This window comes from Chiloscyllium punctatum, chromosome 17 (assembly GCF_047496795.1).
Source record: "Chiloscyllium punctatum isolate Juve2018m chromosome 17, sChiPun1.3, whole genome shotgun sequence".
Lineage (NCBI taxonomy): Eukaryota > Metazoa > Chordata > Chondrichthyes > Orectolobiformes > Hemiscylliidae > Chiloscyllium > Chiloscyllium punctatum.
The window spans coordinates 17,979,825-18,051,913 of record NC_092755.1 but is presented as its reverse complement, the minus strand read 5'-3'; the positions used below and the strand labels follow the sequence as shown (position 1 = coordinate 18,051,913).

General features: G+C 40.7%; 2 gene segments (V, D, J or C); both read right to left on the bottom strand.

Moving 5' to 3' along the window:
* Positions 1-30,919: 30,919 nt before the first annotated feature.
* On the bottom strand, positions 30,920-52,411 carry LOC140487748 (Ig heavy chain C region, membrane-bound form-like). The segment is given in 9 exon segments: positions 30,920-31,278; positions 31,418-31,545; positions 34,369-34,698; positions 35,153-35,461; positions 37,419-37,724; positions 39,548-39,853; positions 50,588-50,678; positions 51,777-52,160; positions 52,288-52,411. Coding segments are annotated over 7 exon segments (1,407 nt in total).
* LOC140488203 (Ig heavy chain V region-like) lies at positions 51,784-55,454 on the bottom strand. The segment is given in 2 exon segments: positions 51,784-52,160; positions 55,448-55,454. Coding segments are annotated over 2 exon segments (384 nt in total).
* Between the last annotated feature and the right edge of the window lie 16,635 nt (positions 55,455-72,089).

The following is a 72,089-nucleotide window of genomic DNA, read 5'->3' as shown; positions in this document are numbered from 1 at the left end:
TGCTGATCATACCAAAAGTGTCCTCTTCCAGATCATTTATTTATATTACAAACAACAGTTGCCCCAACACTGACCCCTGTGGATCACCACTGGTCACCTTTCACCATTTCAAGAAACTCCCTTCAAATACTCCTCTCTGTCTCCTGTTTCTCAACCAGTTCTTTATCCACCTAGCTAGAATACCCTGCACACCATATGACTTCAATTTCTCCATTAGTCTACCATGGGGAATCTCATCAAATGCCTTACTAAAGTCCATGTATATGACATGTACAGCCCTTCTTTCATCTAGCAAATTGCTCACTTCCTCAAAGAACTCAATTAAGTTGGTAAGGCACGATCTCCCCTATACAAAACCATTTTGCCTATCACTGTAAACCCATTCTTTTCTAAATATAAGTAGATCCTATCCCTCAGTACCTTCTCCAGCAACTTTCCCACCACTGACGTCATGCACACTCGTCTTTGGTTACCCAGAATATCCCTACTACCCTTCTTGTATAGGGGGACAACATAAGCTACCCTCCAATCCTCCAGCACCTCACCTGTATTTAAGGATTCCACAAAGATATCTGTCAGGGCACCAGCTATTTCCCCTCTCGCCTCCCTCAGCAACGTGAGATAGATCCCATCCGGTCCTGGGGATTTGTCCACCTTAATAACCACTAGCCTACCAACACATCTTCGCTACTTATGTCAGCGTGATCAAGACTAATCAAATTTCTATCGCTAATCTCAACATTCATCATGTCCCTCTCCTCAGTGAACACTGATGCAAGTAATCATTCAGAATCTCACCCATTCTCTCAGGTTTGACACACAGGCTTCCTTCATCATCCTTTAGTGGACCAATCCTTTCTCTAGTTACTCTCTTGCTTCTTGTCTAAGAAAAAAATGCTTAGTGATTCTCCTGAATTCTGCTCGCTAAAGATATTTCATAACCCATTTAAGCCCGCTTGATTTGTCGTTTAAGACTTGTCCTACTTTTCCGATATTCTTCCAGGGCCCGTTCTGTTCTGAGCTGCCTAGACCTTATGTACACTTCCCTTTTCCTCTTTGCTTGTCGTAGAATTTCTCCTGTCATCCACGGTTCACGAATGTTGCCCTTCCTATCCTTTGCCTTCAACGGGACATGCCTATCCTGCACTATCTTTAACCTATCTTTCAAAGCCTCCCACGTCTCAAATGTGGACTTCACTTCAAATAGCCGTGCCAATTCCACATTTCTGAGCTTCTGCCGAATTTTGATTTAATTGGTCTTGGCTCAGTTTAGTACTCTTCCCTTAGGACCACTCTCTTCTTTATCCATAAGTATTCTAAAACTTACAGAATTGTGGTCACTGTTCCCAAAGAAATCCCCCACCGCAACTTCTACCACCTGTCCTTGTTCCCCAGTACCAGGTCCAATATGGCCTCTTCCCTCGTCGGACTATTGACATACTGCAGTAGAAAACTCTCCTGGACATTTCTTACAAATTCTACCCCATCCAGACCTCTGACGCGAAGTATATCCCAGTCAATGTTGACAAAATTAAAATCTCCCATCACCCTATGGCCTCGACATATTTCCATAATCTGTTTGTTCTTCTACCACATGCTCACTGTTGGGAGGCCTGTAATACAGCCCCAACAGTGTAACTGCACCCTTCTAATTTCTCTGCTTCACCCATAATGACCCACTACCCAAGACCTCCATAGTGTGCTCCTTTAGCACAGCCGTGATATCGTCCTTGACCAGCAATGCAACTCCACCTTTTACTTCCCTCCCTGTCCTGTTTTGAAGCGTCTATATCCAGGGATGTTTAATTGCCAATCTTCATGCCCTTCCTTCAACCAAGCCTCTGTGATTGCAATGACATGATACTCCCAGGCACCAATCCAAGCTCTAAGTTCATCTGTCTTTCACACTATACTCCTTGCATTAAAGTAGATGCATTTTAGGCTACCAGTTTTTTTGTGCTCTGTCTACTCTTCCCTTTATGAATGCAATCTTCATAATTCTTACATTCTCCACATCACTGCCTACTTGTTTTCTCTTCTGGTTCCCAGTCTCCTGCCACATTAGTTTAAATATTCCCAAATGCAGTAGCAAAAAACCCACTAAGGACATTGGTTCCAGTCTGGTTCAGATGTACACCGTCCATTTTGTAATAGTCCCACCTGCCTCAGAACCGGTCCCAATGTCCAACAAATTGAGCCCCTCCTTTCTACACCATCTCTCAAGCCATGTGTTCAACCTGTCTTTTTTAAAAATTTCTACGCTGGCTCGCACGTGGCACTGGTAGTAATCCCAAGATCACTATCTTTGAGGTCCTCCTATTTAATTTCCCTCCGAGCTCCCTGAATTCTTCTTTGAGGACCTCATCGCATTTCCTACGTATATTGTTGGTGTCCATAAGCACCAAGACAACTGACTGTTCACCCTCCCCTTTTAGAACGCTCTGCAGCTGATCGGTGGCATACCTGACCTGAGCACCTGTGAGGCAACATACCATCCAGAAGTCCCATTCCGGCCACAGAACCGCCTATCTACTCCCTTCACAAGAGAATTCCCTGTGACAATGGTCCTACAAGTCGTTTTATCGCCCTTCTGAACAGCAGTGCCTGCCATGATGCCATGAACCATGCAACTGCTGCCCTCCCCTGGTAAGTTATCTCCCCCAACAGCAGGCAAAACTGTATACCTGTATTGGAGGGAGATGACCGCAGGGGACACTTGCACTGTCTTCTTACTCTTTTTCTGTCTTTTAGTCACCCATTCACTGTCTCCCTCAGCAATTCTAAACTGTGTTGTGACCAACTCACTAAACGTACTATCCATGGCATCCTCAGCATTACAGATGCTCCACAGTGAGTCCATCCACTGCTCCAGAGTCGTCATGTGGTCAAACAAGAGCTGCAGCTGGACACACTTCTTGCAAGTGTAAGAGTCAGGAGCGTCAGCCACATTCCTGAGCTCCCACATCAAGCAAGAGGCACAGGCCACGGGTCTGAGTCAACCATTGTTGACATCGTACAGTGGAAGTTTATAGTATCCATTTGCCTTACAGACATCTTACATTTCATGATTTTCACATATCCATGGTGTGTGTGTGTGAGAGAGTGACAGAGAGAGAGGGGGGCTGACAAGAATCCTATTGTTATTTTGGTATACTCTAATTATATTCAGGGGTTCAGCCTTTTTTACATGAATGTTCATTACTTCGGTGTTTGGAACTGAGAATTAACCGGAGTTCAGAATGGTTAGGATCATATAACTTGAGCAGCTATTTCAAACAAATCTGAATCTGCTCAAATCTTCCACGTATTGACTCACAGTCCATGACTCACGAAGGAATTAATATAAAGCTAACATGACAAAAGAAAGGTTAAAAAATAACTTCAGATGACATTGGAGTGCTATAGAGAAATGTAGGTTAAGTGAGTAGTCAAAGGCCTGACAAATAGAGCTTTACGTGGATAAAAGTGAAGTTGTCCATTTTGACTGGATGAAAAGCATTTTTTTTTAAATAGAGGGAGATTCCATAGCTGTGAGATGCAGTGGGATCAGAGTGTAACATTACCTGAATCACAAAGTGCTAGCAATACGTAATTAGGAAAGCGAATAAATGTTTTCCTTTTATCGTGGGGCAATTTAAAGACAAAGGTAGAGAGCACTGTTGAGCTTGTATCTTGAATGCTCTAATTCTTATCGGTCACCCTGTTTATGGAAGGAAGTAAATTCATTGGAGGCAATTCGGAGAATGCTTACCAGAATAATACTTACAGAATGACTTTCATACAAAGGGAATTCGGATAGTCTAGGCTTTTGTCAGTTTGTGGTTAGGAGAGGAAGAGACAAATTAATTGAAACAAGATGTTTCCTCTTACGGAAGAGACGAGAATGAAGGATTGCTGTCTAAATGTCAGTGGTTGCCCATTTGAAACACATCGAGATGATTTGTTTTCTCTCAAAATGTGGAAACTCTGACACGTCATTAAAGCAGAGCTATGGAATATTTTAAAGGCAAAAATAAATAGTTTATTGTTGAGAGAGGGATGGTGAAAGGTTTTCAGGGTAGGCAGGAATGTGGATTTAACGTTACAATTAATGAGACATACTCATGTTGAATATCTAACTCATCCCTGTTTGTATGGGATGTGGCAGGTTGATTAAACTGACAAATTGGAGTTTCAATGTAAAGATCCAAAGTTTATAATGCTGAAATCCTCCATCTTCAGAGCTTTTTCAATGGTTGAAATTTTCAAGTGTTTGTTTAAAATCACCTAATTTGTGCTGTAACACTAATTGCTGATATGGAAACTGTGAAGAGATTCCAGTAATGAATGCAGTGATCACAAAGAAAGTTTTAGTCCAATGTGGGACTTAATTAAGATTCATCTAGAACTCAACAATGTGAAAGAAAATTAGTGTTACTTCCCGTAAGTTCTATGGAGGGGCTTCTGTCTGAGAACATGCCACAACAATGCAACAATAACAGTAAATTGCTGGTGGACTGACAGTTTCAGTAAGATAACGTACAGACTCCTCATGAAAACAGCACACAGCAATGTAGAGAATACCATTCCCGACCATAGCAATCACATACTGCCTCTCCATTATCGACATTATCCTTCGGGTCAGAGAGTTTATTAAAAAACAGACAGTTTTAGGAGAGGACATCAAGGAAGCTTGAATTCAAAATTGCTTGCAAATTTGAGTTACTTGTCCCTCTTCATTTTAGTGTCTTAAAATGGGTATATTCAAGAAATACGTATCCCATCACACTCTCACCTTTATCACCGGCTATAATGTTCATCAAACCTATGAAAGGGGTTGAAGAATAAAATCAGTATTGATTGCAGTATCCATCTGGGTTGTAAGAAGTTGAACAAAAGCAGCTGAACGCAAGCTGCAGGACTGCCTCCAGAGTCTTCAGCCATTCAAGCAGCTGGCACTCAATAGTAGCTGGAGGCAAATGCTAACTTCAGGATTTAATTTATCTTGTCTGACCAGTTACAGGCATGGTAAGGGTGACAATCCAAACTGCAAGGGATATGTAAAATATAATTCTCCAATATTGTTTGCAATAACTGGAAAATATGTTTGATCTTTTGTGTAATTCGTACTTCATTTGATATTATATTTTCCAAGGCAAAGGCTGGAGAAGAAGCAGTTCCTGTGAAGTTATGTAGATATTTCCTTCTGCATCCAGGAACCATGTAGCAGGCCCTAGTTACCACAGTCAGCTTTAACCCCCAAAAGATGTATTACATCCAGAAGTGGAAGATAGTGTTCTTTCTTACAGGAGACTTTTGCAGTCATCATTTTATGAATTCTGGTGAAGCCCTGCTGGTTGAACTGAAAGCTGGAGTCAATCGTGATGGTTGGCAGTGCCAAGGGTGGCATGGTACTGACAGTAGGTAGTACAGAAGATGCTGCCTGATCACAAACCGTTATTGAAATGGCATGATCCCAGGAGCTAACAGCAATAACAGAGTGAAGACAGAGCAGTGACCTGTCCTTTGCTGCCAGTAGTGGTGGATATTGCTGAGCCTGTACTCAAGAGATTTGCAGGCCACGGCCCACTGCGGGAGTTGAGGAGCTCTCCTATTCACTACTCAGACAGACACGAGTGGTTCTCAATTGGTGACTTCATTTCCCCCCCCACTGACAGGATAATATAATGGGGCAGAAGGGAGTTGGGCTTTGCTCCTGAACTCCCCTCCGCTTGGCCTGACTCATGAGAATCTTGGCAAATGCCAGTTGACCTGGAAAATGCAGCCCTGCCTGTGGAGACAGGACCAAAGGTCTTCATTGGAGATATTGGAAAATTGGTTGCCAAGTCTCCATTTGGACCTGGAGCTCTTCAATTGAGATATTTTGAGACGCTGCAACAAGTATAAAGTTTTGAAGAAATGAATTGGTTGCATCGTATCTCCCTTTCTTTGCTTCCACACTCCAGCCTCATTAGCTTGTCTTGCCAACAGTTAATGAGGGTTTTGAGCTAATAAATCTTGAACCAGTTTTATAAAACTAGCTGTCAATCGCTTGAAATATTTACTCAATTCTTCAGGTTTATTATGATGATTTTATTGTGGATGTAGAGGTACGCTTAAAATGACTGAATAGCACGTTTCTGACTATTTGCAGATCACCTGAGAGTCCAAAGTACAAGGTCGATGAAAAGCTGTACACTCCAAAATCTATCATGAAAAAAGTAAGTTTGAAAACAATATATGATTTGCTTCATTCAGAGGACACAAAATAGAAAGTAAATCACTTTCTCTGGACTTTTCAGGAAACATCACACAGCAGCACAGGGAAGACCACTGCAGGCAAGAGCATTTGCATTACTGTCTCTCTGTTATCTGCATTAGAATGAGGGATTCAGAATTTTGTTTCAAAAATATCAGGAGAGAACATCGAAGACACTTCATTGTAAGTTTGCTTACATTTTATTATTGAAGTTTCTAAACTCTTAATATGAATACATTCAAGACCTTGCTATCCCATTTTTGTCTCTAATCATTATCACCAGCAACAAAGGTTTTGAAGAACAAATTCATCATTTATTGCTAAACATCACACAACACCAGGTTATAGTCCAACAGGTTTATTTGGAAGCATGCTAGCTTTCGCAGTGTCGCTCCTTCATCAGGTGATAGTGGAGGGCTCAATCCTAGCACACAGAATTTATAGCAAACATTTACAGTGTGATGTAACTGAATCATGAACATTTATTGCAGTCCCCCATCTGGAGTGTGGCCAGTTTCACTCAAACGGCTGAATGCAAGCTGCAGTCCTGAATCCCGAATCTTCAGTCTTCCAAACAGCTGGCACACAATTGTGGGATGGAGGCAAATGCTCATTTAAATAACTTCATGTATCTTTTATCATCAATTGCAGGCATAGTAAGTGTAACAATCCAAACTGCAATGGAAATGAAACCTATAATTGTCAGGAACAAATGAAGAAATTGAAGTGTCAGTTTGATCCAAAGTGCAATTTAACTCCTGAATAATATTGTATTTGGAATAAAGGCTATTGCTGCAGAACCAGCAATTCCTTTGAAGTTATGTAGGTATTTCCTTCTGCATACATGCAAGAACAATGTCAAATATGCTGTTCAGGCCACAGTTAGCACATTGTGGAAACTGCTGGGCTCTGCCTCCCAAGTGTGTATTTTACCGAGAAGTTAGATTGTGGTGTTTTTTTATTTAAACAAGGCTTTTGCAGTAATAATGTTGTGAATTGTGGTGGAGTCCTGCTGCTTGGACTGAGAGCTGGAGCCAGCGCTGCTGTGGTGGATGGCACCACCAAGGGCAGCATGTTGCTGATGTGGCCTGACCAAGAAGATATTGCTGGGTCACTGTCCCAAGAATGAAATGGCCCAATCCAAAGAGCTGATGGTGAAATCGGAACGATAACAGAGTGGCAAATCTTTCTGTGCCACCATTAATGTTTGCAATTGCTGAGCCAATACCCATTGATGAGGAAAAGTCAATCCTGTATTAGAACCAGTATCCAAAGCACTTCACTGGAGAAATTGGACAGTTCGTTGCCCTTCTATAATTGCCCCCAAGCTTTTTATTTGAGACTTTTCTAGACTGTGCAACTGTGAAGAAATAGGTTTGTAACATCCTTCATTTCCATGTTACAGCCTGCCTGTCAGTGGCTTGAAATCCTGACACTCCTATTCAAGTTTCTAAAAATGTTTTTATTCTGAGTGTAAATGTTTGCTAAAATTGACTTAATGGCACTTGATGACCATTTGCAGCTCTGAAAACATCAACTGCTGAAAGTGCAAGGGAGCTGGTGATTCTGGTTCTCCAGAAACTAAGAAGGTCATTGAAAAATAAGCTGAATACAATGTGTGACTGTCTACTAATAGCTAGCAGGTCTGGCTGCATCTGTGGAGTGAAAGCAGAGTTAATGTTTTTAGTTGAATGACTCATGTTCAGAACTTCAGACCTCTCTGAAGAAGGGTCACTTGACTCAAGGTGAACTCTGCTTTCTCTCCACAGATGCTGCAAAATATGTTGAGTTTCTCCAGCAACATTTGTATTTTTTTCAGATTGTCAACTTCCACAGTTTGTTTTTTTACATTAAAGAAATTATTGACTGGTGTATAATCTTTGCTCTATCGTTAATCTTGTAAAAAGACATTTTAGGTGGAAGCTTGCAGTGAATGCTGCAGACCTAATGCTCGGACTGAAACCTGGAGTTTTGGCGGATGCTAAGGATGGTATATTGCCAGCGGTGACCAATGATGAGATTCTTCATTGATCAAGGGCTTTTGCCCCAAACGGCGATTTTCCTGCTCCTCAGATGCTGCCTGACCTGCTGTGCTTTTCCAGCTCCATTCTAATCTAAAATGAAGAGATTCCTGCCAGGGTTACTCATCAGTTGACAGTGCAGCTTAATTTCAAGAGTTGCTACTCCAGTAAGAGGGACACATTTCTGAGCCCTACTGTTCATACTGATCATTGTTGAGGCTGTAAAGGTGGGCACAATCAGGGATATGAGAGAGGCAGGACTGAGAGATCATGTAGAGTCAAGATGTCAAAGAGAACTGGTCTATGTCAGCATGGCTTAGCAATGAGAAGGTGCCAGACTCCCTCCTGCCATTTCCCAAATTCGACCACCTCCCAGTTAAAAGCTAGTGAATAATTGAGTGAATAATGCATTAATACAAAGTCTTTCAATAATCATTTCCAGCCCTTCAATGTTCAGGCCTTCAGTAGTTCACTTCAAAGCACTGGACTGTACAATGAGGCTAAACATATTGAAAACACATTGACTACCTAACTCTCTGCTTCCAGACACTATTACATTGGCCACCTCCCCTCACCCCATCTCTTCAAAAAGAACAGACTAAGGTGTCCTGCAAACCTCTGTGGAAGTTGAAAAAAAGTCAGCATATATTGCAGTCATATCTTTTGAAAGTGGCCTTTTTTAACAGAATATAATAGAACTTAGAACAATACAGCACAGAACAGGCCCTTTGGCTCACGATGTTGTGCCGAACATTTGCCCTAGCTTAAGTACCTATCCATGTACTTATCCAATTACCGCTTAAAGATCACCAATGATTCTGACTCTGCCACTCCCACAGGCAGCGCATTCCATGCCCCCACCACTGTCTGGGTAAAGAACCTACCCCTGACATCCCCCCTATACCTTCCACCATTCACCTTAAATTTATGTCCCCACGTAACACTCTTTTGCATCCGGGGAAAAAGTCTCTGACTGTCTACACTATCTATCCTAATGTAATCAGGAATTTCTGGAGTGCATTAATTTCTGTAAGATTTCTGTAGGAACTTCCTCTTGACAACATCTCTCAGTGCTATAGCAAACCCCACCATTCCAGACCACAGCCCCTCCCAATATTTACATTACTCCTGGTGATTAGAGTGATTCCTCTCTTTTTTAAAAATATGCTGTATTAGCTCAATAGAGCCTTTTGATCTTCAGGGTTTATTTTCAAATGTTTGCAAGTCATTGATAAGTGTAAATCCTTTGCTTAATTTGTGCTTCACGGTGACTTGTGCCTGGGGACATTTTGACAGACTAGATTGTCAGGAAGATGGGAATCAAAGTTTGCCAGATATGAGGAAGCAAGTTTGATTTGATCTGATTTTGATGTGGTTTAATTATGCTTCATTGGGAATACAACAATGTGAAAAGGGAATGTTGGAGAACCATTGATTCCTTCAAAATGTTTTGTGCAATGCAACGAATGCCAGTTCAGACAACAGCAGCTCCATTAAAGAGGCTGCTCGACTGCCTCCCAAGAATTTAAGGTTAGGGACAGAGTTGTCTTAAACAGTAGTACCACCACCCTAAATGCTGAGACGGGAAATTACTTGCTGATCAATATTGAGGTTCTGTTTCTGGACATCGGAGCTATAGTGAAAACACTGAAGAATTGTGTTCCTTTCCTTCACTCCACCTCATCGCTTCTTTTAGTTTCTCTTTCCTGCTCATCCCCACTCCCCCACCCCCGATTCCACACTACCTCCAAAATCATCGCCATGGTCTCCAGAGTTCGGTGACATTTGATGAAGTATGGCTGCATATTTGAAGAAATATGGCTATGGATTGGGACCAGCTCCTGGTCTCCTCACCTTGGTCTATCTCCCATACAATGTCGCCATTGTATACTTCGCACTTTTTATAATTTAAGTTGGCCAGAGGCCATGTGTATCCACAGAGTCAGGCACATTCCCTAGTAATAGTCATTTGTTTGAATCAAGCTTATAAATTGCTTTCATGGTGAATTCAATACAGGCAGCATCACATCCACACCGTTTCACTGACATCATCAATGAATAGAAGCCTAAATACTGAGGTCATTACAGTGCTCTGGGTCAGAGATCTGTAATTACTCCCGGGTTTATTATGGTCAGGTCTTTCAGTAAACTCCAAACGGATGAAGGAGCAGGAAAGGAAAAGGAATAAAATTCTCTTTTCAACAAAACAGCCAATACTGACTAATATGACATGAACATTCAGTGAATTTGAATAATGAGAAATTACTATATTCGGATTCTGAATCAAACATTGAGCTACAAATTGTGCTTGTAAGGGTTAAATTGGCAATAGTGTATAAAGGGCCTGAGTTACTTTTTCAGAGATAAGGAAGTTAAACTTGAATCCTTGCATTTGGGATGTTGTCCCTCTGTCCAAGTGCAGACAAGTCTTGATTTGACCTCTTTACTCCCCACCGACCAACTCCTACCCTCACAGCCAAAACTTTCGATGTTAATAAGAAGTGCCAAACATTAATTTTGTGATTATGCACATATTTAAAATGATTTAACTGGTAATTTATAACCAGTTGCAGCTGTGAAAATGTTGACACCTCACACTGTGAATTAGGTGGAAACCTAAGTTTGCCATAAACTAAAAGGAACAAATTGGCAAGTAAGTTTGGTCTAATGTAAGATTTAAATCTGCTATATTATGGATCCAATAATGTGAAATGGAAGTGCTGGCAGTTGTTGTAAGATTATGTCAGGATTGCCTCACGAAGGCATCCCATGGCAGTGTGGTGAACACCAACACAGATGAGAACAATCACAGAAAACAGCTGCTTGACTGGTTCAGAAATGCTTGGTTATTTCGAAAGACCAATCTTGAATCAGCATAAAATATCCAAAGTTTTTCAATGGTCGGTTGAATTTTGCTTGTCTTTCAGTATGAAGGTCTTGCATAGACCAGAAATAGCTATAAACAATGGTGACATACTAAATAAATGGTTTACTCTTCTTTTCACTCTGTACTGACTCTTCCACACCCCAACCCCAGCATTCCCTCATTGTATTGTACTGTAGAGATCCTGTGGAATTCAAAAGAACCCCATAACAACAGGACCAAGATGGTTTATGATGCATCTTGAAAACAAATAAAGTCCCAGCACCATTTTGTAGATCATAGGACAGCATTGTCAATACACTCCAGGGGGATGGGTGGTGAAGGAATCAATAACTAGTTACATTAGCAAGATTACAAGACTGGTATTCAAGGTATACTGCTCTGTCATTACCCCCTCATTAATTTCACCATTACAAGGCTAAAATCGGGAGCATTGGAATCTTCACTGCTCACCTGGTGATAGGTTTATTTGCAATAATAGTCAAGAAGCTCAATATGATCAAAGAGAGAGCAGTTTGATTGACTTGCAAAAGAACTAATGAACCTAATTTCCACTCCCATCACCATCACTGAGCTACGATGTTGGGCTACCGAGCACTTACACTCTACGGAATGAACCTCAGCAACTTATTAGCCTCACACTGAAAGGACCTTTCCTGTCTATAATCTCTATTTCTGAACAGAACAACGATCAGCTAAAGGTCTGTTACACCAGATTCTGACTTTGCATGGATATCTCTGTTCTGTTATTATCGCTATGGCAAAATAATGTGATTTATTAAAATTGCAGTCATTAACTAACTTATGAAAACTAATCGATCAGGCTTGGAATATTGAATCGCAAATCTGCGATGTTTTTTGTTAAATTGCTTTGGACTTAATTCTGAATAAGTTTACTGATAGCAAATTACTTAATTTGTGCTCTTCGATGAATTGCAGTTCTGGAAACATTGTCAGTGCAAACAGTGAGGAAAGTGGGAATGTAGGTTCTCCTGGATCAAGTGAAGTAATTGCAAAGTAAGTTTAGTTTCATGCATGACTGACGAAGTCATTATTTCAGAATATGACAAACCATTAGGAAATAACTGGTGAGCTGGGAGTTTGGGCAATGTTATACAACGATCAGTGGTAACAACTCGGAGGCAATGATTTGATGAACTCTCAAAGAGGAACTTGCCTGTGTTCACTCCCAAGTCCTTTTAGTATGTGATACTGCAAAACCTCTCCGTATGAAAATCGTAGATTCCCTTTGAAGACCATCAGTTGAAGCTGCCTCCACCACTACACTATTAGGCAGTACATTCCAGTTTCCGAACTATGCTGTTTTTTTTAAAAAAAGGATTCCTTGTAACCGTTGTTTTATTTTGCCGATCATCTTAAATCGGTGTCCTTTTCTTCTCAAGCCTTTTTAAAATAGAATCCGTACAGTATGGAAACAGGTCACTTGGCCCAACAAGTCCACACCAACCCTCCACAGAGTAACCAATCCAAATGTATTCTCCTCCCCTTTTACTCTACTCTATCCAAATCCCTCATGATTTTGAACACATGTAAAATGTCTTCTTCATCTTCTGTTCTCCATAAAGAGCAGCCCGAGCTTCTTCAAACTATCCACTTAGTTCTCCAGTTGCTCATCTCTGGTACCATTTTTGTGTATCTTTTGTGCACATTCTCAAATCCCTTCCTGAAGCGTGCTGCATAAATACTATACATGTGGGAAAAGCAGGACTGTTTATAACCATTTGTCATAATTTCCTTATTTTGCTAGTGACGGTCCTATTTCTAATGTTCAGAATCCTAATGATATCTTCAATCTGTACTGCCAACTTCATAATTTGTGTGCATACACACAATATGCATAAAATGTATTAAATATTAGACCGGGATCATTTCAGAAAGCATTGATCATTGTATCAAAAGATTTTAGCTTGTGTATTAAATGAACAAAGAACAATCCAGAATAATTCTGAGTTGGAGGAGGGCTGAGTTCAATGGGGCAAGAGGGCATTTGTGCAAGGGCATTTGAGCACAAATCTGGACAATGTTCAGCTTCAGCTGTACAGTACAGCTTAACATTTCCACAAGCAGGAAATGGTGGCAAAAACAGTACTCTAATTCCCTGCATGATATTGCAAAGGATATGGATTATTGTTAACCTCAGTGAGGACAATGCTAAATATAGACTGTTCAGAGGGGAAATAAAGAGTAAGGGAGACTGGCAGCTAACTTTAAAAGGGAATCCAAAAGTCATCATTAGTCACAAACAGTGAAAGGGTAACAAAGGAATGAGTGGGGCCAATTCTCATTCATCTCCTGTTTAAACGTCATCGGGGCAGGGGCCTGGCTGAGGTATTATGAAGAGGAAGTTGATGTCCAGTTCATGGTGAAACAAAATGTAGTTGAGACTTGGATGAGATGAAGTTTGACAGAATTTTAGAAAGGCTAAAATAAAACAAAATTGTAGATGCTGGAAATCTGAAACAAAATTAAAACTGCTGGAGAATCTCAGCAGGTCTGGCAGCATCTGTGGCAGGAAAGCAGAGTTTTAGTTTTTGAGTCCTGTGACCCATTGAGTATATCCAGCTCTTTCTTTTTCAATGAGAAAGGCTGATCATCATTGAGTGTTGTAACTGATAACAGCGAAATTGGAGATACCTGAGGATACAGAGGAAAGTAACATTGAAGCTGCAGTGGGAATATCCACAACAACCGAATCCTGTTCAAATAGAGGCATGGAATCAGAGACAGGAGAATCACAACATTTAAAATACTTTTGTTCAAAATTGTCTGGATAAATCCAGCAACCAGATTCATCTTAGTGGTGGGAAAGTTTCTAATGAACTGTAATCACAGTTCAAGCAACAATACTGGGAGATAATATGGACTAAATTTATATGCTGACTAAAAATCTAATATGTAACCTGTTCACCTAAATCAACTGATGAAGGCTCATAATTCTGAATCTTCAGTTTTCTTGGATATTTAATCCAGTTTAGAAACGTAGAAAATAGGGCAGGAGCAGGCCATGCAATCCTTCGAGCCTGCCCTGTCATTCATCACGATCATGGCTGATTGGAGTATGACCTTGTTTCACTAAATTATTTGATCAAGGCTTGAAATGCAGCATTGTGAGACTTCTGCTTTTTAAATATCTGACAATAAATTATAGACCCAGACACCATTTTAGTTTGCTTTTAATTTTGTGGTTATTGATCAATTGCAATTTAACAGACAGAGCATTCAAAAAAATTATAGACTCAATTCTACAGAAAAAAAGGGACGAAAAAGTAAGTTTGATTTGTCATGTGGCTAAATTGTATTTTTAATGTGGAATCTAACACCATGAGAGAAATTGCAGGAGAGTCAGAATATCCTGCAAAATAATGTAGAGACTTTCTCATGAAGACATGCCCTGAAAACCAGTCTACATTGTTTGTCCTTGAATTTTTCCAAAAACCTTTCAAGGATTATGATCAATATGTATGGTTGTCTCAGATACATTACTGGCAAATGTTGTAACGCCAATACCAAACTCAAGGTCTCTTTCTCAACTTTAAATGTTCCTACGAGAAATTGAGGACTGCAGAGTCTGGAGATCAGAGATGAAAAATGTGTTGCTGCAAAAGCACAGCAGGTCAGGCAGCATCCAAGGAGCAGGGGAATCGACGTTTCGGGCATAAGCAATAGTCAGTCATTTCTATCAGTATCCACCGTTACAGCTACAAAAAATCCTGTAATATCTCTCCTCAATGGGTCATTCTTCCCCTTTGAATGTGGGCAGTGAGCACTCAGCTCTATCTTTTTTTTGGCAGCAAATGGCTACCTTACTTCCCGCCTGCTCTCAACAAGAGGTTAACTTGCACTGTCAAAGTGTGGCAATACTGAGAGGAATCCTCCCCATACATGACCCATGCTATGATCACAAGAGAGGGGCTTATGCCCGAAACATCGACTCTCCTGCTCCTTGGATGTTGCCTGACCTTTCAAATATTCCTGTTGATGAATGTTTAGCTTCCTGAGAAACAATTGATAAGTCTTTTTATCTTCTCGATGCTTTCTGTAAGAGTATAGCACCAACACTTCTATCACTTGCATCGATAACTGCATTGACTAGCTTTGGGTTATTATTTGTCGCTAATATTGGGGCAGTAGTTAACACAACTTTCAGGCTGACAAATGCCTTCTGACAGTTTTCCATCCATTGAAACTTCCTGCATTTCTACAGCAATTCAGTGAGTGAAGCAGCCACACTGCTTAGACTCCCTACAACTTTCTGATAAAACCCACTTGTAGCACTACCAAATGCAGAAAAACCTCTGTTATATGAACGTCAATTATCCAAATTTCAGATTATCCGAACAAGATCTCAAGGTCCTGTGTTTGCAATCTGATCAGTTATCTGAGCAATGCGTTCTCTGAACAATTAGTTATCCGAACAATTAGTTATCCCCACCCGTCTAATGTGGATAATCAAGATTGTTTTGTAGTCGTACTGCTCTTTTGGTCGATGAGGACACCTGTCCATGTTCAATAACATGGTCCAGGAGAGTGATTTGTGTTTTCTTGAGTTCGCTGACAGCCAGGTTTATCACCAAGCCTGCCTCTCAAAGTCGAGTGAATAATTTTGAGAAATTCTGCAATTTTTCCATTCATGTGTGACTAAAAACCAGGTCATCAATGTGTACCAAGCAATTGGGGAATGAAGAAATTGCGTCATTGGTTAGTCTTTAAAATGTAGCTGGCACATTCTTCATACCACATGATATGGCTGTCAACTGTACAGTGCATTTTGGTGTCACGAAAGCCAAAATTGTCTTCACCTTTTTGAATATAAGGAGCTGAAGGGATCCTTTGAGTAAGTCGTACAGAGAAATATAAATTGCTAGTCCCATCTTCTCAATATGGTCCTCCAAACTTGATTTAGGACATGTATCAGATTTAGTAACTGCATGGATTATGCATAGGTCCACACGTAATCATTGGATATGATCTGGCTTTGGTACCACTGATGTAGGTGAGCTCTATTCACTACGACAGATTTTGATTATATTGTCTTTCAGCAAGTGTTCAGTCTCTTTCTGAACCTGTGCCAACCTTCAAAGGTTAAATCTGTAGGATATTATTTGATTGGAACTGCATTTCCTCAATCAATATTATGTGTAGTGAGATTAGTAATTCCCAGGTTATTCCCACATATATCCCCATGTGATTATACTATTTATTTTGGGTCATTTCGATTTTCATCTGGAAGGGAACTCAGCAATTTATCCCAGTTTCCCAGAACTTCCTCATTGTTCAATTTAATTTGAGGAGACCAATTCACAATCATCTGAAATTATTTCGTCACTCTGTGTTGTAACCAGTACTACATTCTCTTTTGTTTTCCTATCAAAATAGCTTTTGAACAAAACACATCTCTTCAAGCCACAGAATGGTCACAGAAGTAAGTGGAGCAGTAAGCCATTCAGCCCATGAAGCATGCACTGCTGTTCAAAATGACGATGGCTGATTATCTAATCCAGTACCCTGTTCCATCATTCTTTCTGTAAGCTTTGATCCCTTTAGCCCGAAAAAAAAACTATTACGTTTTGGACTCAATCAATTTCTATGACAGTGAATTCCAAAGAGTCACCACTGTCAGGGTGAAGAAAGGTTTCCTCATCTCAGTCCAAAATGCCCAAGCCAGTATCCTTAGACTGTGAGCCCTGGTTCTGGACTCCCCAACCGTGGAGAACATCCTTCCTGATTATCTAATTCTGGACATAAACACTGACTTGTGCTACATCTTGTGATCTTAGCCTGGGTCAATATGGGGAGGGTTGTTCTCTGTATTGCCACACTTTGACAGTGCAAGGTAACCTCTTGCTGATAGCAGGTTGGAAGCAAGGTAGCCATTTGTTGCTAAGGAAGAGATAGGACTGAGTGCTCACTGCCCATATTCAAAAGGGAAGAATGACCTATTGAGGAGAGATATTAGAGGACTTTTTATAGCTGTAAGGGTGGACAGTGATAGAAATTACTGACTCCCATAGAACACACAGGGAATCAGCAAAGGTGACCCAAAGTGCTGATTCCTAATTTCACATGTTGCACTTTCCAAATGACAACAGCCCATTGGTTGAAGAAGTTTTCCTTTATTTAAAATTAAAATGCCCATCGATGTATGATACACTTCTGGAGTAGGTGGGACAGGAAGATAAGCCTACTCAGTCTAACCTAGGAACTTAAGCTACTGATCTAGGGTAGGGAGACTACCATTCGATGATAAGAGGCCTGTTTGGCATCTCATACAGAATCGATGCAATTGCCCTTAATTGCTTCATTAATCCCTGGGGATGTAAGTAATAAGCCACTTGTCAGAGTGTTGTGTTTTGCTCAGGTGTCACTGAGTCGTGTGCTGATCTTTAAGTCGGAACGTTCAGGGTTCAAGATCTACCCTCGGGGTTAAAATAGACTAATTGATACTGCCACAGCAGTGCTGTCCTGAGATAATCCTACACATCAGACATATATGAGGCATTAAACCAAAGCCACTTATTATTTTGAACTAACGTGAGGAGATTATACTTGGTGTCCCGGCCAATATTTATTGCTCAATCCCGATGAGCAGATGATCCAGTCATCATCTCCTTCCTGGTTTTCTCATGGCACACAAATTAAATATCACTTTTCTGACATGTGACTACATGATCAAAAGTACTTCAGTTGTTGTATAGAATATCTCTGATTGAAAATTGATTTGTCAGAACCTGGATGTATTGTTACTCAACTTTGCTGTTCATTTTTTATTCTCTTCACTCTATGCTGTAAGAAAAAACTCCTTTCCAACTTCCACCAAAGGAGAATGAGACAAAGCTCAGTGCTGTAATATTTCACTTTGTACTAACATCTGGATGAAACTAAAATACCATTCAATGGAAATATAAAACGAATTGAACCAGTTTTAAATGTTTAAAACAAATTGCATATTTCACCAAAGGAGTGTATTGAAATATTTCAATAGTTCTCGTTGTGTCAAGTACCAGCAAACAGTGGAGTCTGTTCCAATCTATTTTATCTTGTCTAAAGAATAGGCTGAGGAAAAGAGCAGTGCATTATGGGCTCCTTCAATTTGAGAATGAGGAAAGGAGTACAGTGTGGATCAGTGATTAACAGCAGGAACAGTACTCTCCAGGTTAGAATAGATGTGCAGTGGAATATACTAAAATGATAGAATGAGAGAAGCTGAAGTGGGATATTGTCAGCTGAATGTTTTATAAGTCTGTTCAAATCGGGTCAGTCAGGATCTTATTAAATGGTGGAGCAGGCTCGAAGGGCCAAGTGACCTATCCTTGTTCATTGTTCATACCTCGAAACAATAATGTTAGTTACTCAAGTGGAAGTATTAAACACACATTTTAAACTGTTACATGGACACGTGCTGATATTTCCATCTATGACTCCCTGGGTTTGATAACATGTAATTGACAGTGGCCCCAGGGGTTCTGCACTTGTTTCAGAGATCTGGAAAGAGATGTTTAGGATACTCTGAGATTGCATTAAGATGTTATATAAATGCACAACTTTTCTACTTGTCTTCCTGCGAGGGTAGAGAGGGTTTTGCTCTTCATCAAACCTGTGCATCATTTGACTTCAATCTGCTTTTCTTTTTTGCATTATTGTGTGGAGTTTATTCTCTGAAGTCAATAGCCTGGGTTTTGCCCAAAGTTTAAGAGGTTTTTACTCATATTGGTGAGTTTCTGTATCCCATGAGGTAGATTCATTGCAATCAGTAATGGGAAATATAGCAGATCAAATAAAATGTTGTTAACTGTAATTAGGTCATTTAACAGGGATAACTATGTGCTGTTCTATGCCCCTCAGGATTTAGAAGCCTTTTCAATGGGGCCACTACTGATTTACCCAAGGCACTATACTAGTGAACTCACTGAGACTGAAACCTTTATAATCTGGGACAATGATGAAATACACACTGACTGGAACTGCAACTTATCAGAAAGACGAGGGAACAGGGAGAGATTGGGGCCGAAGCTCAGAACACAGAGGCACTGTAAACCCAAGCACCCATTGACACAACTTCTCGAGATGAGTTATGATGTGGTTCTGCACTATTCGGGTCTGATCTCTGATCAGAACCAATGCTTCTCTGTCAAACCTATGTGGTTTGTGGAAACAAATCATGTCTGCTCGGAGGCAACTACAAAGCTCAACTGCAATAATGTGACACAGAATCAAGTGAAATTTGGAGTATCCCCTTTTGGGGCTTCTTGCATCCTTTCAAGTGGCAGCTGAATTTGTTGATCAGGTATCAGTTACCATCGAATTGGATGAAATCTTGTTAGTGGTTCATTTATTTACATTTCCCTATCTCTGAGGTTTGCCCCATTTCTTTATTAAAGAGCCAATGGGTGTGAGATCTCTTTAGTGCTGTCCATAGGAGAGCCGTGCTCCTGCCACTGTGCAACTTCATATTGATATCTGCCTTTAAAAACAATCTGAATCTATGGTCACATACTGGTGTCGGAACTGAGTAGGGCTCATAATAGAATGACCAACTCGACAACTGCTACAAACCAATGTGGGCTAGATTTTCCAACTGTCATTATCACAAGGGTGCTTTTGGTGCCACATTCACTATTCAGAATAGCAATTGGTTTTTCTGCTCATGCAGAATTTCTCTCTATTACTTTAAGTAATATTGTAATGATTGTGGTTTGTTTCTATTTATTTCTGTTCCTCAATGACTTTGAAATTCTTACTGTAAAAGGATCAATGGCAAAGTAATGCCATTCTTCTCTCTCCAGAAGTACATTGTTGCTGGTTTTCCTCTGAGGCCAGTGCAGAACTCTACCAGTTCATTGTAGGCCTGATACATTATAGTTAAGTTTCACCTCTGCCAGCTGGTACAACATGGAAATTTGAGTATTGATGAAAATAAAGATTTTTTAAAATTTAAGTCTTTATTATTGTACTTATCAGGACACACTCAAGAATACCAATGGGAAGGGAGAAGACATTTAATCTGTCTGGGTAATGAGTGCTGATTGGTAAAGGCCTGGAGAATGGACCAGCTGATGATTGGCAGTTTACTGCCAATGCTTGTTGTGATTCGACTAAATTGGTGATGGCCATTCTCTGATTCATTTGGCAGGGCAATACCTTAACCACTCAGGCAACCTGCCAATTGAAAACTTAACAAAGTTTAGCTGTTAACTGTCCGTCACCATCTGACCCGCCCATTTCCATTGGGGCCATCTCAATCAATCATTGTGCACTTTCCAAAGCTGCAGAACTCTTTTCCTGTTCAGTGTAAACTGTTGTTTCCCTTTACATCAAAATCCTTGCAGCTATGCTGATGCATGCAAGACAAAAAAAAGAGTATGTCCTATTTTACAGCAATACCCAATTTCTGTATTTGCAAACAACTGTTTGAAAATGGGAACCTTTTGCTAATGGAGGATCCAACATCCGGCTGATATGATTAAAATGGAGGAGAAAGTGAGGACTGCAGATGCTGGAAATCAGAGCTGAAAATGTGTTGCTGGAAAAGCGCAGCAGGTCAGGCAGCATCCAAGGAACAGGAGAATCGACGTTTCGGGCATAAGCCCTTCTGAAGAAGGGCTTATGCCCGAAACGTCGATTCCCATGATTAAAATGGAATCTAGTTTTCGAATTTGAAATAATTTAACCCCCTGACAAGCCCACAGCTTTGGAAAGTTGTTTGATTATGTTAACTTCATTTAATCAATTGCTGAACCGGTGGAAAATACATTCTATTACATTTACAAAACTAAGATATCTTGTGAAATCAGGAGATGTGCACAATGCAAATGAACATCCCATTTACTGCTGGCCTGGACAAGACTGGTAAATTTAAACTGGCGCTTTTAGAGAAAAGACTGAGAACTTAACTGGCTCATTATCATCTAATGTATTGAGTTTAAACTTATGTCTGTCTGTAAATTCTTCAAGGCCTTGGTCCACGCTGCCTCTTGTACCCCTAATATACACACTCTGTTCTTTTGGTTCTCTGATTGCTTTATATCTTTTTGTCCACGAGTAGGGTCAAGTCCCCTTAATTAGCTGTACTTTACTGATAAACTTCCTCAGATGCCCCCTTTACTCATTCTCTCTTTGAAAGCTTACTTAAAAGGCAGTTTCATGTTTCTGGTCATTGGTCCAAACTCTACTGATACATGCCAACAACCTTCTCCTGTTTGGCTTTCGGTGCATCCTTTTCCAGTTTGGAAGGTCGAACTCAAATGCTGAATATAGCGTTAAAGACAGGATTCTTGGCAGGGTGGATGAACAGAGGGATCTGGGTGTGCAAGTACATAGATCCCTCAAAGTTGCCACCCAAATGGATAGGTTTGTTAAGAAAGCATATGATGTTTAGGTTTTCATTTACAGGGAAATTGAGTTTGAGATCCGCGAGGTTTTGCTACAGCTCTACATGTCCCTGGTGAGACCACGATTGGAATATTGTGTCCAGTTCTGGTCACCCTCCTATAAGAAGTATATAGAGGCTTTGGAGAGATTGCAAAGAAGGCTTACCAGGATGCTGCCTGGACTGGAGGGCTTGCCTTATGAAGAAAGGTTGAATAAGCTCAGACTTTTCTCTCTGGAGAGAAGGAGGAAGTGAGGAGACCTGATTGAGGTGTCCAAAATAATGAGAGGAATAGATAAAATCAAAGCTAGAGAGTTTTCCGCATGGCAGGATTGACAGGTACGAGGGGGTCATAGTTTTAAGATATTAGGAGAAAGGTGTAGAGGAGACGTTAGAGTAGGTTCTTTACACAGAGAGGTGTGAATGCATGGAATACATTGCCAGCGGTGGTGGCGGAAGCAGAGTCATTAGGGACATTTAAGTGACTGCTGGACATGCACATGGTTAGCAGGGAGTTGAGGGATGTGTAGGTTGTTATTACAATTTACATTAGGATTAAAACTCGGCACACTGTCGTGGGTCTGAGGGCCTGTTCTGCGCTGTACTTTTCTATGGTCTACGTGAAAGAATCTCATAAATGTGAGTAATAATGTCCACTTTTGGCAGATTTAATTGATTCTAATTGGAATGTATCTGCCAAACCTTTAGCAAAACTGAATCAGCAAACAGCTTCAAACTGTGCGCACATCCATCACAACACATTGCTGTTCCTCATTAACTCTTCAAATACACTGCTCCATTCCAAATAGCGGACCATCCCGTTCCCATTCAGAGACATTTGTCTCTGATGGATGGAAGCGGTTGTTTCTGTACTTCTGCCATTTTTATTGAACTCATCTCAAGCTACACTTTAGAATTTGACAGTCAGGCCAAGACTGTTTGTGTTAAGCTTTATCAATTTGGACCAGTTTTCCAGCTCTTCATGTTCTTGAATATTGGAATGGGACTGGGGTCTATCAGGCCTCAAGGGACAGGCAGCAAGGTCATTAGGTGGATAGTAGAGTGGAAGATGACAAGGGAAGGAAGGAGTTTCTGTGGCTCTCATATTTCCACCTCCGTAGTGTTTTATTGATCCCAAATTCGGGAAAGGATGGCTACTCTGGTGGTCAATGTAGAGTCTGTTCCCGCCAGTGCTGGCAGTTTATTAGCAGTAGGTGGGTCCTCTATTGCGTGGGAGACCTCCTCCTGCATCCTAGAGACACGCCTGCAGGATGTCCCTCCTAATGAAGTACCTCATGGCTCACAACAGGGTATCCAATCTGCATACTGGATCAGTCTCCTGTCCATGGTAGCGATTATTACGGGAACTGGAAATCAGAGTATATGAGTGAAAGAAGCCGTGAGGGCTAGAGTGTTCACAACATTCCCAGGACCAGGTTGGCAGGTCCTACTGAAGCCATTAATAAGTCATTAAGATCCCCCAATTGGTGCATGGACAATGGGTTACTCCTACTCCTAGTAAGAGTATTGTGATTAATGCTTTTTAGTGCTATTAAGCAAATAGTGAAGTGTGGCCATGTGATAAAATCATTTACATTCACTGCTGAATACTCGGGACTTTTTGTGAGAAACTTTATAATTTTTCTAGCTATTCTGAATACACTTTTTATTTCATACAATGGTGATTTTATACATAGGGTTACAGAGGAAAAACAGACCATTTGGCACAATCAGTCCATGCCAGTGCTTCTGTTCCACTCAAGGTGTTTCACATCTTTCCTCATCTAAATCGCCCATTGTAATTCTCTATTCCCAACCCTTCCAAGTGCTCGCCTAGTTTCCTTGAAATACATCTAAACTATTGATTTCAACTATTCCGTCTGGTCACACATTCCCCATTCTCATCATTCTTTCAGTGAAGAGGTTTCTTCTGAATTCCCTTTTGGATTTCTTGAGGTACCGCCTTATATTGACAGCCTCTAGTTATGTTCTACCCCAAAGTGAAATGTTTTCTCTGTACCTTCTCTTTTCAAAACCTTTTATGATTTTAGAACTGTCAGCCTTCTTTTCAAGAGAGAAGTGAACAGCACAACAATTCTTCCTTGATATGCACAGCCAGAAACTTGTGTAGCATTTTTATAAATCTTCTCTTCACTCTTTCTCATACATTCTATAATATGTCAACTCGACCTGCAAGCAATACTCTTAATTATAGTCAACCAAATTTTTATAGGGACCCTACTTTCAAATCTATCCCTTTCGAGATAAAGCTTAGAGCTTTGTTTGCATTTTTATGACCTTTGGAACCTGTGGTGAAATTGTTGATGACTGATGTAATTGTCTGAAATCCCTTTGTTTGTCTCCCTCACTTCGACGTGCATCTTTGAATAAATGACCTGCACATTATTCCTACCAAGATGTAACACCTTACGTTTATCTGTTTGGATCTTCATTTGCTAATTATTTGAACATACCCTAAATTAATTAATGATCGCTTGCAACCTCTTGTAGTCTTCAGAATTGGCTACATTTCAACATTCCTTTCCAATTTGGTGTCATTGAATTGCTCATTTTTTTTGTCATAATTAGATACAATATTTAATTTGCAGTTTTACTTTATTTTGTTTTGAATTTTTAGAGAGGTGCAGTAATCCACACGGTAACTATAACAACTAAATGTAGAATGACAGATAGATGAAAATTATTACAAACACAGGGTTAATTAATAGACTCTATTAACTGCAAGGTCAAAACAGGGAATTATTTTTTACACGAATGATATGGTGAGATTATCCGTAGTGGAATAACTTTTTATCCATTTTTTTGTTGCAGTTTATTTCCTCAGGTCTTTCTGTGCTACTGGTACGAAATTGAAAAGGCACCCATCCTCCATTTTAAGCTAAATGATAATTTTTAAAAAAAGCATTTATATAAAATGTAACATGATTTATGAAGCCATCCCTCTGGGCTTATACATATTCACAGCCATGTAGAGTTATATAGGGAGAGGCTGAATAGGCTGGGGCTGATTTCTCTGGAGCGTTGGAGACTGAGGCGTGACTTTATAAAATCATCAGAGGCATGGATACGGTGAATAGACAAGGTCTTTTCCCTGAGTTGGGTGGAGTCTCACCTAAACCTATACCCGTGAGTATAGGTTTAGAGTGAGAGGGGAAAAAGTTGAAAGTACCTAAGGAGTAACATGTTCATGCAGAGGATGGTGTGTATAGAATGAACTGCCAGAGGAAGCGGTGGAGGCTGGTGCAATTTCAACATATAAAAGGCATCTGAGTGTGTATACAAATAGGAAGGGTTTAGAGGGAAATGGGCCAAGTACTAGGAAATGGGACTAGATTAGTTTAGAATATCTGGTCAGCATGGGCAAGTGAGACTGAAAGGCCTGTTTCCAAGTTGTAAATCTCTATAACTCTATGATCTACCCCTTTGCTCTTAATGTACTAGTCGAATCTCTTTGGATTATCTTGAACATTATCTCCCAAGGCTATCTCATTTTCCTTTCTTGCCCTCCTCATTTCCCTCTTTAGAATGTCCCTGCACCTCTTGGACTCTTCGAGGTTCACTTGATCTCATTTATCTCTATCTAATATATGATTCATTCTTAATCTGAACCAGAGCCTCAATATCTTTATTCCTCCAGTGTTCCCTCCTTTTACCAGCCTTATCTTCACACTAACAGGAACATCACGCCTCCAAACTCTCGTTATCTCACTTCTGAAAGCTTCACTCTTGCCAGCCGTCCCTTGAGCTGTAAACAGTCTACTCCAATCAACCCTTGAAAGTTTTTGTCTCATACTATCAAAATTTGCTCTAGTCCAATTAAGAACTTTAACTTATATATAATGCCAATCCTTTCCATAGATATTTTACAACTAATCGAATTATGACCCCGGCCCCAAAAAGCTCCCCTACTAACCATTCAGTCCCTTGCCCTGCCTTGTATCACAAGAGTAGGTCAGGTTTGATCCTTCTGTGATAGTTACGTCTGCATATTAATGAAGAAAATTGACTTTAGCACTTACCAAATTCCTCACCATCCAAGCTCTTAAGACCATGGCTGTCCCACTGTATGTTTGGAAGTTTAAAATCCTATTATTCTTCAATATAAATAAGATCTTTCAACATATTTGTTACTCAATTTCCCTCTGACTACTGGGGGGACTATTACAATTGCATCAAAGTAATCACGCCCTTCTTATTTATGAGTTCCATCCACATAGCTTCACTGGACCATCCCTCAGAAATCCCTTGTGTTCGAACAGCACTTATATTTCACCACAAGAAAAATTGACTCCAATCTCCTTCTAGCTCTTCCTATTTCTGCCGAACCTTTGATGGTGGGATGGGCTTTGAACATAAATTATTCAGTTTACTGGTGATGGTTCGTAGTTGAAAATAAAGATACCATGGGTGATTTGGGTGATGGGAAATAAAAGGTTACATTGTGTGGAAGGAAAATTCTGGATATAAACAAGAATTTTACAAACCGATCTCCATTCTGTCTGCCCAGGTCTTGCCTACACCGCTGTACCTCCAGAGGACTTTCCTTTTATTTTGATGAGTTCAAGTTAATCTCAGCCACTGTTTTGTACTTGTCAACTATTTGTTAACGGGGGTTTGCCGTTTCAGAATGTAGGTTACCTTATTGTGTACCTTTTCAGAGTTCAGTGTTTGGGGTCCTTGTTGGTTCACCCTGTGCTTTGGTATATAATGCAAAATTACAGAAAAATATTAATAGCAATTTAAGGTAAAATGTTAGGATATTGGAAGAACACCTAAGAGCATCAAGTTTGACAGAGGGTTGTGGGACAGGACATGGAAAGCAGCAGGGTTTCCAAAACTTCTCATCTCTGCCTTCCCTGATCGAAATCAACCTGTGATTTATCATTTTTGAGGATTGTTATTCATTAACATCGGTGTGTCAGATAGATCTCAGTCTTAGGGAGGTGTGACGTGCTTCTTTGTTTTGTGATGAACTCAGAGGAACATACAATAGTAAGGGAGTAAACCCAAAGGGGTGAAGGAGCAGAGGATCCTCTGTGTGTATGTGCACAAATCAGGGAATGTACCATGACACGTGGACAGAAGAGCAAATAAACCCAACTTCATCAATAACGCTGTAGAGAACAAACACAAAGCAATTATATTAAACTGAAATAAAACAGTCTCTTGTCTCACCTGGAATGTTGCATCTTGTTTCCGGTGCCACGTTTTTGAAAAGATGCGAAGTTATGAGATTGAGTGCGTGACTGATTCACAACACTATTCCCGGGATGATACACCTCACCAACTCTGAGAAATTGGGACTGTTCTCCTCTGCTGATAGTTTCCAGACTCTGTGAACAGTTGCTCTGATTGGTTCTCAATTCCGTCTTGCGTCACATAGATCCCAATTGCTGAATATTTCAAGTACTCATGAGCTCTGCCTTGCCTGATCAACATCGACCTCTGATTTATTATTTGTGAGGGTTGCTGTTCAGTAATATCCCTGTCTCAGATAGATCTCAGTCTCATTCCCTGGCATTTGACAGGTGTGGTGTGTCAAATAGATGCCAGGAATTGTGCTCCATGAGATTTAGGTGTGAGAAAAACTCCAGTCCTGAGAATCCGCCCTTGGATTGTGCGCGTGTTGTGTCTGAATACCTGACTGAACGTTGACATTTTTGGCTGATGAATGTTTCGTTGGGCGCTTTAGGTGGCGATTTCTGCATTACTAACCCAGGCTGTCCCCACATTGGGAGTACTTTTAGTTTAGACAGTGTAGAGTAAAGTTTCAAACTCCTTTGCCTGCCTTTTATAGGCTTCTATAAAAAGCTCCTCATTTGTATCATTAGATGACCCAAGGTCGTGACCCTTTGTGCAGAAGAGGAAATGTTCTCTAATCATTCGGCCTCTGGAGTGTTCCATCAGGCATATGGTGTGATAGATGTATTTACATTAGTGGGCTGCATGGTAGCACAGCATTAAACTAAATGACTGGATGAAACACAACCAAACAGAACAAGTGAAAGCATTTGGCTGGGAAAGGAGTAGGATGTGGGAAAATGTATTATTACTGACTGGTCTTGAAGAAAGAATTAAGTAAACTCAAGGTTGGTGCATATTCATTTGAGATTTATTAACAATTTCAGAAAGCATTTTTATCCAAAAAGTTGATGTAAAAGATAACAGAAGTGAATATAATGGCTGGATACCACATTGAGATGAGAACACATGCGCTGTGAGCTGGGAGTTTTCTGTACATCAGTAACAGTCACAAGAAAGGGAATACAAAGGCTCATCAGAAAGGGTTACATCAGTAACAGTCACAAGAAAGGGAGTACTAAGGCCCATCAGAAAGGGTTACATCAGGAACAGTCACAAGAAAGGGAATACAAAGGCTCATCAGAAAGGGTTACATCAGTAACAGTCACAAGAAAGGGAGTACTAAGGCTCATCAGAAAGGGTTACATCAGGAACAGTCACAAGAAAGGGAGTACTAAGGCCCATCAGAAAGGGTTACATCAGTAACAGTCACAAGAAAGGGAGTACTAAGGCCCATCAGAAAGGGTTACATCAGTAACAGTCACAAGAAAGGGAATACAAAGGCTCATCAGAAAGGGTTACATCAGTAACAGTCACAAGAAAGGGAGTACTAAGGCTCATCAGAAAGGGTTACATCAGTAACAGTGACAAGAAAGGGAGTACTAAGGCTCATCAGAAAGGGTTACATCAGTAACAGTCACAAGAAAGGGAGTACTAAGGCTCATCAGAAAGGGTTACATCAGGAACAGTCACAAGAAAGGGAGTACTAAGGCCCATCAGAAAGGGTTACATCAGTAACAGTCACAAGAAAGGGAGTACTAAGGCCCATCAGAAAGGGTTACATCAGTAACAGTCACAAGAAAGGGAATACAAAGGCTCATCAGAAAGGGTTACATCAGTAACAGTCACAAGAAAGGGAGTACTAAGGCTCATCAGAAAGGGTTACATCAGTAACAGTGACAAGAAAGGGAGTACTAAGGCTCATCAGAAAGGGTTACATCAGGAACAGTCACAAGAAAGGGAATACAAAGGCTCATCAGAAAGGGTTACATCAGTAACAGTCACAAGAAAGGGAGTACTAAGGCTCATCAGAAAGGGTTACATCAGTAACAGTCTCAAGAAAGGGAGTACTAAGGCTCATCAGAAAGGGTTACATCAGGAACAGTCACAAGAAAGGGAGTACTAAGGCCCATCAGAAAGGGTTACATCAGTAACAGTCACAAGAAAGGGAGTACTAAGGCCCATCAGAAAGGGTTACATCAGTAACAGTCACAAGAAAGGGAATACAAAGGCTCATCAGAAAGGGTTACATCAGTAACAGTCACAAGAAAGGGAGTACTAAGGCTCATCAGAAAGGGTTACATCAGTAACAGTCACAAGAAAGGGAATACAAAGGCTCATCAGAAAGGGTTACATCAGTAACAGTCACAAGAAAGGAAATACAAAGGCTCATCAGAAAGGGTTACATCAGTAACAGTCACAAGAAAGGGAGTAAAAAGGCCCATCAGAAAGGGTTACATTAGTAACAGTCACGAGAAAGGGAATACAAAGGCTCATCAGAAAGGGTTACATCAGTAACAGTCACAAGAAAGGGAGTACTAAGGCCCATCAGAAAGGGTTACATCAGTAACAGTCACAAGAAAGGGAGTACAAAGGCTCATCAGAAAGGGTTACATCAGTAACAGTCACAAGGAAGGGAGTGCAAAGGCTCATCAGAAAGGGTTACATCAGTAACAGTCACAAGAAAGGGAGTACTAAGGCTCATCAGAAAGGGTTACATCAGTAACAGTCACAAGAATGGGAATACAAAGGCTCATCAGAAAGGGTGACATCAGTAACAGTCACAAGAAAGGGAATACAAAGGCCCATCAGAAAGGGTTACATCAGTAACAGTCACAAGAAAGGGAGTACTAAGGCTCATCAGAAAGGGTTACATCAGTAACAGTCACAAGAAAGGGAGTACTAAGGCTCATCAGAAAGGGTTACATCAGTAACAGTCACAAGAAAGGGAGTACAAAGGCCCATCAGAAAGGGTTACATCAGTAACAGTCACAAGAATGGGAATACAAAGGCTCATCAGAAAGGGTTACATCAGTAACAGGTACAAGAAAGGGAGTACAAAGGCTCATCAGAAAGGGTTACATCAGTAACAGTCACAAGAAAGGGAGTACTAAGGCCCATCAGAAAGGGTTACATCAGTAACAGTCACAAGAAAGGGAGTACTAAGGCTCATCAGAAAGGGTTACATCAGTAACAGTCACAAGAAAGGGAGTACTAAGGCTCATCAGAAAGGGTTACATCAGTAACAGTCACAAGAAAGGGAGTACTAAGGCCCATCAGAAAGGGTTACATCAGTAACAGTCACAAGAAAGGGAATACAAAGGCTCATCAGAAAGGGTTACATCAGTAACAGTCACAAGAAAGGGAATACAAAGGCTCATCAGAAAGGGTTACATCAGTAACAGTCACAAAAAAGGGAATACAAAGGCTCATCAGAAAGGGTTACATCAGTAACAGTCACAAGAATGGGAATACAAAGGCTCATCACAAAGGGTTACATCAGTAACAGTCACAAGAAAGGGAGTACAAAGGCTCATCAGATAGGGTTACATCAGTAACAGTCACAAGAAAGGGAGTACAAAGGCTCATCAGAAAGGGTTACATCAGTAACAGTCACAAGAAAGGGAGTACTAAGGCCCATCAGAAAGGGTCACATCAGTAACAGTCACAAGAAAGGGAATACAAAGGCTCATCAGAAAGGGTTACATCAGTAACAGTCACAAGAAAGGGAATACAAAGGCCCATCAGAAAGGGTTACATCAGGAACAGTCACAAGAAAGGGAATACAAAGGCCCATCAGAAAGGGTTACATCAGTAACAGTCACAAGAAAGGGAATACAAAGGCCCATCAGAAAGGGTTACATCAGTAACAGTCACAAGAAAGGGAGTACAAAGGCTCATCAGAAAGGGTTACATCAGTAACAGTCACAAGAAAGGGAGTACAAAGGCTCATCAGAAAGGGTTACATCAGTAACAGTCACAAGAAAGGGATAACAAAGGCCCATCAGAAAGGGTTACATCAGTAACAGTCACAAGAAAGGGAATACAAAGGCTCATCAGAAAGGGTTACATCAGTAACAGTCACAAGAAAGGGAATACAAAGGCCCATCAGAAAGGGTTACATCAGGAACAGTCTCAAGAAAGGGAATACAAAGGCCCATCAGAAAGGGTTACATCAGTAACAGTCACAAGAAAGGGAATACAAAGGCCCATCAGAAAGGGTTACATCAGTAACAGTCACAAGAAAGGGAGTACTAAGGCCCATCAGAAAGGGTTACATCAGTAACAGTCACAAGAAAGGGAATACAAAGGCCCATCAGAAAGGGTTACATCAGGAACAGTCACAAGAAAGGGAGTACTAAGGCCCATCAGAAAGGGTAGGTAACCATTCTGAGTAAGGAACTAATAAAAGCAAAACAAATGGGCTTCAAACAACTGGGATGCTACGAATTCTTCCAACCACAACCATCTCAAAGATATCAAAGTAAAAAGGAAAATCCATCAATAATTGTCTCAGTTACACGCTGATAAACTGAAGTAATCTCACTGTTAGAGTCAGCAACAGGACAGATTGTAGATTGGGAATTCAGAGACCTTGATAAGCAGATCAGGAAAATCAAGGGGGTCCACAATTCATTCACTTAACCTGGAAAAGAGAGATAAAGCAATGACACAGATATTTATGATCAGGGACTTTCAGACTTAATGTTTATTCAATGGCACACTTAGAGATTTCACAAAACATATTGGGCTGCTTGGCGTGAGAAAGATGTGATTATTCTCACCTTCACCAGAGTGACGGCAGCGCTGTAGAAAATACTCAGGAAGAACAAGGTGATGAACGTGGAAGCAGTTGTCCAGATGTTGCTGTTATCGTCCTCATAGTCTTCAATCCAAGTGCGATCTATTGAATCTATGAATATAAAGCCGAGAGAACACATTTAGATTGTTTATTGATCCAGATCGATCTATCTGCATCCAAGTCATGTAATTAGAGACCATTTCATCTTCATAAAGCAGTCAGGTATTTCTCAAATGTGACTCTTATCTGTATCTATTAGTGCATTATTGACTCTCAGTAAGAAATTACAAATACTAACTGCACATGTTCTTTCTTCATTGTCCATGTCAGAACGTTTTAAATTATTTTTCTTTCAATCTATTATTTAAGGATATTATTATTTGAGGAATGCTGATAACTAATGATTATTTTAATTGAATCATTATATTTTAAATATAGGCTGTGACAGCACTTTAGTTGAAAATTGTGGCCATCACTGAATAAAAGTTCAAATGTGATTCTCATCTTTATGTATTGGTGACCAATTGCTTGGCAAATCATGAATATAAGTGACATCACAGTCAGGACATTGCTTCATATTTTTGTTTGTAGGATCTGTACATTTAGGAATAAGTGTTTGTACATGTGTCCCTTAATTTATTTGATCTACTGCTTGGTGTGTTTGGTTTTCCTTCAATGTTTGTGTATGTGGTTATGAGAGTCTCTTACTTCACTCTTGCCCATGTTGGAGTCTGTGCGTGAATAAACATATTCCTGTTCCTTTACTGCTGGTGTGCTCATGTGTTTGTGTACCTAAATTTTGGTCTTTTCACATTGTGTAAGTATCATCACGCTAATATGCCACTTCGTTGCTGCCTATGCTTATCTTGTAATTTCTTTGTGAGTGTTCACTTTTCATTAGTGCTATCTAAAATGTGTGGTTATGTGTCTGTTTCAGATCCTACCTACATTAGGTTATTTTCATGTTTATGCTTAATAAATGTTAGCATGCAATGTTATGTTTTGATGGATGTTTATCTTTATATGATGATGTTTGCTTGTGTGACAATCTTTCCCAAACCATCTCCTGAGAAGCTTGTTTGTGTTACTGTTTGTGGATGCTTGCTGATGCTTGTGCCCATTATCCTTATTTAATAAACACCCCTCTATTTGTTGATCTATGCACTTGTGTGTCTGCATGTGAGACTCTGAATTTGTGTGTACATGTGATATTGTATCCATGCTGATCAATGTGGTTTAAAAATAACGAATTAAGCTGCCTCTGTCATTGTATGTTTGTGATTCTGAAAATGGGAAAATTATGATATTAATATTTATCTCTGTGCACTTATGTGCCTGTGTGAGTTGACAAGTGGGAGGACATTTTTTGGAATTTGTATCTGTGTTCATGCGTGTATGTCTGTACGCATTGTGCTGTATGAATGTAAATGTATTTGTGTGTTACCATGTGTCTATGTTTCTCATGGTTATGTGTGAGTACCCCTGTTCATTTGTGCAAATGATTTTCATTCGGTGTATGTGAGTTTTTGTATGAGCTTAGAGAGTGTTCAAGTGCCACTTGCATGTGTGGCTCTGTGTGAGTATGCATGTGTGACATCTTATCTATATGCACATTTGAGTGTGCACATAAATATGTGTCTTTAGGTGAGAGCTCGTATATGTGTCATTACGAGTGTATTTGTGATCATCTCTCTGTATCTGTTCTTATACCAGACTGCAATTTTTATTATTCTAATTTATTGTTCGAATTTTAATGGATTGCCCATAATTAGATCTGACCTTGGTGTTGTAGGAAACATTTCCCATTGTCATGGAGAGATAAGTGTTTTATGAGCAACACTTCTGTTGCAGTGATAGAATTTCTGTCTCTGAGAGAAAAGTCTTGAGTTCAAATCCCCACTGCCCCAGAGATAACATTTCTGAATATATTTATTAGAAAATGTCGACTTGTGTTCTGTATGTGAAACAAAATGATATCAGGTATTCGAATACCAGAATTGATCCCATGTGCTCCAGAAAACTGAGACAAACCTATGGAATACAAACCGGGACGATGCAAACACCAGTTTGGGATTATGGGAATCAATGTTAATCATTTGTTAACAGAGCCAAGCATGTCCAACATGCTTCAAAGGTATTATTTTGCATGGAAATGTTAAATCTTTGGACAGTAAGCAAGACGCTGACTGTTCCTGTTAGTAACTGGGTTACATTACAGAGGACATCTTCCATGAAAACTCTTCACAGGGAGCAAGAGGACAGACCATTCATCGTTCCCCTCCCCTCTGCTTCACGACAACTTATCTGTTGATTCTCTTTGGTGTGAAAGTGAAGATACATTCTGTCAACTCATGCGCTGGTGCAAGATCCCTGGCAGTTCCCCAGAAACAAAGGTTACATTCAAACTGTTCTGCACTATTTACGATTGGTATGTTCCAATCAAATTTAATTTTTACGTGTCTTAAATTTACATTTCCAATTGGTGCAATGTGGCAGTTTAAAACTGACATGAATTTTGTAAGAGTGTCCAATCGGGGGAATCAAGAACACCAAGTTCAAAACTCGTGCTCTACCCTTGACATAAAATGGACATTGTCAGATTTTGTCACAGAGGGATTTAGGATGGATAAGGTATTTGGCGGAATCCTGCAATGAGTGAGCTTTACTCTGTCTCTAACCCAGGGTGTATCTGAGCAGAGAACATTAACTGCACAAGACACTTGTCCTAGACCTTTTAATAATCCACTTTAACTACACAGATGGAATGGAAGTCAGGGTGGGAAACAATTAATTCAGTATTTAACTCACAACTGGAGGAAAAAAAACCACTTCAATTACTTCTGTTGAATTATTAAATGCAACTTTGAGATTTTTATTGACATGAATTAACAGTGTCCATCAGTGCAAGCGAAATGTTTACAAAACTTGGTTTACCGCTGGATTTATCGACTGTTCTGTTGATGATCTTCAGTGGAATCGCTTCATGTCCCACCACACAGGAGTAAGAAGCACCGCTGGCCCACTCCTCCGCTGTAATGGATAACAGGCTGTACATGAAGAAGGAGATGTTGTCACTCTCCGCCATCACCTCAGTGTTCTTGTAGTTACTGGGATTCACCGGCTTGTCATTGTTTGTCCACTTGACGAAGATCTCTCGGGGGGAGAAACCTCTCACTAAACAGGTGAGGGAGAGAAACCTCTGAGCGGAGATTTCTTCTGTTGGTGGCAGGAGGACCGACACTGATGGCTCCAGTGGATTAATCACTGCAAAATATTTGAGACAAATATAAATCAACCAAAAAATGCTGAACCAATATCACAATTTCACTAAATATTAAAATATGCCATGTTTAATTTGGGATTTATTCACTTCCGTTTACTAAAGGAGCAGAATGGTAGACATTCTGTCCAGTAAAAAAGGTCGAGTTTAATGTGAAAGTTGCCTCCATGTTTCCAGCCCACAACAAGGACATTCTGTCCAACTGTCATTGCTGATGGTGACGTCACAACCCAGGCTTCTTCCCACTTTATCTGACTGAATCAGAATACAATATCCTTTGGTCGATCTTTTTCTTAATCAGCTACCTAGCTATCCTGCCTTCAGATGCATCATTAATACTCCCAATGGTGTTTGTTCATTACCAATCAAAGCCTGCCATTGATGTAACTGGATCTGGATTACACATGGGATCCTTTGTGTTTTAATCTCACTGCTCACCTTTCTCCTTGTGGATGGAGTCTCTCAGCGGAGTCGGTAGATTCTGATGGTACACCACACATTCAAAAGTAACGCCACTCAGCCAGGCTTCAGTAGAAATGTCTAATTTGCTGATCACGCTGTCGGGATTCTGTCCAGGCTGGTCAGCAATCTCTGTTTTCAGAGGCTTCTTTTCTTGTTTCCAGGTCACGTTGACTCCAGAAGGAAAATTGGACACAACGCAGGTTAACGTCACCGTCGCCTCCAGTAAGACTTGTTCTACTGGCGGTGGGAGGATTTTAACGGTGTTAGGGTGGCACTCGGTATCTTCTATGAAACAAAAATCAAAGTTAATGAAAAATGCCCCTTTATGATACAAACAGTCAATCTTCAGATTACTTCTTCACAGGGTGAAGACACCACCTTCAAAATGGCAACTCCAACTATTGCTGAAACGATGCTTACTGTTGTTGATGTATTTTGATTTGTGAAAGCATTTGTGATTACCTATAACATACCCTGTGTAATTACTCCTAAAGAACACTGGCTTTGTAACAAGTGAAACCTGAAAAAAAAAAAAATAATCGAAGATGCCATCATGTAACCCATGGAATTACCTTTCTTTCAGAGTCTGTCTCTCACTTAACACCATCTATTGATACTTGTGACAAGAGTAATCTCAATATAATGAGTTCATTTCCATGTTCATAACCCTTAGGTGCAAATGATGCTGGTCATGCTGACTGCCAAATCACATCCTACATTTTAGACAAATTATAATAAATAATAATAATTCTCTTTGCAGAGTTCTAAAGTGTTACAGGAGCGGTGAACAGCCATGGAAATTCTGTTCATTATATTTAACGTGATCAAAAATACTTTGCGTTATTGGTGTGATGTCATTCTCTAATTTATGTCATTGTTCCTCGTGAGCTGTGTTTGGAGTAGATCGGAAAACAAGACATTGAGTACAGTATTGGATATCGAGAAGGACACCCATCTCCTTAAGTCTTTCCCTCCATTCAGTTTGTTCGTAACTGGTCTGCACTTTCACTTTATTTACCAAGCTGCGTTTTTTAATTTCTTCATAGAGCAGGGGAGAAAAAAACAAACAAAAGCGTCTTAAATTAATCTACAAACGCGATGGAAATGTGCACTAATTTTATAGACATCCACTACTCACTGTGTAAACATCACTACTCCAAACCAGGCTAAATCAGCCTGTCTCGAGTTCCTAGTTCATTCATCCCTATTGGACCGTTCTTACCAGAATGTATTCTCCTGCCTCATCCACTAATTACAGAGAGCATCTTAAAGAAGCTCATTGAGATCACGTTTATCCCAGTTGATGTGATACCCACTTGGTCTGTGGTCTGATCCCATAAATGAAGTTAAAGAGCTCAGTACCAGATAAAAATCGATGTCGTACAATGTCCAAGGCTAACAGGTCATTCCTGAGCAGGGAATGAAGCATTGAACGCATTTTGATTTATTTTCAAGTAAGGGTCACTGCATATTTTAACCACATCTTTTTGAGACCACAACATCATAAGATAGAGGATCAGAATAAGGCTGTACGGCCAATCCAGAGTTTAGATCAGAATGATGCTGGAAAAGCACAGCAGGTCAGGCAGCATCCGACGAGCAGGAAAATCGACGTTTCGGGCTAAAGCCATTCTACTGTCTTCTCTAAACAAGAGCCGATCTATCTCTGGATTGAATACACACAATGGCCTGGCCTCCACAGCCCTCTGCAGCAACAAGTTCCACAGCCTCATCACCCTCTGGCTGAAGACATTTCTCCTCACATCTCAGTTCCAAACGGTGCCCCTTTGACCCTGAGATTGTGCCCTTGGGTCCTAGTCTGACCTACCAGTCAAAACATCTATTCCACGTTCACTCGACCTCAGTCTCTCAGTATTTTCTATGTTTCAATCAGATATCTCTCCAATATCCCCCCTCCACCCCCAAGCTTATCCTTGAAGCGGCTACCAGGCAAGGCTTCAGCACTCTGAATGCCTCTCCCAGCATGGTCAGGCAATAAACTATTTAACAAAGCTCACTGTCTATATATCTATCTTCAACAGAGAGGAAACATGCTTTTCTGACTTGCCAAAATGTTGAGTCATGAGCGATGCTAATGTAACATTCAAACTGAAATGCAATATGTGGCATGTTGGGAAACGAGAAGCTGTACCGTACTGTTTACTATGACTGATAAATGAGCGTGTTTGATTCACATCAAAGTTTAGAATGATTTGTAGCTCTCTCAGTGTGTGTCTCTTACCCTGGAGTGCGGTGATGTTTTTACTTTGAATGTTCTCTCCATGAGTGACCTGGCAGGTATAGACTGCACTGTTGAACCATTCACCATAAGGGACCATTAGCCGACTCATCACTGAGAAGTTCCCGTTTGCCTCACACACGGGAGACGTGAAGAAACCAGAATCCAAGGGTCGGCCATTTTTCAACCAACTCACGGAGATTGACTTCGGATGGAAATCGATGATTGAACAGACGACGGTTGCAAACTTGCTGCTTGTGATTTCTTCACTGGAGCTCACGGTTAGGAGAAGAGTTGGTGGGAGAATACCTAGATCATTAGGAAACACATCGCATAAATTATCTGACGAATTTCAGAACAAATACAATCAGTTCTCATATATCAAGGTTTCTTGTGGTTAATGGATACAAGAGTCATAATTGTGCAGAGTGCTGGAGAAGCTGGGATCCACACAGAAAGATCAGCAGGACAATGTGAAAGGCTAAAATTATAGGGCACAGCAAGGGAGTCAAGGAGGCATAGAAACTATAGGCCGGTAACATCAAAAGGGAGATAGCAATGTTGGATGGTATTCGTTTTAATGACAGAGTCTGATGAACAAGGCAGACGAATTACCGGCATAAATGAGGAAATGATGCGGTTGCTATCACGGAGACATATTGAGAGTCAGGCAGGAGTGGGCTATTCAATATTCCAGGATTTAGTGCCTTCAGGCGAGACAGGCAAAGATGGAAAAGGATGAGGGCTGGGGGTGTGCAATGCAGAATGTTGCTTCTGTCGCAATTCTGACAAGAGTATTTTAGGCTGTAAAGAGAAATGAAACCATGGATACCTCCTCGAACAAAGGCAAATGGACAGTACTTCAAAACCAAAATACAGCAAACATAACTACTGGGAGAGCACGATAGACCTTACTATCGGTCCAAAAGAGCAAGTGAACATACATGGGCAAATTTCAGAGAAATGTAAATTAAATAGGGGAGTGAGAAAAGAGGTTTTTAACTTCCTCAGCTTAGGCTTGGATATTCATTTTGTCAAAAATTTAGAGGGAGCAGAATTCTGAAAATGCCCCCAGGAGAATATTTTAACAAAGTATGTGTTTAATATTGAGAATTTTAATCCAGACCTTGCAAGAGAGGGGTGAATCTGGACTTAACTTTAGGGAATGAAGTCGACCCAGTGGGTAAAACCTCAATGGTGGAGCACTGTGCAGACAGTGATCGTAAATCAGTTGGATTTCAGATTGTACTGTAAAGGAATAGAAATTGGCCCAAAGTTCTGAAAAAGGGAAGGACAATTTTAGTAAGATCAGGTAATGACTTGACCAGAGTGGACGAGAAGCTGACACTTATTGGTAAATCTGAGTCAGAGCAGTGTGACACATTTAAGAGAGAGATAAGAAAATCACAGGGAGGACATTTCCCAGGAAGCCACTGAGTGGGACCAAGAATGCAGTGGGCTCGAGACATTGACAATGAAGAGTAGGGAGATGATACTGGAACTTAATAGAACACTGGTTAGGCCATACTGAAGCGTTGTATGCATGTTATCAAAGGAATGTGATTACACTGAAGGCAGTATTGATGAGATTTGCCAGGATCTTGCCTGGGTTGGAGGGTTTCAGTTATGAAACTAGTTTAGATACACAGGGGTTTTCCTGGGAGCAGAGGAGAATTAGGGAGAAGATTATCATGATGTCTCGAATTATTTTAGGCATAGACAGGGTCAACTGGATGAAACCTTTCCCCTTGATGGAGAGATCAATGCCTCAGGGGCACAGGGTGAAGGTAAGGCCAGGAGCTTCCAAGTGGATCTCAGGGGAAAACAAAATCAAACAGAGGGTGGTGTTAGCCTGGAGCTCAGCACCTATAAGTCATGTAGAGACTGAGCCCCTCATAATAGGTATGAAGTATTGCGATGCATCCTTGCAAGGGCAAGTCACGGCAATGGATCAGCTGCTGGCACATGAGACTGGAATAGTTAGGTGGCTGTTATTGATAGGCGTGAACTGGATGGATCAAAGGGCCTTTTTCCTGTGCTGTATAAGGTGATTCTGTGAAAACGGTTATAAATAATGCCTTGTTCATATTAATCCCAGATGCTCTGTTTATCTCAGTTCCCACAACACGTACCTGAACATGGCATTTCTTTGCTCTTGTGTGACCCGCTGTGTTGAACCTCACAGTAGATTTTGCTGGGGCAATCTGCCGCTGACCCAGGCAGGGTTAACTGGCTGCTCAGGGTGTAGGTTCCCTTCTTGTTTCTCACTGATGGGTAAGTCTTAAATCCATTCGTGATTAACTCCCCACCTTTCTTCCAGGTTACCTTGGTGACGTCAGGGGAATAGTCCATCGCCAAACAACCAAAGGTCGCAGAACCAGTGTCGTGCTCCTGACAGGAGGAGACCAGGCCATAAAGCGTGGGGGGAGATGGTGTCTCTACAATAGAATGACCAATTGAGCAAGTTAGTTTCTGTTCATTTGACCTTATCAGTTACTCAAATGTATCCTCAGCTGTAAACGTTTGCCAGTCTGCTCCCACTGAGTCTACAGCATAACGGGAGTTTATTTTTGTTTCCTACCAGTTACTGATCACGATCATTTGTTCCTTCTTTAGAAACATGCCCTCGACCTTGACCATTGCCATATAATTTAGGAAGAAGAACATTCTGATCCCACCCCAGTAACTTTGAAGATCTCACCAACTGACACTTTCACTGGATTGCTGTGAAGAGCAAAGACATTTCACAAAATACAAACCAAGGAAATGCAGATTCATCGAAATTCTACAGTGTGTGCAAACAGGCCATTTGGCCCAACAAGTCCACACCCACCCTCTGAAAAGTAACCCATCCAGACCTATTCCCCTACCCTATTATGCTACAGTTAACCCTGACTCATGCACCTAACCTCCCAATCACTGAACACAACATTTGCAATTCCCCCAGCTTGCACATCTTTGGACTGTGGGAGGAAACGCACACAGACATGGGGAGAAAGTGCCAACTCCACACAGACAGTCACCCAAGGCTGGAATGGACCCCGAGTCCCTGGCACTGTGAGGCAGCAGCGCTAACCACGGAACCAGCGTGCTGTCCCACGAGGTACCGTGCTGCTGGAAATACCCAACCGCTGGCAGTACCCCCGGAGAGAAATCAGAGTGAATCATAGAACATAGAACATTACAGTGCAATACAGGCCCTTTGGCCCTTGATGTTGCGCCACCCTGTCATACTAATCTGAAGCCCATCCCACCTACGTCTGTATGCCTAGGTAAAAACAATGACTACAGATGCTGGAAATCCGATTCTGGATTAGTGGTGCTGGAAGAGCACAGCAGTTCAGGCAGCATCCAAGCCTGTCCAATGATGACTTAATCTTGGCGAATCTACTACCATTGCAGGCAAAGCATTCCATTCCCTTACTACTCAATGAGTAAAGAAACTACCTCTGACATCTGTCTTATACCTATCTCCCCTCACTTTAAAGTTGTGTCCCCTCGTGTTTGCTGGAAATCAGGTCCAGTGAGCCTTCCTCACTTATCAATGCAAGGCAGAATGTTCTCTCTGGGAGGAAGGTCACTGCAGCAGCAGCACAGGCAGGAGCTGAGCACTGGGACGGGGAGGAGGGCTGTCACGGCTGAACTCCTGCCAATTGTCTGGAAGTTGAAACATCTAATTTACAATTATCTGAATTCTGGAGGCCTCTGAAAAATGGAGGACCGTTAAGGTTCAGAGACTTTGGAGTGTTACAGCTGAGTATTTACGTAAATATGATTTGAGAAATGAACTGGTAATGTTTAACTTTAATAACTATCAAATTGACACACAGTTCACCACCAAACCTCATCTTTCAGACTAACCACTGCACTTACTCTGTCTAGACCTAAATTTCCACTCACATTGACAAACCCTACCCATTCATGCCCGGAACACACAACCCCTATCACACAAAACACATCCAAGGCAATCCATATTGGTAGTGTAGCTGAGAAGAGAGATCTCGGTGTCTATGTACATAGATCCCTAAAAGTTGCCAGCCAGTTTGATAAGAGTTATTTAGAAGGCATACTTTATGTTGGCTTTCATCAATAGAGGGACTGAGTTTCAGAATCACGAGGTTAGGCTGCAGCTGTACAAAACTCTGGTGTGGCAGCACTTGGGAGTATTGTGTACTGTTCTGGTCACCACATTATAGAGAGAATGTGGAAGCTTTGGAAGAGATCAGAGGAGGTTTACCAGGATGTTGTCTGGTATGGACGGAAGGTTTAATGAGGAAAGGATGAGGGTCTTGAGACTGTTTTTGTTTGAGAGAAGAAGGTTGAGAGGTGACTTAATTGAGATATAAAAGATAAACAGAGGGTGGACAGTGAAAGTCTTTTTCCTTGAATAGTGATGGCTAGCAGGAGAGGACATAGATGATAGATGTCAGAGGTTGTTTCTTTACTCAGAGAGGAGTAGGGGCATGGAGCGCACTGCCTGCAATAATAGTACACTCGCCAACTTTAAGGGCATTTAAAGGTCATTGGATAAATATATGGATGAAAATGGAATAGTATAGGACAGATAGGCTTCAGATTAGTTCCACAGGTCAGCGCAACATTGAGGGCTGAAGGGCCTGTACTGCACTGTAATGTTCAATATTCTATATTCCAGAAGGACATATGATCTCAATTCCTTTCACTCATTTACACTCCTGCCGCCCTGCACCTGGCCCATGGTGAATCTGGCCCTGACTGGACCTGGCACCATCATTTTCACAACCTCTGACAAAAGCCCACTACCCAAGACATGACCTCAGCCCTTGATCACTGACCTCTCATCTTACCCAAATCAACCTGTGCACATTGCATCCTCGCTCCTTTCGCATCTGTGCTTTACACCCTACCATTTTGCCAGACTCCGAGCTTTGCATTTTGACAACACGTCCACCTGTCACTTCATTACAGTGACCTTCCACCCTGAAACATCCTGGCACTCTGCCCACCTCTACACTAACCAGCCTGGCATCCTTCCCACCTCTCTATAAACCTGTCTGGCAAAGACAGACCTCCTGCATTTCAGCTCAAAGTACCCCTCACCTACCAAGCACAATTCGAACAAATTATCCTGTGACCATTACCATTTACCTTGATGCCACTTTGCCTGACAGAGTGCATGCAAGCTTACCCAGCAGCCAGCCAACACCTCACAGCCTACCAGCCCAAACTCTCCCACATGCCCAATCTAGCCCCTCACTTGCTCACCACCTTCCAACTTTGAGCCTGCTCCAACATAAAGTCAGAGAGTCATAAAGTCGTACAGCACAGAAACAGTTCCTTTGGTCCAGCTCATCCATGCTGACCAGAGTTCCCAAATTAAACTAATTCCACTTGCCTGCCTTTGACCCATATCCATCCAGACATATCCTGTTCCTTTAGCTGTTCAAATGTCTTCTAAATGTTGGACCTATCTCTGCATTTACCACTTCCTCTGGCAGTTCATTCCAATGTTTTGGACAGTTACAACACGAAGCCCTAACTCCTGCACTCAGTGCCCTGACCAATGAAGGTACATATGCAAAACACCTTCAACACACTAGGTACTTGAGACAACGCTTTCAAGAATCTATGAGTCTGAACCCTCAGGTTCCTCAGTGTTCAACATCACTGTCCAATGCCCTACCATTAACCCTGTAAGACTCTATGAGTCTGGACCCTCAGGGCCCTGTGTTTAAACATCACTATCCAGTGCCCTACCATTAACCCTGTAAGACTCTATGAGTCTGGACCCTCAAGGCCCTGTGTTTAAACATCACTATCCAGTGCCCTACCATTAACCCTGTAAGACTCTATGAGTCTGGACCCTCAAGGCCCTGTGTTTAAACATCACTATCCAGTGCCCTACCATTAACCCTGTAAGACTCTATGAGTCTGGACCCTCAAGGCCCTGTGTTTAAACATCACTATCCAATGCCCTACCATTAACCCTGTAAGTTGTGACCTGATTTATCTTCTCAAAAAGCAACATGTCGTATTCATTTAAATTAAACTCCATCTGCCACTCCTCAGCCCATTGGCCCAGCTGATCAAGATCTCATTGTACGTTTAGATAACTTTCACTGCCAATTATACCACCAATGTTGGCATTACATGCAAACTTACAAACCTACAAACCATGTCCCATTCAATGTTTTCATGGCTTTCAACCAATATTGTAGCCTGTTTCCCTTTCTCCCACATATCTGTAGCACTTTTTTAAAGATTGAAGGAATCTATCTCCTTATTGAAATCATTTAATGTTTTATCCTCAATCAATTTCTGTGGTGGAGAATTCCAAAGGTTCACCATTCTTTTGCTGAATAGTAAACAATCAGGTTCAATGTTATCGAGTGTTGGGAAGATTGGTGAGCAGCAAGATTAATGATGATCCCATGAATGGAATAGCCTTCTAGAGGGGCCAAGGTGCCTTCCTCAGCTTCCATTTTGCATGCTGTCATGTCCCTTCGGCAGCATGTTCCAAAATTGTGACCCTTGAGGATAAGGGCGCACATGTATGTAAATGCTTCTCCTGAAAGCTTTCCTCCAAATCAGACTTCAACTTGACTCTCAACTATTTCCCTGCCCGTTTCCTCTTCCTCAATCACAGCCATGGGACTCACTTCCTAACAGCGCTGTGAATGTGCTAATACCACACCAACTTCAGCAATTCAAATAGACTGATGACAACTGGTTTCTCAAGGCAATATAAAAAGTCTGACACTTCCACACCGGTCTAGAGATTCAAACAACCACTGGAAGAATTGTAAATAATTTGAGGCACTTGTGTGTCTACACAAGATGACATGGTTTCCTTTTGTGTGATTTGACTGTGTTTTCACTAAAGGAACAGAGCTATTTCTTAATCATATAATAGGAATCAAGCATCCCTCATTTTTAGCAAGGCAATCACACAGTATATTTCTTTATTCCAGGGAAGTATAGTGTTAACTGAATGAAATATGATGATTGGGATGTTTCAATTGGAAATAGTCAGAGATTTAAAGTTTACTTTCATGAGCAATTAATTCCAGCCTCATTGTTTCACAGTACTTTGTTTACTGAATCAGTAAATCTGGGATAGTTTTTGCTTGTTAATCAAAGGTGTTAAAGAGTTTTAGCCAAAGGGAGACCTGCGGATTTAGCTCACAGATGCTCCATGATCTAAGTAAGTGGTGGAACAGCTCGAGGGGCTGAGTGCCCTCCTCTTGCTCCGACCTTCCTATCATTGTGTCATTCATTAAACTAGCACTGGCGGTGAACACTTTTTATTAAAATATTTCAACAAATTAATTGTTTCACACATGCTTTAAAAAGAATTCTGTTGAGTATTTGGAACGAGATCATTGACATTCTCTATTTGAGTGATCAAAATAACTTCCACCCAATTACAGCAGCCACTGCACTCTGGAATGGGTTGTTACTTCATAATAGTTTCTTGTGAAACTCCAGCTCGAGATCAGGGTGCTCAAATTCAATGATTCTCTGATCTTTCATATCTCTGAACATTCGCAATTTGTTCAAATGCATCTTTTCTCTGAAGAACGTGTTTAATCGAACAGAACTTTTTTCAATGAAACAACAAACTTTAAATGCTAGAAAACCAAAATAAAAGACAGAAATTTCTGAAGAAACTCAGGAGGTCTAGCAGCTCCTGTGGAGAGAAGGCAAGGTTAACCTTTCGCACCCAGAGACCCCCTCTTCACCAAATTGTTTTCATGTTTTTGACACAAGAGCTCACACCTGTTGAGATAAACAGCGATTACGTTGGCTTGACTCCTGCTGGAGAAAGGATTCTTAGCAGAGGGACTGGATGGTCGGAGATAGCAACTGAAGACCATCTGAAAAGCTATCTCCATCTGCTGCAAGTATTGGATTCAGCGGAACTCCCACCGTACTGAACAATCAAATTCAGCTACAGCACTGGTTTAATATAAAGTAAAAACAGCCGAAGGATCATCTCATCAAATGTGCTTCAAAAATGATTCAATCTGGATTAGTTATAAATTATATTGTTAGAACAGCAAGTCAAAAGCTGGGATTTCTTTGAGCACTTACTCCATTAACACCATCTAGCGATGCCCAAAGGCTTGTGAACAAATATTGATCTGGAAAAAGCTGCTAACTGCCAAAATTCTGTTTAATATCTAAGAGACACAAGTCAGGACAGCGATCGAATAGATTTCACTGGCCTCTGTGAGTGGAATTCCAACAAACACCCAAACATCTCAATCTGCTTTCTTGCACTGAAGTAACCTGATAAGAGATGGTGTTACATACCTCTCTAACAGGTTGTAAGTGAACACAGGCCACCTGGCACAGAATCAGGAACACTACTACAACATCACAACAGACCTGAACACAATGAGCTCGACACTATCACAGAGAACACAGCCCACCTGTTTGACAGTACATAAACCATGTTAGTTATTAACACCTTCCAACAACCAGGAATTGTTCCAGAATGTTTGTACAATGAAAGTAACATTTCAACATTTATCCAAGAATACTTTGATAGCAGCTCCAAATTGTTCAAACTCTATGGGAACTACAGAGGAATAAAACTAGGAATTATATTGCCATCAATTCACTGTCACTGGATTCCAACCTCGAACCCCCTTCCTCTTTCTCCTGTGAATGTTGCTGCACCAGCTGGTCTACTTAGTCTGAAAAAGATTAAAATGTTTTGAAGTGTAATATGACCGTTGCCAGTGACATTAAAAGCTGATAACAGGTTTTCAAATAATAAGATGCAAAAATTCTGATTCTACATTGTGCCACGAAACATGTCCTGCATAACTGAGGCACAAAGAAAGTATACAGCATATTTCCATCTGCCTCGCTCAATCAAATATCTCTTGTTGCCAACAACCAATTTCAAAACTCTTGCTATCTGCCTTTTGTTCCTGAAACGTTCGTTCTGATTGGAACAACTTAGTCAGGGCTCTCAATTCTGAGGTACCTAATCGAATATTGTATTTCTGGCTGATAAAAATGGTTTTGAAGCGCGAGATGAAATTGAACTGTCTGAGATTCAGGGATCCGAATTGGACAATTTACAAATGGTCAGGACCGTTGACAAGTTAGTCAGAGATAGCACTGAAACAAACTGTACAACAGACTTAATCCTAGAGGATACATTGCTCAACTCCTCACGTCAAATATATTCACTGTACTTGAACATTCATCAGAGGAACTAACCAGTGGATTAATGTGAACGAGAATGTGTTCACAATGAACATAAATAACCACTGAGTTAATAAACTTAATAAGTCATTGTATTTAATAAAATGATTGAGGTGGGAAATATCGCCAATTAAAGCACAGATCCGGAGGCAATGGATTATTCTCTAAATTATTTTTACATTTTTTTTCAGATTAGATTACTTACAGTGTGGAAACAGGCCCTTCGGCCCAACAAGTCCACAACGCCCCGCCGAAGCGTAACCCACCCATACCCCTACATCTACATCTACCCCTTACCTAACACTACGGGCAATTTAGCATGGCCAATTCACCTGACCTGCCCATCTTTGGACTGTGGGAGGAAACCGGAGCACCCGGAGGAAACCCACACAGACACGGGGAGAATGTGCAAACTCCACACAGTCAGTCGCCTGAGGCGGGAATTGAACCCGGGTCTCCGGCGCTGCGAGGCAGCAGTGCTAACCACTGTGCCACCGTGCCGCCCAAAACTTTCCTTGAACTGGGGAGATTTTGCATGCACTGCATAAAGTCAATACTGCATTTCAGTGTGGAAAGCATTTCTGTTGAAGGAATCAGGGCAAGGTCATTTTCTTGTTTACTGCTTTTAATGAACGAAAATGTTTAAAAAGGTATGAATTGAAAACATGCTTCTGTCTGGAGTTGCCCGCTTTAACAGATGTCTAAGTAAATGTGGGCACTGCTGCCTCACAGATCCAGGTACCCAGGCTCGGTTCCAGCCTTGGGTGACTGCCGATGTGGAGTTTACACAATCTCCCCTGTGTCTGTCTGGGTTTCCTCCCACAATCCAAAGATGTGCAGGTCAGGTGAACTGGTCATGCTATATTGTCCATAGTGTTAGGTGCATTAGTCAGGGGTAAATATAGGGTAGGGGAATGGGTCTGGGTGGGTTACTCTTCAGACGGTCGGTGTGGACTTGTTGGGGTGTGGACCCCAACTCGGTGACTCGGTGTGGACATACTGCAGGAAATCTAATCTAAACGATTGTAACACTTAACAAATGTGAGCAGATTCCTTTGGATCGCTACATTGCAATAAATCAGTCAAGTATATTAATTAAAATAAATATTACTCTATTTTCAGTGTCTGAATAAACAATGTGCTCCGTTATCCTCTAGTTCATGTCTTCTGCAAATTTGTGAACTCTGCATACGTCTGAACACATCGATGTAAAATGAATTCTCTGTGTTTGCAGCAAGTACTCCCATGGTTTTAAGAGTAGAGTTCCTACAGTATGGAAACAGGCCATTTGGCCCAACAATTCCACACTGACCCTCTGAACAGTAAGTAGCCCAACCAGATCCATTCCCCCTAATTTATATTTACCCCTGACTAATGCACTCTAACCTAGTCATCCCTGAACACTATGGCTGTGCTAAATTGCACAAATCACCTGACCTGCGCATCTTTTGGACTGTGGTAGGAAACCAGAGCGCCCGAAGGAAACCCACGCAGACACAGGGAGAATGTGCAAACTCTACACAGGCAGTCACCAGAGGGTGGAATCGAATTTGGGATCCTGACGCTGTGAGGCAGCAGTGCCAACCACTGAGCCACCATGCTGCCCTGCGAGTTCATGGGTGAATTATTTTAATTAATCCAAAATTTGTCCTTGGTCACATAATTCACTATAGCAGTTGTTTCCGAAAGAATGACTCTTCAGTTGATATTTTTTTGTAAAATGTAACTATTTAATTAAAATGCACAGATTGGGAACACATAAAGCACTGTGCAGATTAAATAATTCAGTTAATGTTTTATTTTTATTCTGCAAATCCAGTTTAAATCAGGGACATAACAATGAATTAACTCAAGTTACGTATGAAACTGATCAAAGCAGTGAAACTGATCTGTTCTTCATAGAATTGTGCAGAATTTCCAAATGATCTTTGCCAATGATCTTTTCCAGTCAGAATAATATGTATGTAGTGTACAGCGGAATTGAAAGGTGTTTCTTGATCAATTATAACACTGTCATGGCATTTTTGCTCAAGAGCAAGAACTATTAGAACATTAGATTTTTGAAATGCTATTTATATTTCTCTATGACTTGTAAACTGTTTAAAGACAGACCTTGTGATTGAACTAGATAGTGGAGTTCTGAATTTGGATTGGAAAGCATGGATTAGATTAATCCTTAATTATTACTTTTAAGTAAAAATGGCGCCTGTAGGTATCTGTTTTCCCTTCATTTCTAAAACCTTTGCGATTTGCCTTTCACTTAATAATAGGCTTTATGAAATTTCAACTCGCATGCTGATTGCATTGAATGAGGAACCTGGAGCGGTTCACTGTCACCAACCGTGTTAACATTGCAAAAACAATGTTGAAACCAGAAACGGTTTCCCAAATATAACACATTTAATGTTACCCAAGCACAGTCCTTCCTCAACAGATGAACGATCACCAGATCACAACATGGTGTGTTTGCAGCAGAACTGGCTCTGCAAACATTTTCAACAGAACCAAGAACATGATGTAACCTCACACAAAAAAACAAACTGAAGTCTAACAAAGCTGCTCAGAATCAAGCAAACTAATGATTAAATTGAATAGAAATAACAAGTCATAACAGCAACCTTGTTTGTGAGGGGACTTAACACTTAAAGCTGTAACATTTCTGGCAACAGTTCAATTTATTTCCAACCTGCACACCCTTCTTGATCATGACAATCCTGTGCAGCACACAGTAGAGCGGTTGAAGGCATATATTGATTAATCACTTCATGGTCAAAACAAAATTACTGAATGGACAAATATTATCGCATTATAATTTTAAGTTAGTTTCAATTACATAATCTGTTCAATTCTGCAGTTTCAGATTTTAGTCCCAAATTTTATTTTGAATGAGGCTACTCAAAACAAAATTCAGTTAGCTTCCAATTAGAACTGAGTTCTTTTTTAAAAAATTCAATGCATTAAAAACTTATTTTTTTCATTTCTCACACTTCTGGGTTTCTGCCTTAAGTTGGTTTTCAGACGGTTACAAATGGATGTAATGTTTTCAATCAAGCAGAGAAAAATGTGTCATATAAGTTGAACAAATGCAGAAATGATTCATGAAAAACAATAGAACTTCACAAATATTGGTAATGAACAGTAATCCAGAGAGACAATCTCCTCACCAGAAAGAAAACACCAATTACAGAAAGCATGAAAACGCTGATCAATTCCACAAATTGAATAAGAATTCAATCAACTCAATTCAACAGAATCAAGGAAAATAAAATCAGAATCCAATCAACTCAAAACAACAGATTTGAATGAAACATAATCAGAATCCAACCAATTCACTTCAACAGAATCAAATAAAACAATTTCAAATACCAATCAACACACTTCAACAAAACCAAGTAAAAACAAAGCCAAAATCCAATCAACTCAATTCAACAGAATCAAGTAAAACAACTCAGAATCTAATCAACAAATTGCAATATAGCACCGCAAGAACATTTTATGACAGTTTCTAACCTGCTTGTCATCAACAAAATAAATGAGAAAATATAATCATGGTAAGAACATATATTCAAGAAATGAATAATGATATTTTAGCATATTTTAATCATGTTTGGTAATGTCTCAAACATCTTTGAATTCTTAGCGTTTGTTGTTGACAATAAAACTCAGTCAGTGTGTCACTGACATTAAACATTATTTATAGCTGACTGTTTAAGAGACAATAGTGCTTCAAGTAACCCAACCACACAGAATGCCCATCTGATCAAAAAAAAAGAGATACACGGAGCAACTGACACCATCATCACCATTTTAGCTATTTGCTGAGCCTTAACTGAAGTCTATAATCAGTCTGAACAAAAATCAATCCGAACCAAACCAAACTCAGCACAGAATCTGAGTTTCATTTAATTCAGAAATTAGTCACATGAATAGAAAGTTTTTAAAAAGTTACGAAGAAAGTTCATAGTTCTTACCTGAAGTCACTGTCACCATGGTCCCTTGGCCCCAGTAATCAAGATAGTCACAGTGTTACATTCTCTGGACTGGGTCACACAATAACTAGCTCTGCATAAAACAAATCAAAAATTTACCATCATTTTAAATTTTCAGAACCACAGGCAAAAATAAAGTCACAATAAATCTTCATCACATAATTGCGCTAGTGAATTCTGATCATTCTTGATAAATTTTAATACTGTTTTATACTTCACAGAGTAACACATGAGCTGATTCTCAAAATCCCCAAATGGTGTATCGATAATTACCCAACACTTTTACAAATTAAATAGTGATACTGGCATTAAACCCCACAGAATTAATACTGCACTGCAAGTTAAGACGATTTGAAGAAGTAATCACTGACTAGTTTCAAACAATGGAGGCTGAATAGGTTTTTGTATTGATCATAATTGCAGTGTCACTCCAGTTATATCACTGTGAGACATGTTGTGTCAAATACTATGACAGACTGTAAACTGTAAAATGCAGATAATTTCTTCACTTCCTGGAAAGCAGTGATTCAGACTTCTCTAAGAATGATTTGGTGCATTATTTCTGCTTTTACTCTTCATTGTATTTTGAAAACTTGGAATACTTTTCCAGGTTTGGTCTGCATTTAACTTGACAATCAACACGAAGAAGGTAGAAAAAAATTATACATTTGTACAAACTAGCACGACTGGATTGTGTTTAAATTGCATCTCACATTATTTCTCGCTCCTGCCATGGTAGAAATCACCAATTTGAGATAATCACTTGTCAGTGGTTATTGTATGAGGATGTCGCTGTGCACAACACTGTGACCCACTGTAGTATCACAATGATGGAGACCAGTACACTCATTCTCTGTTCTTTACTCTAGGTCTCAATTTTCATTTGAAAGAGCCATTTCGTACTGATCATGTTTTGAATTAATGCCATAGTTGACATAACAATTAGCAGTGATTTCCTGAGCTGTCAGATATATTAAAACTAACATTTTGTCCGAGCATTTAATTGATGGAAGTGTTAGCAGTACATACGACATGCCCAAAACATTGTCCCATTGTGTCACCAGTTTGCTAATTTAAATGGTACATTTCCTCTTTGATAGTTTTGTAAGAGGCAGCCTGAGGTCTGCTTCAGATCGCAGTTGGTATAATTACATTTAAAACTCGTACTGACCGTCAGTTTATGATGGAATTGACAAAATGTTCCCTCGAGCTGTTTTTGAACGGGTCCAGCCCTGGTTCCTCTCGCTGTGGTATCTTGCACAGTAATAGATGGCGGTGTCTTCGATCTTCAGGTTCCCCATGTCCAACGCGAAAATGTTGTTTGAATTGTCTTTGGACGCAGTAAATCGATTCTTAATCGCTGGTGCATAGTTACTGCTGGATGAACTATAGTACCACAGCAGCCACTCCAGACCCTGTCCGGGAACCTGTCGGACCCAGCTCATGGAGCTGCTGCTAAGATCGAAGCCGCTGGTTTTACAGGTCAGTTTCAGGCTGCCTCCGGGACGGCCAGTCTCTGCCTCTGGCTGGGTCAAAACAATCTCCGACTGGACACCTTTAAAAAAGAAAACAAATAAACCTGAGCATTAATGCTGATGAAATGATGGCTGAGTCTTTTACATTCCTGCGGTAGACTAACATTGAGACAGTGACAAAGACAGACTTCAACAAAAAACACTCACATGATAAGAAAGTAAGGAATAAACTGAGAAAAATTGTCGACACAATCATTCTGATAACTTGTGGGAAGCGGTTCTGTCAAGATCGTTCTAAACAGAGCCGACCCAGGAGTGTTGAATTACGGTCTAGTGCCCAGGATTTATATGGCCATCGGAAAGGGGCAGGATCACAGCTTCCGCCTGTTGGTTTCCTGCTGGAGGCTCAGACTGGATCCTGGTCTCAGCTTGTACAGCCCGAACACATGGGATCATGTATTTACGAGGTTACGCTGAAACATGGACATATACACATCTTGGGATATTTATTTTGCTGAATAGCTTCTTTGGGAGTGTTTTTATTTAAATGGTGGAAGTAAAATTGAGTAGCTTCAGGTCTGTTTCACATGATAGTTGCAAGTATTTTGTTTAAAAAAAACAAATTCATTCGGATGTTAGCTCCCTTTATTTCTACATTAATTCACAAGCAGATAAAACTAAAATCAAAGTTCAAACATATTACCAGCTAGTAAAACAATTGAGCTTGTTTTCCCAGGACACTGCCAGTCTCTGTCCCACTACAAAATAACATGTAATTCATACTAAACATTTCAAAATTCAATTTAGACAACTGAACTTAGAGCTTGTCCAAAGTGATTATATTTAGAATATTCAATTAGAAGTTAACTCCCTTTAATTCTACATTCCACCACAAGCAGATAAAGCTAAAAAGAACTTCAATAATATTATTAACCAACAAAATTAGTGACTTTATTTTTGCTGTCAAAGTCGCTCTCACTTTACAAAATAACATGCCATTTCTAATCTGCGTTTCTATATTCAGTTTAGGCAACCTAATATGGAGCATGTCTAAAGTGATTATGTTCAGAATGTGAGTGTGTGTCACTAAACAGTTTGGACTCGGAGGTTAAAAGCACCTCCTTACATTGCAGAATGTCTCTCCCTGCATCTTTTTTTTCAAATTGCTCCGACCCTAAAATGCATAGTAAAGGAAAGCTGTGTGCCTGAGAAACAAAAAAATGAGTTGGCAGTGATACATAACACCTAGGTAAACTTTTGAAAGAGCATCTAATGAACTAGAACAGGACAGTCCATACGTCCATATCTAACAGTCTGGGTACATCAGGAATGTTTGGTTAAATTAGAGAGTATTACAATAATCATTACCACGGATGGAGGTTATAAACAGTACATGTCTCTGCTCACTGATAGCTCTGACAGGGGCAGATAACTCATAAAAATCAGTAAAAATTCGCTGTTACACTCAGTTTTAATGAGATGCATGAATCCGAGAATGGTGTAACAAGTGATGTGAGTTTGAACCAATTCAAGTTTGCTAATTTACTTTGAGATGATAACAAATGTTACTGCAATGTGGGATTTTGGATCCATTAACTTCATATTCAGGAGCTTTAAAGATACTCAATAAACAGGCTGAACTAACCAGAACGTCACTGCATTCAATGTCCTGTTTTCTGACAGTCATACAGTGAATACTGTATTCAGTGACTTTCCTTTTTAAAGAAGAAATGCCAAGTGAAACGTATCCATTGTAAGTAAATGGGAAAATATCGTTTGTTTGGTAGGATTTTACTTTAGTTGATTCATTTTCCCTTTAATCAGCCAGATACAATAGTTGGCAGCAATTAAACTGACTGCCGAAGGGGTCCTTGAGTTTCCAGTTTCATTTACTGGAAACAGGTGGAGTTTCTGCAGTGGATCAAAGTTTTTTGTCTCACTGTTGACCAGTTGGTGGAAAGCAAACTGCAAACCATAACCACTGCCTCCTCAGAAACAAATCGACTCAGCAACAATGCTGGAGGAAAGTTTATTTTTCAGTTATGTAACTTGGAGAACTAGTCACTCCTCTCGTTGAAAGAAATATTCACAGAGTCTCAGACACAACCTTAACATCAACAGTTCATTCGAGGATCACTACAGCACTGTTTAATATTGAGAAAAATTGATAAATAGTCAGAGTCATGTTGTGATACAGCATGGTTCCAGACCCTTCGGTCCAACCAGTCCATGCCAGTCATAATCCCAAACTAAACTAATCCCACCTGTGTGTACTTGGACCATATCCTTCCAAACATTTGATATTCATTTACTTATCCAAATGTCTTCTAAAGGTTGTAAGATTATCCCACACAAAAACCATTCTCATTGTAAAAAGTTGTCTCTGATATGTTTTTTAAAATTTTTCTCCTCTCATTGTAAAAACATGTTCCCTATTGTTGAAATCCCACACCATAGGGAAAATTCACCAATGTCTTAGTCAAAAATTGAAAACAATCCCAGCTCCAAACACTTACAAAATATCACTATGGATCTTCCTCGAGTCCAAAATAAGATTGTCCCCTTTGATCAATGATTTGTAAAATTTACTCGTGTATCTACTGTGATAGACGTTTTCAAATAACTTCTTAAATGCAAATGGTTCACATCAATCGGATTAAAGTAACATTTCGTGCACTACCCCACACACAAAAAAAAGAACTAGTTTGTTAACATGATTTGCTCTGAGGAAGTCTACGATGGATTCTTTTATCAAACAAAATCATTTCCACTGTTGTGAGCGCTCGTCTATCTTCTGTGCAATGGTCTGAATTTTAAGTTGTGTCTGACTGCAGATGAAACTGGCTGATCTGGGTAAAAGTACAGTTTGTGCCTTTCACATTGTTAATGTATATTGCTGACTTTAGGTGTTGTCCCAGGCATCGTCTGGCACCATTAATTAGACCATTAATTTCCACATCACTAGCCAGATTATCAGGTGGAGTTTATTGATATGTGATATTTTTGAAACGAAAGCTTCGTACATTTCCAGTATGAATCATGTCAATTAGAGCCATTCACCTTTCCACTCATGGCTTGATAAACTTATATGAGGTCGCCCCCCCGAACTCTCACCCTCCAGTGATAAAGGTTCCAGTCTATCTGGATTTCCAATGGTGGTTCTGTTCCCTCACATTCTGCTGTTTAAGATCCTCCTGCCACCCCAGGTCCACAGACAGTGTCCCTTGATACCAATTCAAAGAAATGAAAGGAACTTGTCCCACCATATTTTTCAATTTTCTTTGGCTTCAAACACCATCAAAAATAAATGTTTGTGTCATTGCTGATTTATGGGAGAATGCCGTGTACACAATATCTGCTGAAATACCTGCCATACCATCCTGAATCTGGTTCGCAGGTTCATCTGTTGCTCACAGACACAACCAGACATCAGGGAACAATGAACATCGCCCACACCCAACTCTCCACCATTCCCCTCTGTAGTTTGCACTTTGTGAAATCCGTGTTGTCAATAATAATTTAAAAGAAAGTTTCTTTTTTAAACTTTCTTAATTCATGTTGCTGATCTTGGCTGAATAAAGGTATGTTGCTGTCAGCATTTCTGGGGAACATGTCTGCACTTTTTTCATGTCAGTTTATATTAAGACAAGAATTGTCAAAATGTCCTGAGAAACAACGTTTAGAAATGGGCCTATTAGCTCCTCAGGGCTGTACCAACTGTTTGAATATTGATACAGTTCTGCCCCTACTTTTTCCCCATAAGCCAGGATTTACAACATTGGAGATCATATCTATGTTGATAATGGATTAGACCCTACACAATGTTCCCGAATGTTTACAGTGCTATCACCTGCAGGGTTATGGACAACATGCTATAAATTGGGTCTTGGCTGGAAGGCTCTGTCTTCACGTGATACAGGTGCGATGGGCGAAGTGATCTCTCTCTGTCGTGAAAACTTCCTACTACTCTAAATTCATCTTTCCTACTTTGTCTCGTTCAGAGGCTCTTCATACCAGAAATATTCCAAGCATTCGTTTCAATGAGATCAATACATTCCACCTGATAGTCTGGCTTGTGATGTGGAAATTAATGGTCTAATTAATGGTGCCAGACAACATCACTTTATTCAACTAAAGTCAGCAATATACATTCACAATGTGAAAGGCACAAACTGTACTTATACCCAGATCAGCCAGTGTCATCTGCAGTCAGACACAAAATTCAGACCATTGCACAGAAGATAGACGAGTCCTCACAACATTGGAAATGATTTTGTTTGATAAAACAGTCCATCATAGACTTGCTTAGAGCAACTCGTGAATATTGCTTGATATCTTTTTGTGTGGGGTAACACATGAAATGTTACTGTATTCCGACTGATGGGAACCATTTGCACTTCAAGTTATTTGAAAACGTCCTTCAAAACAGATATGTGAGTAAAAGTTAGAAATCATTGATCAAAGGGACAATTTTTTTGGATTCAAGGAAGATCCATAGTGAGATTTTGTAAATGTTTGGAGCTGTGATTGCTTATATTTTTAACTAAGACATTGACATACAGTGGACAACTTCACAGTTTGCTGTAACATGAAATTCGCAACCTGTGAACCTGGAAGGTAATGGTTCAGAATTTAACAAGGACCTAACAAGGTTCGTGAATGGACCAACGAATGAATCATGAAATTTAACAAAGGCATTTCTGAAATGATTAATTTAGCTAGGATGAATGTAGAGACACAAATTCACATCTCTGTTTGCATTTCAATATGCTATAAATCACTTTTCTATTATATCCTAAAATACTTGCTTCTTCGTTCATATTTAATACACTCTATCTTGTTCCAGTGTGAAGATAGTTTCTTTATTTATTTCACTCAAGACTGTAAGCTGTATTTTTGCCTCAGTATTGACCAAACTCGGTTTGGTGCAGATAATATCACTTGATCTGCTTTTTCAGGAAGTGAATCTCTCCACCTGTTATGTCAAAATAATCTGTTCATGCTTAGTTCGAAATGAATCCTGTTAATATCATCCCAAATTCAGACTCGGTTATTTTGTATTTATTCATTGGAAATGAACAGAATATGACTGGTCTGTTCTTGGTGGAGTGGGAGAGGGAGTTAAAGTGTTCAGCCACAGGGCCGTGGGGTTGGTTGGCACGGGTGTCCCACAGATGTTCTCTGAAATGATCAGCAAGTTAGTGTCCTGTCTCCCTGATGTAGAGGAGTCCACTTCAGGTGGAACAGACACAGCAGATGACATTTGTGGAAGTATAGATAAATTTCTCTGGATCATTTGGGGCCTTGTCGGAGGTGAGGTGGAGGTGTGGGCACAGATTTTGCACTTCCTGTGGTGGCAAAGGAAGGTGATAGGGGTGAGGAGTGGGCTGGTGGAGGGGCATGGACCTGACGAGGGAGTCGCGGAGGGAATGGTGCCACCGGAATGCAGATAGGGGTAGGGAGCGAAATATACCCGAGTGATGGGGTCTGTTTACAGGCGGTGGAAGCAGCGGATGATGATATGATGTCTGCAAGGTCGGTGCATTGGAAGTTGAGGACCAGGAGGGCTCCCTGTTGAAATTGGAGGAATGGGGTTCAAGGGCATCGTTGACCACGTGGGAGGGGAAATTGCAATTTTTGAAAAAGGAGGTTATCTGGGATGTTTTATGGTGGAACTGGTCCTCCTGGGAGTAGGTGCGGTGCAGGCAGAGGAATTGACAATAAAGGGATGGCATTTTTACAGGAGGTCAGGTGGGAGGAGTGTAGTCCAGGTAGCTGTGGGAGTCAGAAGACTTGTAGTAAATGTTTAGTTGGTCACTGGAGATAGAGGTGGAGAGGTCTAGGAAAGGGAGGGAGGTGTCCGAGATGGTCCCTCTGAAGTTTAGGTCAGGGTGGAAGGTCTTATTAAAGTTGATGAACTGTTCAACCTCCTAGTGGTAGCATGAGGTGGCATTGATACAGTCATCAATGTAGCGGTGGTAAAGGTGCGCAATGGTATCAGTGTAGCTGTGGAAGATTGACTGTTCCACATATCTGACAAAGAGGCAGGCATAGCTGGGGTCCATACAGGTGTCCATGGCTCCCCCTTTGGTTTGGAGGAAGTGGGAGGATTGAAAGGAAATGTAGTTGAGGTTGAGCATGTACTGCTTGGGTTGGCGTGACAGGAAGAAACGGAGATCTTCGAGGCCTACATCATGGTGTTTGGATGTGTACAGGGCCTGGACATTCTGTTCATTCTGGGGCTTATTAATTGCTTGCAGTTATTATGGAACTGCAAGGACAATGGCTGGGAACTCGGAGAAACCAATGATTAGGTCTTCTGCTTGAAGCAAATTTAGATCAGAACATTTAAACACCACAAAGCTCACTGTAGGAAATGACAGTGGTGCAACTTTTAATAATATTTGAAACTTTGTTAAAAATAGGGATTTTTAGTCATAGTTTCTGAAATAATCAAGAAAATAATTAACCGTTAGAACAAGCTCTTTCGAAGAGAGAGGATTTGCAAAGTTTGAAACCATACAGTGCTGTGGTTTATTTGAATTCAATGTCGGTCAGAGTTAGATACAGACAAGGTGATCTCTCCATATATTGATTCTGTTAATCTGACAGACCGACATACCTGTCTGTACAAAACTGTATTATTTGTTTAGTTGATCAAAATTTAGGAAACAGATCAAACAGAATGTATTCGGCTGGGAAGGTGATGGATACAGAAGGCAGAATCAAAAACTGGGAACATTAAATCTGAGAGAGTTACAAGGAGTACAAGATCAAAGACATGATAAGGTGCATGTCAATATGTTTCAGACGTTAGTGAATCGATTGAGTTTGTTCGATGGTCGAGAGACTCGTGCAATGACGTCCTGGAATCAGACCATGAAACAGAGATCGAAAGGTCGATTTGCAAATGTCACTTTGATATGATCGCTTCACACTCTGTGTCCTGATATAGGCCACATTGGCAGATGTTTCCGCTAGATTGCATCCCCTGGGTTTATTTTCTGATCAGAAGTGAGATGTGTGGCTTGCTGCTGGCACATAGAAACAGGAAGTTGCGCGCCAGCTGAGAATGATCCATCAGGCGCTACTTTCCGTATTATCAGCACAAACAGTCTTCCTACCTCTGAGGGTGAACACACACTGACAGGGTCAAGAACAAACGGACAGATTGCTGTAGGTCTCAACGTTGTATTCAATTCCATTCCCATTTCCCAGAATGAAACAGAAGAGACACAAGGTTATTTCAGCTAGAGTAAATTATCTGTCAGAGAGATAAGAAGAGTTACCATCGGGTGAAAGGAGCTAAATGACAATATGTAGTTTCGCTCATAAACCTATGTTTAAAAGTAGAAAGCTTGAGGGAAGTTAATAAGTAAATCTAAGAGACAGCATTCATTAAAAGTTGGAAAAGTAAAGTTTAAGCAATAAAATTCAGCATGGTAACTCTTCTTATCTCTCTGACAGATAATTTACTCTAGCTGAAATAATCTTGTGTCTCTTCTGTTTCATTCTGGAAAATGGGAATGGAATTAAATACAATGTTGAGACCTACAGCAATCTGTCCGTTTGTTCTTGACACTGTGGAAGTGATATCATATCGGAAGTGGTTGATTCTGTTTTCCGGAGAGGCAATGAGATGTGACATCGGGTGTAAAAAGTGGATGTAATGCTTCTTGACTTCAATCAGGTTTTTGACCAGATCTTGCATCTTCAATAAGGTAAGGGTTCATGGGATCTGGTGCAGTTTGGCAAATGCATCGAAGGTTTATTTGTTGGCAGAAGGTGATGTTTGAAGGTAGTCATTGTGAAGACATCTTGTGTCCAGTGGCTTATTATATGACTTGGTGCTGGATCCTTTGATGTTTGCAGAGTATATGAAAGGTCTAGTCAAGAATGGAGCAATTTTGATCAGTAAGTTCAAAGATGAGGTGAAAAACATTTGGTTTTGCAATTAGTGAGGAGGAAAGCCAGTGTGACATCGATGACCTTGCCTGTCGGAGAGAAGAATTGAAAACAGAACATTATATCCTAAAGTCTGTGAAGTAAAGCATTTTCAAGACTAACAATTTAAGTGAATATATGATGTATTGTTAGAATCTACAAAATACAAAGGATAAGCGATCTTCAGGAATCCTGAAGAAGGGCTCATACCCGAAACGTCAATTCTCCTGTTCCTTGGATGCTGCCTGACCTGCTGCACTTTTCCAGCAACACATTTTCAGCTCTGATCTCCAGCATCTGCAGTCCTCACTTTCTCCTCGATATTGTGGCTAGACCATTAATTCAGGAAGCTGGGGTCTGAGCCCACAGTGCTGCCACATCAAGACCTGAATTAAGGTTGATAATTAAACAACTCATTGAAGGAATAAGCTCCACAGATATTCCCTTGCTCTGCTTTGGAAAGAACAACACATCAGCGCAAAAGTTAAGGCTGAAGCGTTCACAGCAACCTTCAGCCAGATGTGCCAATTGTCTGATCCATCTCAGCATCTTCCATAGATCACCAATATTACAGATACCTGTTAGCAGGGAATTCGCTTCGCTCCACGTGAAATCAAGACACTGTTGGGCGAGTGGCACTGGTTACTGCAAATGCTATGGAGCCTGACAAAATTCTGGCAATAATACTGATGACTTGTGCTAGCCAAGCACTCCCGGTACAGCTGCAACACTGGCATGGACAATGTGGAAAATAGGCCAGGCATGTCCTGGGCACAGAAAACAGGTCAAACCCCCCTGGTGAATGACTACCCCATCAATCCATGCTCAATCATGAGTTAGGTGTAGGAAAGTGCTTTCCACAGTGCTATCAAGCAGCACTAGCTCAGCAATAACCTGCGTAAATGTGGGTCACGCAAGGCCTACTCAGCTCATGACTGAATTACAGACTTGATTTAAACATGGACAAAGAACTGAATTCCAGAAATGAGGGGAGAGTGACAGCCCTTCACATTAAAGTCACATTCGACAGAGTGTGATATTATGGAGTCCTAGCAAAACTAGATTCAACGGGTATCAGTTGACAACCTCCCTGCTGCCTGCAGTCAGACCTCCCACATTGGAAGATGGCTCTGCTTGTTAGAGGTCAGTCGTCTCAGCCAAAGCAAATCTCTGTTGGAGTTCCTAAAGAAAGTGTTCTTGGCCCAATCATGTTCAGCTGCTTCAGCAATGACCTTCCCTCCATCAGAAGGTCAGAAGTGAAATCTGCATTGATCTAGCACTTTTTCTGTGACTCCTCAGTCCACATTCAAACGCAACAAAATCTGGACAATATCCAGACTTGAGCTGACAAGTGACAAATAGCATTCACACCACAAAACTGCGAGACAAAGACCATTGACAATAGGAGTGAATCTAACCAAAACCCCTTGATATTCAATAGTGTTACCTTCACTGAATCCCTCACCATCGACATCCTGGGTTTTATTGTTCATTAGAAATTGAGCTGGACACTCCATATAAATACAATGGTTGTAACAACAGGACAGAGGCGAGGAATACTGCAGCGAGTAACTCACCCTTCTGACTTGCAAAGCCAATTGACTATTTAAGAGACAGAAGTCAGGAGAGTAATAGCACAGCTCACCCCTTGACTGGATAGGAGCACCTTCAACTGCACTCAAGAAGTTAGGCATTGTCCAGGACAAACATCCCACTTGATCAGCAGCACATCCACAAGTGCCCATTGCCTCCATATCTGATGCTTAGTACCAGCCGTATGCTGAAAAATGAGTTGCTGGAAAAGCGCAGCAGGTTAGGCAGCATCCAAGGAGCAGGAGAATCAACGTTTCGGGCCTAAGCCCGTCTTCAGGCATACCTGCCATATGCACTATCGAAAATACTGCACTGCAGAAACTTAGCCACTTCCTTAGACAGTATGTTCCCACTACCACTTGCATCTCGATGGACAAGAATAGCAGATACTTGGGAACAGCACCACTGTAAGCTCCTCTCTAAACCACTCCTGACATGGAAATATATCATCGATCCTTGACTGTAACTGGGTCAAAATCTGGAACTCCCTTCCTCAGGCCATTTTGGAACATGTTATTTCAGAAAGGCAGCTTACTGCCATCGTCTGAAGGACACCGACAGACAACTGAAAGCAACCACCGTGTTCCATGAGTCAATAAAAAAAATCATTCAAGCTAACATGACAGTTTGAGAAAGTGGTTGAGGAGGCACTATGGGTATGTAATAAGCAATCGAAAGGTTTGGAGCAAAGTTCCAGAATCAATCTCTACCATGGGAGCTTCAATTAATGAAAGAGTATGAAATGAAAATGCTGGGGTAATGAATGATAATCACAGACCTACCAAAGTTTTGAAACATGTGAAATGGTTCAGTATTGTCCTTCAGAGGAGGATGTGTGACTTTCCTACCTGGCCTGCCTACCTGTTCAACAAAAAGGCGATGGTTCCTTTCCTGTGCCGAACCTGACTAAGAAAGTGAGGACTGCAGGTGCTGGAGACCAGAGTTGAGAGTGTAGTGCTGGAAAAGCACAGCAGGTCAGGCAGCATCCAAGGAGCAGGAGAATCAACGTTCCAGGCATAACAACTTCATCAGGTATCTTAATGAAGGCCTCATGCCCGAAACGCCGATTCTCCTGTTCCGGATGCTGCCTGACCTGCTGTACTTTTCCAACACTACAGTCTCGACTGAGAAGCCATTTGGTTGTAATAAAGCTTAAGAAAGATCAACCATAATTAGCCGAGCAAGATGGCAGACCTTCAAAAAGGTAGCTGATGACCACCTTCTTGGGATATGTGACTAACTTTTTCATAAGTCAGTGCAGAATTCAAAAATGCAAATTATGGTGAGTCAGGCTGTTCAGACAGAGCCCGGTACACATTTAAGATTGATGATTGGATGCAAAGTCTCCTGTGGTGTTGCTGTGAACAGCAAAAGAGTTCTTGCCAGTATTGCACTCCAATATTTGTTCATGAAGTAAAGTGTCAGATTTATTGCATTTCTGTGCTTTCTGTGCATTTCCCACATTAGGATCACAGTGGTGATATCATGAGACCAGGATTCTCGAACTCCAGTTTGATGTTGAATGGCCAGGGTTTGGAATACCATCGTTTGCCCAGGGTGAAATTTGAATTTAAAGAAATCCTGGAATCGGAAAGAAAGCCAAATGGTGACCATGTAGCCCGAGTCAATGGAAAAATACAAAAACAGCTGCTGCACGAATGCCAAGGCATCTGTCACCTTTCCATGGTCTGGCCGACATGAGATTCCAGACCCACTGGGAAGTTAATTGACTGTGTTCTGAAGTGGCTTTAGCAAGTTATTCAATGGGCAATTGGGGATAGGGACTCATCGCTGACCCGAACCAGAAAGTAATACGTGTAACAAAACCTCACAACAACTATATCAATTAAATGTAATTGTTGCGGCAGTTCCTGATGACATTTCATGTATTTCATGTGAATGTTCTAACACACACTTTGAGTGATGTTGCACCGTCTAAACGGACTACAATATAAATCATTGGTCATTCAGAGTAGATCCAGTTCAACATTTAAGTTTAATAGCAGAATTTTCAGCCCTGAATTTTTAACCTAAATAAAAGTTTTCAATAAATAAAATATGTTGCAATTCGTCTTCATTAATTTGTATTCACTTCTACAAATGGTCAATATTCTTAAAACATACTTGTTTCGATTTGAATCTTACCAACAAATCACTTTGTTCATCTGGCTTTGCTGTCATCATCACTTCCTTGAAGCCAATTAAGCATTTATGTAAATAAACACAGAAATAGAATTCTCAGAATAGATTACAGAACCACAAAACCCTAATTTATATTTCCCCACAAGCACCGCACACGAATTGTGGAAAAAATGCAAATAACTCAATGGATTCCAATACTAATTGATGTTAGGACTTTTTAATACATAAGTTGTATGATTGTTGAATGACAGAGGTATGAGTTGTCATGTTTAGTCAAAAATCTATAATTCAGAGATACATTGGCACAGCTAATATTTCTGTCTCTCTTTTTCTCTCTTCCCCTCCTGCCTTCTCCCCTTTTTTCTTTCTATCTGATGCCGTGTTTTGCCTCTCCACAATCGGACGATGTTTTCCTTAATAACCTGATCCAACACATCACCAACATATCCTCTCAGCCAAATTCATCCATTTCATTAGAGAGATTTGAGTCAAGATTTTCTCAAAAATCTGTCTGAGTATTGAGTGATCTGGAAATGCTTGATAGGAATGAGGCTGCAAGACTGGGATAGCGTTTTCATTGTATCTCAGCAGTATTATTCTTGGCTGAGGAATGTTTAATGGTTCAGGGCAATGCTTATTTAGACTATAATTAACCTTTGCTGCACATCTCATGGAATGTTTAATATTGTAGAGGTCGATTTATTCTGTATCGACTCTGTGTTGTACCTACTCTGGGAGGGTTTTTTTAGGGAACCCTGGATGCAGCTCTCTATGTCTATACCAAAATATATTTGACATGATTGCATTGGACAGCACAATATAGAGGGAGATTTACCCAGCACATTACATGAGCTGTACAATCACAGAAAACATTTGATGTAGCCGTGTAAAGGGGCTTGGACTCCTACCCACTGTCTTTCTGGTTTTGAAATGCTTGATACCAGAATAAAAAGGGAACAACACTATGCACCGAAACTTTGTTATACAAGCAGATTATCATCTACAGGCACATACGCAAATCATCTATGAACAACCCTTGCAGTGTTTAATGGATGAGTGCTGAGAGAGCTTTAATATGCAATACGTGTCTATTCCATGCAACACATGCCGACAGTGTGTTTGATATGGTAGTCTAAATGTAGTTTTGATTTGTCTTTAACCTTTTCTGTGACAGTCGTGGTTGTGTTTGACAAATATTCAACAGAACTGGAGGACTCTATGACTATAAATGCAGTCACTGCATTCGAGGCAGAATGCAATGCCATCAAACAGGGAGAAAGATGATCCCTGTCTTTTTGCATGATGAGGAGAGATTGAAGCAGCTGGGCTTCAAACACGAAATTTAAATGAGGCCTATATAATTCTGAAAAGAGTAACTTAGAGCAAAGGTCAATGATAGGGAACCAGAAGCAGCTTGTTCAGCCGATGGAGTTTGGTCTTCCAAACAATGACATCATGGCTGAACTGATAATCCTCACCTCCACTTCCCAGCGTTTTAAATGTAAGCATTGATTCAATTACCAAATCAAAATCTGTCCATTTCAGCCTTCGGAATACTGAATGACCCAACCTCGACAGTCTTCTGTGGAAATGAATTCCACAGATTCACTACATTCTGGGAGACAAAATTCTCTTCTGCCTGAAATTTGTGACCTCTAATTCAGAGATTCTACTCCCTGGTCCGAAACTCTCCCACAAGGGGAAACAACATTTCTGCATTTACACCATCAAGTTTCCTGAAAATAATAGATGTTTCAGAATGTCACCACTGAATCTTCTATGTTCCATTGAGTATACGCCCAAACGACTCAATCTCTACTCTTAAGACAGTCCCTGCATCCTCAGGATCAGTCGACTAAACCTCGTGTGGATTGTCTCACATTCCAGTGTACCTTTTCTTTGTGATATGAGTCCAAAGAACAATTCACAGTATTCCAGCTGTGGTGAGAATAGAGGTTTTTTTCAGTTTTAACAAAGATTATAGTCATACAGACATCCAGCAAAGAAACAGACCCTTCGGTCCAACTGCACTGACCAGACATCCCAATCTGACTGAGTACCATTTGCCAATCATTTGGCCTACCTTCCTCTAAATGTTCCCTGTTCATACACCCATCCAGGTGCCTTTTAAATGCAGTAATTGAACCTGCCTCCACCACTACCACTGGCAGCTTTAACCATACATACATGTGAAAAGGTTACCCCTCAGGTTCTTTTCAAACGTTTCTCCTCTCACCTTAATCCGCTGTCCTCTAGTTTTGGACTCTCCCACTCGAGGAAAAAGGCCTTGGCTATTCACCATATCAATGCCCCCCATGATTTTCTAGGTCTTGTTCAGGCCACTCCTCAGCCTCCTTTCCTCTCACTGCAGGGAAAAGAAAAGCCCCAGCCTATTCAGCCTCACCTTATACCTTAAACACTCCAGTTCCAGCATCATTCTTGGAAATCTTTTCTACACCCTCTCAAGTTTCACAAAATCCTTCATAGAAATGGTCAACCAGATTTGTCTGTAATAATTCTAAATGTGGCCTCACAGACGTTCTGTAGAGCTGAGACATGACATCTCGACTCCTACACTTAATGTTATGACCAATGAAGGAAAGCATGCCAAACACCATCTTCCCCACCCTGTCTCCCTGCAACTCCACTTTCAAGGAATGATTCATCTGCACCCTTTGGTGTCTTTGCTCAGCAAAACTCCCCAAGGCCCAGCCATTAATTGTGTAAGTCCTGCCCTGGTTTGCCTTACAAAAATGCAACACCTACATTTATTTAATGAAGCATGGGTTCATGAAAGGCAAGTCAGCTTTAACTGATCTATTGGAATTCTTTGAGGTTATAACGAGCGTGGTAGACAATGGGGAACTGGTGAACGTGGTGTATCTGGATTTCCAAAAGGCATTCAGCAAGGTGCTGCACAAAAGGCTGTTGCATAAGATAAAGATGCACAGTGTTACGGGCAATGCATTAGCAAGGACAGAAGAATGGTTAACTAACAGAACGCAAAAATTGGGGATAAATGGGTGTTTTTCTGGTTGACAATCAGTGGCTAGTGATGTGTCTCAGGGATCAGTGTTGAGACAGCAATTATTTACAATGGTTGGGACTGCAATTGTTTACAATTCAGATAGATTGCTTCAAGTTAGAGACCCAAGTGTAGAGTGTTGTAATTCACAGAAGCCACTTAAATGAGTGATAGGGCAAAGTGTGCAGAAGGATATAGACAGGCTAAGTGAGTGGGCAAGAGTCTGGCAGATGGAGTACAATGTTAGTAAACGTGAGGTCATCCATTTTGGTAGGAACAATAACAAAGTGGGCTACTTTAAAATTGTGAAAAATTACAGAATGCTGCTGTGCAGCGGGACCTGGGTGTTCTTGTGCATGAAACACAAAAGTATGGTTTGCGAGTACAGCAGCTAATTAGGAAGACAAATGGAATAATGTCCTTCATTGCCAGTGGATAGAGTTTAAAATTAGGAGCTGCAGCTGTATAGGGCGCTGGTGTGGCCACACCTGGAGTACTCTGTACACTCTTCATCGCCTTACATGAGATGGCACTGGGGTGGGGTTTGCTGAGGAGGTTGACTGTGTTGATTCTGGAAATGAGGGGGTGGGCTTACGAGGAGAGATTGAGCAGACTGGGATTATACTCATTGGAATTCAGAAGAATGGGGGACCGGGTTTGTAAAATCATAAATGGGATAGATAAGACAGAAGCTGGGAGGCTCAAAGTTTGGGAGAAGATTTGTAGCTCGGGTGCTCGTTGTTGTGGTTCTGTTTGCCGAGCTGGGAATTTGTGTTGCAAACGTTTCATCCCCTGTCTAGGTGACATCCTCAGTGCTTGGGAGCCTCCTGTGAAGCGCTTCTGTGATGTTTCCTCCGGTATTTATATTGATTGGTATCTGCCGCTTCCGGTTGTCAGTTCCAGCTGTTCGTTGCAGTGGTCGGTACATTGTGTCCAGGTCGATGTGTTTGTTGATAGAATCTGTGGATGAGTGCCATGTCTCTAGGAATTCCCTGGCTGTTCTCTGTTTGGCTTGTCCTATAATAGTAGTGTTGTCCCAATCGAACTCATGTTGCTTGTCATCTGTGTGTGTGGCTACTAAGGATAGCTGGTTAAGCCAAAGTCTTCACCCAAAGGGTTGTGAATCTCTGGAATCCCCTGCCTAGTGAAGCAGCTGAGTCGAACCTGTTGAATATTTTAAGGTGAAGATAGATTTGTGAAGAGTAAAGGAATGAAGGGTTATCATGAGGGGTGGGTAAGTGGAGTCTCAGTCCATTGAAAGATGATCCACGATATTATTGAAAGGCAGAGCTGACTCATGGAGTCAGATGGCCTCCTCCTGATTGTATTTCTTATGTTCGGATGTTGTTATGTTCTAACAGGCCTGCAATTCAAAACGTAATGCTCTCTAACTACTAAATAAAAACTGAAAGAACTGTGGATGCTGTGTATCAGAAACAAAAGCAGAAACTGCTGGAAATGCTCAGAAGGTCTGGCAGCATCTCTGGGGTGAAAGGCTCACCAGTTTATGGTTCCCTGGCTTTTCCATCCAACTTTCTTCAATAATGCTGTCCCATTAGTCACTCTCCAGTCTTCTGGCATCTCATCTATGATTATCAACAATACAAATATCTCAGCAAAGTGTCCAGGAATCTCTTCCCTAGCTTCCCACAAAGTTCTGGGAAACACCTAATCTAGTCTCTAGGATTTATTTCCATTTTTCTACTTTAGACCTCCAACATCTCCTTTTCTGCAAAATGAACTCATTTTATGATCACATTATTTATTTCCCTAGCTTCCATGCTCCTGTCTACTGTAAATATTGATGCAAAATATTTGTTTAGTGTTTCAGCCATCCCCTGTGGTTCCATGCTTGGAAAGCCATGTTGATCTTTAAGGGCTGTATTCTCTCCTTAGATATTCTTTTAACCTTAAAATAATTTTAGAATCTTTTCGGATTCTCCTTCATTCTATTTGCCATAGCAATTTGATGTCCTCTTTTTTCCCTCATGATTTCCTGTTTAAGGATACTCCGTCTGCCCTTCTACCCTTCTCAGGATTCACTCAATCCCAGCTGTCTATATCGGATGAATGCCCCCTTCTTTTTCTGGACAGAAGTTGCAATTTCCCTCATCATTGAGCTTTCCCCATGCCTTGCCCTTCACACAAACAGAAACATACCATCACTGAACTCTCATTGTCTCATTCTTAAAGGCCTCCCACTTGTCAGCCGTCCCCTTACCTGTGAATAACCTCCCCAAACCAACTTCTCAAAGTCTAATACCATCAAAACTGGCCACACTCGTATTTGAAACTTTCATTTTTAAATCAATTCTATCCTTTCTCATCATTATTATTAAACCAATAGAATTATGATCACTTTCCCTGAAGCGTGCCCCTATGGACACCTCAGTCACTTGCCCTGTCTTGGTTCCCAACAGAAGGTCAAGTATTGCGAACTGTCTAGTAGGTGCATCCCCATATTGAATAACAACATTTTCTTGTGCACACTTAACCAATTTCTCCACCTTCCAAGATCTTAACACTACCCCAAACTCTGTTTGGAAAGTTAAAATTCACGATCATTATCCGTTTTTTCTTACAGATAGCATATTCGCTTGTAAATTTCCCATTAACTATTAGGGGGCCCATTTTACAATCCCAGCAAGGTCATCACCTTTTTCTTATTTTTATGTTTCATCCATATAACTTCACTGGGCAGTCTCCAGGAAATATCCTCTCTACATCCAGCTGTAATGTTCTTTCTAACCAAAAACACCACTCCATCTCCTCTCTTGCTCCTCTGTCTATACATTCTATAGCATCTATATCCTGGAACATTAAGCTGCCAGTCCTGTTCACCCCTGAGCCACATTTCTGTAATGGTAATGATATCCTTGTCCCACATTCCCATCTATGCCCTATGTTCATCTGTCTCACATGTTAGGCCTCTTGCATCAAAGTAAATGCAGTTTCGCAGCCTTCCCTCGCTCTTGCCGAACTGTTATCTGCCTTGACCCCTAGAACTGCTCACCATATCACACCTCAAACATTTCTCTTTTCTCACGATCTTGTTGGTTCCCACCATCCCCCTTACTGGTTTAAAACCTTCAGCATACTGCTAGCAAATCTCCCCACAAGAATATCGGTCCCCTTCCATTTCAGATCCCTCTTATATAGGTCATTTCTATCCCTGAAGAGATCCCAATGATTGAAAAATGGGAATCCGAACCCCTGCAGCAGCTCCTCAGCTACACATTAGCTGCTCGATCTGACTGTTCCTAATCTCAATATTCCATTAGTTTTTAAACAAATCCCAACATGACATTTGCCATCCTTATTGATAGTTGAAATTAAAAGCTAACTTTTTGTGGTTCGGAGATGCAGACTCCCTGTAGATTTCTGAATTCAATCTCTATCTTGCCTGTTAAAATGCATAACTTCACGGTTTATGTCTGTTCTCATTTATTTCATCCACATTACATTATTATGCAAAGCTCCTTGTTCACTCTCTTGTCCTATCTGTATGCCTCCACAAACTTCTTTTTGTGTCATACTCACCACTTGTCTCCGCTCCAACTTTTGAGTCATTCGCAAACTTGCCTACAATATATTCACTTTCCTCATCTAAGTCATCAAAATACTTTGTAATTTTTTTTGTTATCTCCAGAACAGACTTATGTGGTACTCCACAGGTTGACATCCTGTAAAATAAAACACTTAATCAAACTTTTCTGATTGGGATTTCAAAACTCCTCTCTCCATGTTAATACAGTCCCTCCAAAGCCAAGGCTCCTTTCTTATTCAGTAATCTTATCCATGGGTGCTATCAAACACCTTCAGAAAATCAAAACATATTACAATCACGGTTTCCTCCATTTTCTCCAAGAATTCCGATACTTTTATCAGGCAAGATTTCCATTTTGTAAAGCCATTCTCAGTTTTCTGCTATAACATTCCTTTTTAAAGACTCCACCATTTTTTTCAATAAATAATGTTCAACTAACTAGCCGCAGTCAATATTTGTGTGCCTTAACTTTTTATGAGTGAAGGTGTTGGGTGAAGGATCTACTATCAGCCCTCACTTCCAACTGCTGGAGAAGCACTGTCATTGCATCTACTGTGAAAATCTCAACAAAATGTATCTATGTTCATTTACTGAGAAAGCAATTCCACAAATGTTCTAGCTCATCACCTTCTGCTGGCGGTCCCAGATTTTACGAAGCAACTCATTGAAAGTCAACAAGGCTAATTAGCATCAAACCAAGATCAATATTTGAGCAAAAATATCTCAATTCCTGGTCACGTATTTTTGTTCATCTCTTTTTCGGACATTAGCTTCGACAATGTGGAGACTGTGTGGGTGGAGCTGTGAAATACCAAGGGACAAAAAACATTAGTGGGTGTCATACAGAGACCCCCAGACAGCAGTGGTCATGTTGGAATAGTATTAAACAGGAAATTAGCCAAGCATGTGATATGGAGACATCGGTGATCATGGGTGATTTTAACCTGCATCTAGATTGGACAAATCAAAGTAGCCACAATGTCTAACAGGCGGAATTCCTGGAGTACATATGGGATGGTTTTCTTAACCAACATGTGGATGAACCAACTAGAGAGCAGGCTATCTTAGACTGGGCACTGTGTAATGAGAAGGGAATCATTGCCAATCCAGCTGCGTGAGACTCCTTGGGGATGGGTGACCATGACATGATACAACTTTTTTATCAAGATGGAAAGTGAGCCAGCTGATTTGGAGACTAGAGTGCTGAATTTTAATAAAGGAAACTATGAAGATATATAAGGCATGAGTTGGTGTTGATAGATTAGTGGAAGTTGCTTAAAGGTGTGACAGTAGATAGGCATTGGCAAATATTCAAGGAAATCATGGGGGAGCTGCAACAACTATTTATTCCTGTCTGGTACAAAAGCAAAATGGGTAACAGGGCCAATCCATGGCTTATAAAGGAATTTAGATAGTATCCATTTGAAGGAAGAAGCATAAAGATTGGCCAAGAAAAATAATAGGTCTGATGTTTGAGAGCAGTTTCGAATTCAGCAAAGAAGGACCAAGGGATTGATGAAGATGGGAAAACACAGTACAAAAGGAAGTAAGATTACAGGGAACATGGAGACTGAGACTACAAGGTTCAACAGTAGGTGAAGAGAAAGAGATTGATGAAGACAAATGTGGGTCCCTACAGATGGAAATTGGGGAAATGTATAACAAAGGACAACGAAACAGCTGAACAATTGTATACATCCTTTAGTTCTGTCTTCACAAAAACCGACAGTTGTACAGGAGGTTGGTGAGGCTGCAGTT